Raw genomic sequence first — 72,089 nt, forward strand, 5'->3', positions numbered from 1 at the left:
CCATACCCCCAGACACCACCCCAACACCCATAGACACAGCCACCACTCACACCATACCCCCAGACACCACCCAACACCCACAGACATAGCCACCACTCACACTGTACCCCAAACACCACCCCAACACCCAGAGACACAGCCACCACATCCGCATACCCCCAGACACCACCCCAACACCCAGAAACACAGCCACCACTCCCACATTAACCAGGACCTCCACCTCACAGTTCCCCAGGAAATGCAAACACTCACACACGCAACAGACACTACCCAAACTCAAGCAGACCTCAGACATGCACACCCCAGCAGCAAGACAAGCACTTCCTCAACTGCCCAATCCCTTCTGAAGAACCTACCCGTTTTCCCAAGAAAGTTTCCTTTTTGACCTTGCCCTTACCCCTGTAAACCCAACCCCCTTCCCAAAACCAAAAGAACCACATCCCAACCCATCCCTTCCATATCCAAGTCCTCCCCTGTAATACCTTCCCTCCCTGAAAGCAGCCATACCTGTCCTAGCCTGAAGAAGATGACCACCCCTCCTAAAAAGAAATCTACACCTCCAAAGGTGAAGATCACCCCTCCCATACAGAAACACATTCATCCCAAATCTGACCCCGCCCCACTCAAGAAAGATCCCTGAGGTACCAGCAAGCCCACTGAATGCCCCTTTCTGTGGAGGTTATTTGGCAGTGATCAGAGTCAAGCTAGTGCCCATTGCTGTGCATGGATGTTGCATGAACTGGCCAATGGCTTCTGATCACCAGCTTCATTTCGTTAATAAACCAAAGGTTTTTTTTTTGGGTACACATTTGTCCTGCCATTACTTTCTTACCTTTTTGTTGTTCCTGAGTAATTTGTGTTGTATGCCTACAGTTTTGTGTGATTCACCTGGATTGCTGATCCATTTGCTGTAGTTGGCAAGATCTAACTTTGGGGGCAGTTCTGGTGTCATACAGGACAAGGGTATATGTTCACTGGATGGATATGTGGGTGGTAATCCAATTGGGGTGTAATTGCATTGTGTTTTGTTTGATATGGTAACTATTTAATCTTGGCTTGGCAAATGTCAACATCTATTGTGTTAAATTAGTCTCCCTGATGTAGATTGGACATTCATCTCATGTGTAAGCTAGAGGTTTTTTATCCACACATGGAGGGTGTTCAGTTGTGCTATCTTCTACATGTGTGCACCATATTTAAAATACGGCACACCATGGCGCAGGCTAGGGGGCAATAGCGTCAACATTTTTGACGCTATTGATGTACTGTTCAGGGTTAGCGCCAAAATGTTGTTGCTAATGCTGAACAGTACATAGGGGTCTATTGTAACCAGTGATGCGCCCACTTTTAATGCCTGCTCTGTTAAGGCATTAAAAGTAGCCGCAACAAATGACACAGTGGAATCTCTTAGATTCCACTGTGCCATTTTTGCAGTCCCCCTATCAGGAGAACATCCCCTTTGCATACATTATGCATGGTGCATGCATGATGTGGTGCAAAGGGCTACAAAGTGGCGCAATGCATGCATTGCACCACTTTGTAAATATGGCGCAGCAATTTTTGAAGCCTAGCGCCACATTAGCGTAAAAAGAATGACGCTTCTTAAATCTGGGCCATGGTTTCTTGCACATTGCTTTTTCCCATTTTTCCCACGGAAACTGAAATGTAGCTATATTTTGGCTATTTTCTCCTTTAGAATTGAGGATGTTGGGAGAAAAGGACGCAAATTTAGCATGGATACATTTAATGGAGATTTAAGTACAAGTTATCCCAAACATCCAAAAAAGCACCGGGATAGGGTTGGCCGATGGGAAACCCTAGCAGTTAAGTGATCAAGTATGCCCAAGCAACTTCCCATTGGGAGGCGGCAGTGTAGGGAGATCTGGACCTTCAGGATAGAAGAATACAACGACGAAGAGAGAATCGGGCCATTGGCAAGGTTTTTCTTAAGTCTAACTTAAAAAACTTTAAAAAATTGGTTTAAAAATGCTCAATGTCTATTTGTAGAACTCTTAGCAAAGAGTGCAAAGTTCTGAACGTCATATGTATCGAAAGAACACACTTTTGTGGCATTTTGACCAGAGTTGCACTTTCTCTGTTTTTTCTTTCTCTGTAGAATTACATGTCTGAAGTGTATGTGACTGTGTTGAACTTGAGTCTTTAGAATGTTAACTTGTTGCTCTCCGATGCAGAATATGGCAGTGTGTGAGTGGGTAGTAATAGAGTTTTCTTGTAGGTGTGTAATAGGAAACCATGATGGAGGCCATGAAGAGATTGACCTAGGATATATGTGCAGCCAAAAATGCACCTTTCCTGTGCTTATCTTTTCCCACCTTGGGGCTGGATCTGCGTTCCCAAATGAGCAAGATCCTTCAAAATCGAAGGAACGTGTGTGCAATTGTGGAACTGAGTGCCCACGACCTATGATAGGTTTGGCAATACATGAAAGTGTTACAAACCTATTCAAGACAAGACTTGGTGACCTTGACATTTGTTTCCTCTCCACAGGCAAAAATGTTCACCTGTCCAAGTTTTTCTTTGTCTTTGTTGTTTATAATTTATTGTTTCTTCTGAAACCCTTTTCCCTTGGGGTCATTGGGTCGACTCTTTGCACAGTGCAATGCAGTGACAGTCATATGATCACAGAGAGAGAGAAGAACGCATTCCAGGGCCATACATTCATCAGACATTCTTACAGATCTGAAGAATCAATGGCAAATCTAAGAGGCTTAGCAAGCGTTTCTCTTGAAGGTGAAATGCAATGTGAGTAGATGGTGGTCAAGCCATTTTTTAACAAAAGCTGGGAATTTTGAGACTACACATATAACGATTCGGTCTTATTTGGGTTTAGTTTTAGAAAGTAAGGAAACATACATTAGTTTCTCCAGGAGGCTTTTTGGGTTGTTGTGTTCAAAGGATTGGAGACGCTGAGACAAAATTGAGTGTCATCAGCATATTTATCTATGGAAATCTTGTTTTGGACCATCAAGCTCCGGGTTCCATGTTGGGGTTGAGGTGCCTCACAATTTACGAGGAAGGATGTAAGTCTTAAACAGTCTACCTAAACAAATTGTATTCTCTCCTGTGAGCAATAACTGGAATCACTTTAACACTCTGGCCTTTATCCCCATTCTTAAGGAGAGAATGTTCAGAAGAGAATCCTGCTTTAATAGACTCAAACACTGCTGGCACATCAAATAAGACAAATAAATAGGTGCTCCTTCCTTTCATGTTTCTTAGGATATCATTTGGAATCTCTAGTGTAGGCTTCTTGGTGCTGGATTTGTTTTTAATCTGAAGTAAGCATTGTTCAATAGGACTTTATGTTGGATACACGGGGAATTAGTTGTTTAACAGCATTGTTTCAATAATTTTCCCAGGAATGGTAATTTGGCCATAAGTCACATGTTTTGGAGTTTGATTTCTTGAGAAGGGGGAATCTTGACAGATTTGTACTATTTAAGTAGATATTCAGAGCTGGACTTTGGTTAATTAACTGTAGTTGAATGCCTCGAAAACTGAGGGGTCATTTTTTTATTGGAAGGGGAGATAAGCTCTATCTTCTATTGTACTTCCAATAGCTGTTCAATATCACCATCCCACCAACAGATAAACTTAAGAACCTCAGTTTTATCTTGATTCACTGTATGAAGTGAAGTAACATGGGGGGTCATTCTGACCCTGGCCCAACGACCACGGAAGCACCGCCAACAGGCTGGCGGTGCTTCCTGGCCAATTCTGACCGCGGCGGTAAAGCCGCGGTCAGAAAAGGGAAACCTGTGGTTTCCCGCCGGTTTTCCCCTGGCCAAAGGAATCCTCCATGGGGATTCCGACCCCCTTCCCGCCAGCCTGTTCCTGGCGGTTTATACCGCCAGGAAGAGGCTGGCGGGAACGGGTGTCGTGGGGCCCCTGGGGGATCCATAAAGATTTTCAGTGTCTGCTTAGCAGACACTGAAAATCGCGACGGGTGCCACTGCACCCGTCGCACCGCAGCAAATCCGCCGGCTCCATTCGGAGCCGGCTTCATCTTTGCTGGGGCTTTCCCGCTGGGCCGGCGGGCGATCTTTTGCAGATGGCCCGCCGGCCCAGCGGGAAAGTCGGAATGCCCCCCGCGGTCATCTGACCGCGGGGCGGTGTTTGGGCAGTTTCCGCCCGGCGGGCGGCATGACCCCCTTGATGTGTTAAGTCTTGTTCTATTTCGGCACTATACACTTTGGTAAAATGTTTTAAGAATACGTTTTTTTAAATGTAATGATCTTTAGCAATAGGCTGTATTCGTTTGCTGCATGTTTTATGTACTTTTATACCTGACATAAAGAATGTGATTAGCAAGAAAAAAAAGCTGAAGACGTCAGGTATTTAGCACTGCACATGTGCTGCTTCCTGTTCTGTTGTAGCAGATTAGATGATGTAGCCAAGGTGACATTACTCAGGTGCAGCCAGTTAATTTTACACCAAGATGCTGATTGCGATTATGGAGGTATGTGTACCGCCACGGTGGCAGTCGCACCACCACGGTCCTGGCAGTAAAGACCACCGCATTACGAGTGTGGCGGCTTGGTTGAAGCCAAACCGCCACAACGCCATCAGTCCCGCTGGTGCGGGCGGACCACCTCGGTGGGCAGTGAGCTCCTCCGGGCCGGGGGCATGCCTGAGACCGCCGGCCGTATTATGAGCCAGCAAACCGTCAGGCTTTTTGCGGAAGTCACCCCACCACGAGAACCCTGGTGGTAATGCACCCGGCGACAGCAATCCTCATTCCTGTCGCCGGCACACTCACCCCACTCCTCCGCACACATACAGACACACACCCCCACTCCTCTGCACACCCATTCCAACACACACACCTGCTCGCACACCCATTCTGACACACACACCTGCTCGCACACCTATCCCGACACACACACACACATGCTCGCACAACCATTCCTACACCCTCACATACTCGCACACACACACACACCACACATGAACTTACGACCCCCCCTTTTGGTTGGGCCACCTACCTGTCTGGGCCACACAGCAGCCCACGTCAATGTGGTTGTCCGGGAGGGGGTAGATGTCAGCGTTTTGAACCACCAACGCAGCACCACCATACGAAGGCTGCCGTGCTGTACTACTACTTATATTATAAGTGGGCGGAGTCCTCGCGGCGTGACGGTGCTGCAAGTGGGACTGCCTCTTCCTCGCTGTCAGTCGGTCCAGCAGTGACGGTTTTCGTTGTAATTTTTGGCAGCCTCCTGTGAGGGCTCGTAATACGGCGGTCAGGAGTCTGCCATCAATGGCAGTATTTCCACGGCCACCAGCACGGCAGTCTTTTCGAAATACCGCCAAAGTCATAATCAGCACCTAAATGTCTTTAGCACCAAAACGATTGATTCTGTTCAGAAATGTCTATGACCCCTCTGTAGACAATATTCAGTCACAAGTAGATAATGATTCATACCACCCATTAATAATCAATAATAATACTAGATTTATTTCTCCTGATCACTTTATGTTCTTCTACTGATGAATTATGTGTGTATGTATACATGTATACGAATGCTTTTGTATTTGTATCTTGCACACGTAAATGGAACTTACACATGCAAAAAAAAGTGAGCGATGGACAGATATTCCATGACCCTAATAGGAATAGCAACAACAGCATATTTCATAGGGGTATAAATAAGTGATTTCTGTACACTGTTTTTTTTTTCTTCCCCCGAGGCAAAAGAAGTAGGGAACGTTTTCTTTCGCATATTTCTGTTACGCATGTTACAGCAGATTGTGCACTATGCAGACAGGGAATAATGCCATGGCTCATCATTACCACTGGAACTCTACAATTAGCTTAAAATTCCATGGCCTTCTCTCACGGACTGTGTGATGCCACTTAAATGTGTAAATGTATGCAAATCATAGCCATGCGTGAAAAATAACACAATTTACACACCTGTTAATTGGAGCCATGGGGCATATTTAACAAAAGAAAGATTGAAATCTGCACCTGGGGGTTAATTCTTCTAATTCTTCATTTGGATGCCTGTTTATTACCTCAATTAACTTGCTTATATTTCCACAGCAAGTCTCCACGTCGTGTGCTCGAAGCCTATTGTAAATTAGCATTTGTGGCAATGTAGTTGCGGTATTGTGCCAGAATATCACTGCCAGAATACCGCCTGAGCCAAATATGGTGTCGTAAATATTGTTTAGAAAAATATTGCCCCTCTGGAGATAATAATAGAAAATCTACTCCCAATAGGACACTTTTTGTGAATGATATTTAGGACACTAGTGTCAGACCACAATATCCTGAATCATAAACTGATGTGTCAGGATGGCAGGTGCAAAAATAACTCCTATATAGTTGTGCATCTGGAAATGGCATCACCTTTGTCAATTACGTTTTTTAAAAACATTTTTTCACCAAGTGGAAAATATGAGCCATGGAAAAAAAAAAATTTTAATTTTTTTTTTTTTATACCAATGCCAATTTTAGGGGCGTTCCCTACCCCCTTCTCACCCTGCAAGTGGATTTGCTTGCGCATGCCCTTGACAGCAAAAATAATCCAACTGTTTCCAGGGTAGAAAAGATTTAGAAAAACATGTTTATGAATAGCCACAACTCTCGACTATGTAGTGCATCACCGCCCTGGAATGCCCACTTCCTACTAGGGGCGTGGGTAAATGTACCCACCATTGTGGAGGTAATATTACACATGAGTAAATACATTTAAAAGTGTAATGTCGTCTTTTGCGAATACCTTCCACTCGCAAATTAGTCAATTTATACTAGCGTGTAAGTGGAGCATACATTTCAAAGGGCGCTGTGAATACCCTCCTTGGCGCTTTTTCACTGTTCATGTTATCAGTGCAGTCTCTGAGAGGCTCAAGGCTATACAGGGGCATCGTGTGTTTAATTTATAGTTAGTGCACTTTATTCTCACACTAGATGCCTATATTTCTCTATTCTGTTAGTGCTATTTAAATGCCAATTCTTCGAAAGGTGGCCCGCACTTCAAGGCAGAGCGAGACACAGTGCGCTGTCTTTGCAGGGGTGGAGAAGGTTAATTAGTAAAAATTGTGAGTCAGATGTGGATCTGCGACCTGCTTGGGATTTCTGGAAGAATTCTCAGAACAGACTGGGGAGAGCGCGCTTATTGAATTTTAACTCCGCTCTTAGCGCTCGCCACTGACCTGTCGCTGGCATGAGAGACATAAATTGGATGGATTCATAGATCACTGGCTTAATGAAGATTCATATGTCTACTTTTTGAATTCGGCACTGGTATTCTAAACCAATCCACGTATACTGAGGTATTGGCCTCAAGTAGCTCCCTTTGTCTTTTAAGAAATTATGTCCTCCAGGAATTAAGCCACATCCTGCACAATTTCTGTGTTTAATAGTCATTGTGAGACTAAATGTCGATATTTTATCTGCTCATTGGGGTAAGATCCTTGACGTGACAGATTTCATGCGAAAGATATGTTAAATGATTTCTGAAGTGTCTCTGCCCCTCCTGTGGTCCTGCAGCGCTCTTGCCTTCTCAGATTAGTTGCAGGTAGCAACATGCATGCAAGATAGCAAGGTACTGTGTACTTGTTCCATGACTGCTAGGGAGTGCAATTTATTATTCATTTATTATTTATCTAATTGTTTGAGGATAGCAATACTGCAGGTTAATGAAGTCTGGCAGCATAAAAGGAGCGTTCGGATTGGACGGAGCACCCAGTCAGGGGGCTCCGAGGCAGAGTGGGCGTCTCTGCCGGCTGTTGTGTTGCAGGTTGGAGAGAACCCAGTGCGCATTTGTGTGTGGCTGGCCCGAGACGGCTGGCCAAACATACATGCGCATTGAGGGGGAGTGCTGTGCAGCCCCATGGCCCTCCCCTTTTACTATAAAACAATAATAACCAGAGTTTATTATCGTTTCATAGTAAAAGTTTTGCAGCTGCTGCTGCTGGCAGGGGGGAGATGTTCCCCCGCCATAGCAGAGGAGCCGCCCCTCAGTTTATCTAGAACATCACTTCATTAAGGACCAAAGTTTCTTTCAGGAAAATAGGAACAACATTTACTACAAATCAGATAAGATATCCTAGGGTCTGATTCACAAACTGTATTTTGTAGTACATAAAGAAGTACTCCAATAGGACAACTTTCTTCAAAATGCAATTCACAAACCTATGACTGTAAGTCTCCAATTCCACCACTCCTATTTTTTCTATAGAGAGATCCTCAAACATATAAGTTTGCTACTTAATAGTAAATAGGGAATGGACCTTAAGAAGTGGCTGTAAAAAGAAGAATACTTACTATTACATGGGAGAAAGTTTAGAGAGGAGTAAGGTTTGGTTTAGGCCTCCCGATTTCCAATGGTGGCGGAGGGCTGCGTCACCAATCCATGCAGCAGGAAATGTCCCCGGGGGAGGTCAAAGTCTGCTTGGAAATCATCAAAGGGAAGGAGAACCGATTCTTCAAACAATTGTCCCACTCTGTTGATCCTGGCAATTGACCACCCCAGGAGGCCACCCCAGTCCCCCATGTGACATTGATGTCAACATGATGAGCGGTAAGTCCGAGCTGTTATTGCGTGAAAACTGTTGGAAATTCAAAGCTGCTGCACTGCTACGAGGCTGACCTCCAGTAACAAAAGCAGTACCCCACCCTTCCAGCCTCCTGTGAAACACCAGATGCCCGGTACAACCACTCCAGGCTTACATGAGAGTAGTGTGTTGGGCCTCCCTCCCATTCCAAATGGTCTGCAAACTGTGAGACAGGCCTATGTCTTGAAGCACACACATGATCCTTGCTCTCCGATGACAATAAAAAACAGCAAGATATCATTGTAGTTGGGGGCACTCAGGGCAGGGGTATATGACTGCAACCTGGTCGTAACTGCACAGGTTCCAGGTTTCAGTTTCATGCCCTAGTGCCAGAAGCTAAAAGGATCAAGAGTCCAAATGGGACCTGCAACAAGGTAAGTGAAAAAAAAGGTTTACAACTTTCAAATATTGTGTGCTGTGCATAAGATTGCGTCATGAGATAGAGCGTGTGCATGTGGAAGCATGTCTATATGTGTCTGTGTTTGTGTGTGTGTGAATAAAAGTGACTCAGTGAAGGGAGACAGTCAGTGAGAATAAATTAAGCCTGACTTCTTTCGTGCAAGCTACCAGACGGTAAAGCACAGGTTGATTTAGTGACTTTTGTGGTTCACCCTGACAAGGTTTGAGGTTGTTGCTTGAGAAGGGTTTTCAATCCCCATCCCCTTTAACCAACAACCCAATTTCTTACACTCAGTTAAAAATGTTTTGAGATGCTGTTCAGGAGATGGATGCCTGGTCCTCCATTAAAATGTAGGCTATAGTCACTGAAACAGACTGGGAAAATATATTGTCTGTGACTCCCAACCTCTACACATTGGCCATAATTTTTTACCATTGCTACTGCTGCTTGAAAGAAATAAAATCCATGTTGCAGTACAATATTTTAGCATGATCAATAACGGCAGAGGTTGGAAGGGTTGCAGAGAAAGGGTAATCAGCTCTTGTGGCTAAGGATGTTGAAGCACAAGTAATTGCTGGGTGTGAGTGCAAGAGAAGAGGGTACAGAGTCCGCTTCTCATCTTTTACGTCATGTCATACCATGTGTGGGTTATTTTAAAGTGTGATCCATGGGCGTATTCCAAGTCCCTGCATGCACTGAGTGCGGGGAGGGGAGAGCAACCCTTGATGGGGCCCCCTTAAGCCTAGGGGCAATGAGTATCTGTGACATATGAGAGATTCAGGGGCCCTTATAACACTTTAGGGCAGATTTGCAAGCCTCTAGTGCTGCCTTAACGCCACCTTAGTGTAATTTTTATAATGCTAAGGCGGCATTAAGGTGGCCATTCCCCCGTGCCATAGTTACAAAGTGGTGCAATGCATTACATTGTGCCACTTTGCAACCCCTTGTGCCACAAAATGCATGTGTCACGCATAATGTATGCAAGAGAGAACTGAAAAAATGGCGCAGTGAAATTTACAGGCTCAGAGCAGGTGTTAAAGTGACAAACCCATAATAATCTATGAGCCTCCCTGTGCTGTGCTGCACTAGTGTCAAAAATTTTTACGCTAGTGCAGCAAAGCATAAAAAATGTTGACGCTGTTGCGGTATCGACCGCCACGGTGCGCTGTATTGTAAATACGGTGCAACCATGGTGTTAGGTGGAACAAAGGGGGGTAGTGCCAGAAACGTGGTGTATTGGGAGCAATGCGCCACTTTCTCATAAATCTGCCCCTTTGTTAGGAAGGGCCATCATTTTGCATAATGCCTCTTGTACACTAATAAACGCCAAATGAGGCCTGCTGGTGTGAAACATGTCTTTCACAGCAAACATGCTTATTGCTACTGCCTGCACCCTTGCTTTGTATTTGGGTGTCTATTCAAGACATCACCAAAGAGCAGTATAGAGTGTGCGCGGCTAAAGCAGGGGTGAGGAAGACATTTCCAAAAGAGAGCTCTACATTATTCTGGCGACATTTGCACCGCTTGCCCTTGGGGCACGGTGTAACTTATGTCTGTGTGACCTTCCTCCTTGAAACATTTTTAGCAGCTGTAGGTTTGCTCTTCCTGCTTTCCTTTTCATGTCTTCAATCTTCCCCATGCAACAAATGTGTCTGCCGCCTCAATTCTAAGAACCTGTGCTTGGTAAGTGTGCAGTTCAAAAACACGTCGAAGTAACAAAATCCAAAAAACACAACTGCTCATCACAGCCAAAAAACAAACAGGGACAACAATCCAGTAAAAATTAAGCAACAACCAATCATGTGAAGGACACCTACAAGGAACTTAAGTGGGTATTATTTCAGCCTTGTAAAAAACTAGGTAATTATTTCCTGTATTAGTGGGTACTTACTTCCACTGCCCAAGAATGGGTATCCTTCTAATGACTGAAGAATAGCATGTGTTAACTTCACCCAGATGGATACTTTCCCTATACAGGAATGAGTACCGCTACATACCTAAACATCAAATTAGGTATTATTCCAAACACACAAATAAAATCAAATTAGGTGTCATTTCAACTTAAAAGAATCATCAGGTGCATCCTTTCGTGCCAGAGTAACAGTTCAGGTGAATGCAGAGCAGAGGGTATAGAGTTCCTACTGTTGGAGTGTAGTTATTATAATAAAAAATTAACATGAAGTGTTTGCAAATTAATTTATAATGATGTCGCATAGAAAATGTATTAATGTGCTTTTAACATACGCGCTTGAAATGTGCCCACGGGGAGTGGCCACCAATGTATACGATGATGAATGAAGTTGACTAATAATGAATTATTGATGTACTAATGTGTGGTTTTGTATCAGCATTAAGAGTTCTATGTTAAGATTTTGCTAAAATTAATTACTAGGCCTTAGTTAGCATGAGTCGGGGCCTAGCTGCCAGTCTCACAATAAATGTGTTTTTCTAACGTGCAATGTGCTGAATTGCTGAAGGACATGTAGCCGTACTTTTCCAGAAGCTAGAAGATGTGTGCAACCGTAGTAAATTCTTTCTCATAAGACTCGACTTGCTCAAGGAGACATTCTTGCTGAATGCAACAGTATAAACTTGCAACAGGTACAAGGGCGCCCCTGGCAAAGATAATGGGACTACTGACTGAGCCCGCGAGAATAAACGTTTGTACCTGACATTCTACTCGTTGGGGACGTCAATTACAGAAGCCAATGAACTACGTGAGAACTGTCCTAAAGTGAAAATCCTAGTGAAGTGACAAGTCAATTATTGGTTGGAGATAATGATGCACCAAAATTTACCCAATTGGAAATTAAGAGACTGTACAGCAAGAGTAATATAACCCTGTGTCACAAGGAGAAATCAGCCATTCCTTGCCATTATCTAGCCATTACGTGCCATTCTTTGCTAGTACTTAGCCACTTTGTCACTCGGTCTTAAAGACTTTGCTGTTTGACTCTTCAAACTATCGTTACCCTTGCTTTGCCCGTTTTATACTTTTCCTCCTTATGAGGGAAGTGTTCCTTATTACCTGTCTTGCTGAACTTTGCTGCGTTTCCTGGCTGATGGTGAAGCAACTGATGTCCTGAGGACGAAGACTGACTCTGTATGCTGACCCACAATGGAGGGTAACTATAGGATAATGAAATTTTAATTGTCTGTTTGCCTTTTCTTTCTAGGTACCAACTGCTTCTTTTGATAGAGACCATAATCAGATGTTTTCTAAATTTGTGTTGCTAAATTGTTTTGCATGAAGCCCAACATGCTAATGCTAATTTGAGGATAGTTAAGGGGTTCACTAAGACGGAAGCAAATAGACAAAGGACTGAATCGATGGTTTGTTGAATAATGCGCTAATGATACTCTGCTAAGATTAGTCCAGGTTGACGTCATGCTTTGTTCTAATGTTTATGATCTTTGCTTTGATGAAATCTTATTCGAGTTGCCATATTGTGACATTGTTGATGTGTTTTCTGGTATTGAGACTAATAAACTTGCTAGTAGAGTGTAATCAATAAGGAATAAATATAAATCGTACTAAATTTTATATGGTTATTCATGACTGATAGGTCATGGGCTGTTTCGTTTTTCATTAATGCCACTAACCAATTTGATTGATTTGCTACTGTGAATATTCATGAGGTTATTGATCTATTGATTGACATGCTGATTAGTTATCTCGTCTTAAGGTGTCTCCAATTAGTGTCAAAAGATTCATTGGCCTAAAACGAGTCCCAGATTAAGCAAATTACCTAAAACGGGACGCGTTAACACTACCCAAAATCCGATTGGCCTACGAGACATTCTTAATCAACACCCATTACAGGTGGACTGAATTAACTTTTTGATCAGATGCAGCCATATTGATCTTGAAAGACTTTACCAGACCATTCTCCTGAATTCCTGCAGCTGGCTCCTCTGCCTGACATTACTCTTCTCTGTCTACACTTCCTTTGCAGTGCCCTGTGTCTTGCAGTGACTGCCAGAAGTCGTTTTCTTTACTGAGCATGAAAGAATTAGTACCCAGAACCTTACTGGCATATGACTGAATAGAAATCTTTCTTGGATTATATCATAAAAGAACATACAACACAATAAAACTCTGACAATAAATACAACAAAAAGCCATAAAAAACAATTCACTCAATATAGATTAAAGGACCAGTGGCTCAGTATAATTAATAATTCAAAGCCTTACTCCAAGCCAATACGCCCTTCAGGAAAGAGAGCACTGCCCATACCAGCTCCTCACAATTTAAAGACTGTAAAAACAAGAGTGCTGGTCTCTACTGCTCAAAAATTCCTGGCTTTCAAAGTAGGCAGCAGGTATCTACACCATAAAAAATCATAATAACCACAAACAAAACACATTTTTCTAGGGTCTGGGGTTAACAACCGTTGCAGAGGCACACCAGTATCGATTTTGAATCATATTGTCCTCGGTCGAAACAAAAATAGGTACAAAAGGAGTCCAACCTAAACATAGTTAATAAAGATCTATCCCAGGGATGTCTCACAAGGGTAAGATACGGCTCAGGGCCTGCTACCGTTTGGAGAAGTAGGAAAGATTGATTATTCTGTTCTACAAATGACTCCTTCTCCCTTATCCCCCGTGCATGGGCCCAAAAAATCTCCTTAACTAACATCTTATCTCACTTGGTATGCCAAGGGACAGGTCTAAGCAGCCTAGCTTTGGAACGTATTAGATTTTTTCTAGAATGTTTGTGAAGAAAATGGTTCATTAAAATATGTCATAGTTCCAGGCAATAGGACACTTGCATAATGAATGACAAGCTGAGTCACTGGGTTGTTGCAATAAAAATAACAAGAGACTGAATAGCTTACTTGCTTCTTTCCCTCAGTCTGTAATTGTTCATAAACTGCCAGAATTTAGGTTGTCATCTTACACCTTGGTCATAACCTCGGTTATCCTGAACACAATTATTGATTCAAAAGATGCAATGTTTTCAGACTCATTATTTATTTTAAAAGAAAATTGCAGAAACTGAAAAGAAAGAAGTACAAGAATATCTCACTAAAAAGAAAATTCTGACCATAGGGCAAATTCTATAACAGAATATTAAATATCTGTAGATAAAAGACATCACAACAAGTCTAAAAGACTGAAAGCAAGTTTTCTTTCAACCGTATTCAAAATATTAAAAATATGCATGAAATGATGTTTCAACATGGGCACACTGCCAGCAAGGATTCATGATTGATAGTTGGGTATTGACAAGACAGAAACAAAAACAGCACATGAACATGAATTTCAAAAGGATGGTGAGCATCTTACATTTGTCTTGTATTACAAATTGTTTTTTTTTTTATGAACAACATAAAAGCAGACCGTGAGACTTTATCCATTGCACCAACTTTAACGCCTGACTCGCCAAACTTCACCAGTTTAAAAGCTCAGAAATGATGAATGGGTTAATCAAGATGCAAGATGATGAGCCATTATTAATATTTGTGATAGACTTAACAGGTCACTTAGAGCAAGACAGGCGGTAAACTGAGACCGATCGACTGCCATATTTCCAGTTGACCAAAAAAATAGACGCTGAATGAATATCGTTGTTTTTGCTAGCTTGTTATTCTTTTTTATTTTCCACAAAGCTGGTGTTTGTAAAAAGAACAAAAAAAGTAATCTCCCTGAGGTACATGATGAACTTGGACAGGTAAAATGAACATCAGCAGGGTTGCCCAAAATAAGGGAGACAACCTTTTAATGGGAAGGTAGAGCCCTTTCATTGATTCCTGATCAAATTAGCCATAAACTGGCGTTATTCTTTTAATACCCAGACTTGGTTCTGGCATCAGCTGCCTGTCTTTTCGTATTTATTTTAGGGTAAAAACACATCCAAACACATCTCTTTAAGATTCTTCTATGTAACTGATTTTCTTCATATGGAAACAATTCCACTCTAGTATCTTACCTATATCATGATAAGCTTTCATCAGTAATTTAATTCTACATCAATAGTGCTGAACTATTATTGTCACACAGTTGCATAAAAAGTAATAACTGTAGAAGACATTTAATGATATAATTTAAATGTCAGAATATTATACAACAGTGCCCTCATATTGTGAAAAAGACTATGGGGGTCATTCTGACCCTGGCGGTAATTACCGCCATGGCGGAGGTTGGCGGTAGCACCGCCAACAGGCTGGCGGTGCACCGCCGGGCATTCTGACTGCGGCGGTACAGCCGCGGCCAGAAGCGGAAAGCCGGCGGGGTACTGCCGACTTTCCGCTGCCCATGGGAATCCACTATGGCGGCGCAGCTTGCTGCGCCGCCATGGGGATTCTGACACCGCTTACCGCCATCCTGTTCCTGGCGGTTCGCCCGCCATGAACAGGATGGCGGTATGGGGTGCCGTGGGACCCCTGGGGGCCCCTGCAGTGTCCATGCCATGGGCACTGCAGGGGCCCCCGTAAGAGGGCCCCACAAAGAATTTCAGTGTCTGCTTTGCAGTCACTGAAATTCGTGACGGGTGCAACTGCACCCGTCGCACCTTCCCACTCCGCCGGCTCCATTCTGAGCCGGCTTCCTCGTGGGAAGGGTGTTTCCTGCTGGGCTGGCGGGCGGACTTTCGGCGGTCGCCCGCCAGCCCAGTGGGAAAGCCAGAATGACCGCCGCGGTCTTTCAGCGGGAACCGCTTGGCGGACGGCGACCGCCGTCCGCCGCGGTCAGAATCACCCCCTATGTTATTTTGTTTCCACTGGGGGGGTAGCAGAACCTGATTATCTCCTTCTAGAGTCCATTCAGTATTGTTGGGGTTTCATTCTGCTATCAATGTACAACATTTTCATTCACTCATCAGTAAATGCATTTTGACTACAGATAATGGGAATGCATAGATTGCTAGAGAACTTTATCAGAACGAGGATCATCGTTTCCATTAGATATCAGTTAAAAGCACAAGTTATCCAATTCGCTAATTACAAAATATTAGAATCTCGATTATTGTCAGGTGACGATTATGATTATGTAGCTTACCAGTGGCTGAAAATATTTCCTAATGTAGATGTTTTTGCCTGTGGGTGGGGAATCAATTAACTATGGATTGATTATTTTGTAATGGCACCACAGGTTCATGCCTATTACACAGTGATACACGTAAGCATATTTTATCCTAAAATGTGATAGAAGGAAATGGGTTGCAACTGGCCTTTTATTGAGATATAATCACTTTAGAATATACTTTTAAAAGAATCTTCTCGTTCTATGTTTACTTTCTCGCACTCGTATGTGCCGGTCTTCAGTCCCCATCTGGCATTCTGTGCTTTCTCCATTTGGCTGCAAATCCAGAAACCTAGTGTGGCACTAGTTTGACTGTGAGCACACTGGCTTTGTTTTGTAAGTATAGCAATGGGTCATCAATTGACATTATCCCTTTTCCAAAGACCTTTCTTCCTTTTTCATGGTCTGCACACAAACTGTCTCCATGGCAACGCACATCTATGAGTGCAGAAATCCTTAAGCTGTTATTTCATCTGCACTCATTTCTGAAATATATTGGTAAATGTTTTATATGTGGTACCCCTTCCACTGTAGTCCTCTGGATTCAGTGTATTCTGGTACTTGAAATACCTGGCATCACATTGTATTACAATTGGTCTTCCAGTTTTTAAATCGTTGGAAACAACTGTCTCCATTGGTCCTCCTTGCCAACTTATCTATGGTTCTGTGTATTGTGTGCTTAAAATTAGCCTCAGCATGGCAGCCTTGGATGCACCACTCCTACGGGATTATGACATATTGAATGTAGTGCACAATTGATTCTCGTGTCTTGGAACCCTCCTGCTATAAACACACTATCGGGTCGACTGTCAATAATCTCTTACTATTTTAGGTACTTCGTGACCTTTACATGGATATGTTGTATTCATCCAATACATAACGCGTTTTCACCATGTGGTGTGATAGGATATATTTAGTGATTGATTGCTCAATAGTTCACATTCTGTAGTTATGAGGCTGCACTGTATTCCAATACTTGCAGTATTTGGTTGTTTGAGTACTCCAATAGTCATAGTATAGCTGCTGTACTCCCGATTTCAAGGTCATTGAATGATACTCATCTTCTGGTAGAGGGTCATTTTTCTATGTCCTAGTGGCTTATTTTACTCTAGTTCCACGTATTGCATATTTAGCTGTGACCTACACATGATTGCCTCAGACACTCCTAGTGTGGGATTCTAATTTATTGAATGAAGAAACTATGGACAAAAATGTTTGGACCTTTTGAGAGGACAGTCAATATTATCCATTGGCCCTAAGTAATGAGTGCTCTTAGGATATACACCTTTGGATTATACTCTTGACTACTGAGTATAAGAATGTTGTGGAACAATAATGTCATGGACAAAATATCGAGGGACAAAATATCAAAAGGTAAGGCACAGAGGGAAGTATAGATGTACTATTCTTAGCCCCACATCTACATAGCTTGGTGATATATATCATCCCCATGGTAAATAGATGCGGAGTTAGGTGTAGAAAATCTCTATATGCTTACCTTTCGATATTTTGGCCTTCGTTTTTGGTCCACGACATTAATGTCGAGCTGTATCCTGGACTCCCTGCTCAGAAGCCATAAATTTGATTAACTGCTGGCAAGAATTCCTTCAACAGTCCATCAGAGTCACCCGACCACTAAATGTGTTGGGGAATTAACAGGGAATCACAGACTCAGTAGCACTGAAGAACCATAGAATTACAGTGGGTCTCCAGTTCTGCCATGCTCTAAATGATCACTTTAGTTGTACTTTTCAGATGGAGGGCCTGATTATGATCTTGGTGGATGGGATTCTCTGTCACCAACATGACTGATGGGCTGTCCAGCGTATTACAAGTTTCATTATATCATACAGAACGTGTAATACGGCGGCTGGATTATCTGCCACATTTGTGACAGAGAATCCCATCCACCAATATCGTAATGAGGCCTAGAATCTTATTTTTTGGCTCTCCTCTCTCCAGTCCAGAAATGAGGCTAGGCTACTCCCCCCAAACGTTACCACATTCCTGGAAGCAATCTCTATTTTTATTCACAGCAGATGGAATGACCCACTACTGTAATCCAGTTTCAGATCAATCAGATATCTTAGTGTGAAAAAAAATGTGTTACTATCCTGTACATCTTGCACTGTCTTTCTCATAATTGAAGCCTCCTATAATTATTCAAATTGCGTAAGTCTTGCATCTTGAAAAGATTTCTACTTTCTGGAGAACTGAAAGTCCTTTCTCCATTACTGGTCTTGCAGTATCCTGCATCCTTTTTCTGAACTTTTTGAAACTATTGTGCAAGAAGAAGATAATAAGCCTGTGTAGGTAGATTCTTTCTTCTCTATAACGTGCCATATTCACTTGGCACACTGCAGGAATATTAAGGACACATTTAAATGGCATACCTGCATGAACATTTTTGAATGCTGTGAGTTGTCAATATATGGAGCACAATTAAAAGGCTACAATGATGCCTTTACATTGTTCCATTAGCTTCTCATGCCTTTGTGAATCAAGTTGTATTGCTTTTGCAGGGCGCTTATTTTTTAGCACACACTGCTTCCTAAGGCTCAGCAGCTTCACTCTAATGTCACAAGTTATTTTTGTTTCTACTGTGTCTGCAGCGCAGCTGGCAATTTATGTTATCCAGTAGACAGCTTCAAAAGGATGAATGATAATATAATGCATGCCTTTGCCACACATGCCTTTTCCACACAGATGCCTTTACCACACAGATGTTTTACTGCACATATGTTTATCCGCCCGCCCATCCATCCATCCACCCATCCATCCATCCATTCATCCATCGCGTTGGCTCACCTTATAACGAGGCTGCTGGATTTGGGCAGCAGCACCACAGGGTTGTGGGGAGCTGAGTCCAATTCCACACCATGTGACAACTATTGGCCTAACCCTTCCGGCCAGCTAGCAGTACCTCACCAGTACCCAAAGGTAGAGGTGATTTGTGGTAGCCATGTGCATTACATTCGGATTTCTCAGGGAAATCGAGGTGCAGCAAATCTTACCCCTTTTCTCTTAGCTACATTTGTCTCACAAATGCAAAGACAAAAATAAGCAGGACTTGGTTCAATGGGTTTTATTGAATCAACTGCATTCTAGATAAGTACTGAAATAATAAGGATAGCAAAACACAATAATAGCAGTGCAGAGACAAAGGAAGTGAAATATGAGAAAGGTCTCACCATAGCAGTGCTTAGTTTGTAAATAAAATCATACAGGTGCCCAAAGCCCTCCTCTTAAACATGCGGCTGCTGCAATTAAATGTACCAACACGGAATACTATGGTAGCATAATCCTGAAGCCATCTCGGGCCTCTTCAATCCATTACAGCCAATCAATCAATCAATCAATCAAACAAATGTATAGAGCGCGCTACTCACCCGTGATGGGGGGGCCAGGCGGGGTCAGGGAGGGTCACTGTTCGAACAACCATGTCTTGAGGTTCTTTCTGAAGAGCAGGAGGTCTTTGGTTTTGCGGAGGTTGGTGGGGAGGGAGTTCCAAGTTTTGGGGGCGAGGTGGGAGAAGGACCTGCCTCCTGTGGTGGTGCATTGGATGCGGGGGACTGTGGCTAGGGTGAGGTCGGCTGATCGGAGGTTACGGGTGGGTGTGTGGAAGTTCACTCTGTCGATGAGGTAGGTTGGGCCGGTGTTGTGGAGGGATTTGTGTGCGTGGATGAGGATCTTGAATGTGATTCTGTTGTCTATGGGGAGCCAGTGAAGGGATTTGAGGTATGGTGAGATTCGTATGTGGTGGGGGAGGCCAAGGACGAGGCGTGCGGCTGTGTTCTGGATTCTCTGGAGTTTGCGTTTGAGTTTGAGTGTGGCGTTACAGTAGTCTAGTCTGCTGCTGATGAGTGCATGAGTGACTGTCTTCCTGGTCTCTGGATGAATGGGAAGGCTGGGGGGGGTGGGGCCGCAGGGGACGCAGCGGCAGGGGAATTAGGAAGGAGAAAGGAAAGGACGGTTAGGAGGAGGGGGAGGGGCCGCAGGGGACGCAGCGCCAGGGGAATTAGGGTCAAGCCACTCTCTGCCCCTTCAGCTCACTCTTGCAGCTTTCTGCTTTCTCCCATTGTGATGCTTTTTCATTTTTCTCTTCCTCCGTCTTTCCCATATGTGTCTTTTTCTCGCAGTAAATGCTTGAGGCAGAAAAAAAAAGTGTGGGCCTCAAAAGTAAGTGCTGATGCTCCACACCGGAAATAACAAGCACAAATTAAGCGCTGCACCGTACTGTCAACATACTAAGTTTCAGAATTCCTACCTACACCACTAAGGTTCTATACTAGAGTACAGAAGTGTTAGTCCTAATCCGACCTTCAGGACCCTTGGCAAGTTACCATCACCCATACCAAAATATGGTGGGAACGAAGAGGGCTGTTGGTCTACCAAGAGCCTTCTCCTCTGTGGGTGGAAAAGATATTCAGTATCAGCAGACAGCTGCAATGAAGCGAACAGCGTGCAATGGCAACTTCTGGCTGGAATTTCACTCTAACATATAGGGGGCAGAGGGGTGTTTTTATAATAATCCATCTGATGTTGTGAGAATTCTGCCCTAACATAAGAGTATGTATGTTTCCATGAAACAACAGGGAATGTGACGTTCTGCTTTGTGCCAACAACATTATCGTGTACAGCCTTGAGCAGGCACAAAGTGAAGATGTTGTGCTAAGAAATGAAAACAATTACTAAGCAGAGCGAACAACAGTTAAAAAAATAAACTGCAAAATGAAGCCTCTGCTAAAATAATAAAATTGATTATTTTCTATGCTAAATGGCACAAGCTGCAGGCCTATGGCAAAAATAACGTGCCCATGAAATGATGCAAAAATAACCTCATGACATCTCTATCTATCTATCTATCTATCTATCTATCTATCTATCTATCTATCTATCTATCTATCTATCTATCTATCTATCTATCTATCTACCTTGCTATCTATCTAGCTATCTATCTAGCTATCTAGCCATCTATCATTTTATTTTAATATTGTGTATGTTTTTTATTGGAACACTACCCAACCCCCCTTTTTAATGTACTCCTACTATCATTTAGCACTACTCATCTCAAAACCTTAAAAACTTTTTAGGCTTTAGTGAATACTTAAATTGAGATATTTCTGGACAAATTGAGAAGAAAAATGTATTTGTCAATGTAAAAAAAGATTGAGATCACCTTTCAGTATGAATCTTAAACTTTAAAGGGAAATGTCCACAGACGCAGAGGGCCTAGAACCCTCAACTTTCAGTGTGAGTGTTTGTGACCTTAACCATTATGTGATGGGTGACTTATTATTATCATCCCTGCATGGAAAGACAATTGCATTGACTATCTCTCTCTCTCGCTTCTATCCCATTTTGGGATGGAAGCGAGTGACAGGACCACAGGGGGAGCCTCTAGGTCCCTGCGGTCCTCTCTTGCAAAAACTGACTTTGTTTGCTTTTGCTTGACGGTAGCTCTCAGCTCCCACAAAGCAAAAGCAAACAGCTATGTCCTGAGGTGGGCACCCTGGGACATAGCCATCCCTGGAGTGTGGCAGCCTCAGGGCCAACAGTAGCTCCTCGAAGAGGGTCGCACATCCCCCCTCCAATGAGCATAGCCCTCACATTGAATTTGTCTGTAGCCCCAGGGAGGTGGCGGGCCCTAGGGAAGTAGAGGGCCTGGCCGGCCTCCTCTTACAGTAAAATAAAAATGCCCCGGGTCTGGCCCAACCGGGAGTTTATAAAAAGTTTTTTACATTTTCAGCTGATCAGCCATGACGTCCGCTGAAATATTTTTAAAAAATGCTTTTTTTGCCCTGCGGGTGCCTCTCTGGGACCCCAGCACTAGAACTAAGTAGTCACAGTGAGTCTACCCTGGCCCCTTTTCTTATTTTTTCAGCCGAATTCCAACATGGCTGTCAGCACTTCCTTGTTGAAATGTTGTCAGCCCATCAGATCTCTGCACCAGATCATGGAGGGTTCGCAGAGCCTTCTCATTCCTATATATACAGATTTTGATTTTCTATAATTTCTCAAATCTACTTAAAGGATTACACAAAAAGATTGCTTTTTGGATCAAAAGCTACCTTTCTGCCAAATTTGGTGTAATTCTCTCCAGTGGTTCAGGCGCTTTCACTGTTCACATCTCTATGGGGAAAAAGTGTTTTGGGACCCTCCCTTTTTCTCGGGCTCCAGTTGACAGATCACCCCGAAACTTTCCAGACAGACACTGAAGTGAGCCTCATATTTTCTAGGAAATATTTGTGAAGATTCATCAAATAGTGCCATGGTTATTAGCAAAACAAAAACCATTTTTTCTATAGAAACTAGGTCCTAAATATAACTATGTTGTGGCGACCGTCACTAAGTAATGTTTACTTAAAGCGAAGGTTAAAGGGATGTTATAGTTAGGTTCTGAATTTACTCGTAAAAAATCTTAGAAATTCACAAGTTATAGTTATAGTTATTGCAAGTAACTATAACTCATGCCCTAAGGTAACAATAACTTGCACCTCCGCCATGGACAGTTTTTATATGAATAATTTTACAACAAATGCTACAGTGATACTATCAATGATGTTATAAAAGATGTTATGATTGCTGTAATATCTGGGGCAATTAGCAGTGCATGGTGAAGTTGGGAATTATAGTTACCTCAGGGTACAAGTTATAGTTACTGGAAATAACAATACATTTCTAAGGGTTTGTATAAATACATTCAGAACCTAACTATAAAGTCCCTGTAACCTTTGTTTTTATGTGAATTTCTATGTTTAAAAAAAATTATATTTCCTTACTATAACATGCCTGTAGCCTTTGGTGTTTTCAGTTAATTTCTATTTTTTTTAATGTCAAGTAATTTTCATTACTATACATTAATCCAACCACTGCTGCGCACATCCTTTGGCCATGCGCAGCGGGGTTGACTGCAGGGCCTGCCAGACCCTGCAGATGCACCCACCCCTGTGCTGTACACGACCTTTGGCCATGCATAGTGGGGATTGGCCACAGGGCCTGACCTGCGGCCAGGCCCTGCTGCCAATTCCCTATAACCACCCAACTTTAAGAGAGAGAGAGCGAAAGGGAGAGAAAGTGAAACGTAGAGAGAGAGAGTGATATAGAGAAAGATTTGACAGAGAAAAATTGAGAGAGAGAGTTCTTTTAGGCTTTGATGAATTATATACATCGAATTAGATATTTCTCGACAAATTGAAAAGAAAAATGTTTTTGTCAACTAAAAAGAATGAAATCACCTTTCAGTATGTAACCTAAATATTTATAGCTGAAAAAAAAACTAAAGCCAGAAATTACCACAAACTCACCCAGCATGGAACCTTTAATCTTCAGTGTGCATTCCTGATCCCTTAACCACTAGGCCAGAGGTGACTCCTTACTGTGAAGTATCCCGACTTTGCTTTGACATTCAACCTACAGACTTTGATGGGAAAAAAGCCTTCAATGTTCCATAACTAGGAATGTTTAACAGTCAAAAAACTAGAAAATAAATAGACAAACTCTCATGAGATAGTAGGATTTAAACGTTTAACCTACTGCCATTCCAAGACCTTTAACATTAAGCCAGAAGTAACCCTAATCTGCTGTCCATCAAAATTTCACTATAACATTTGCACCAAACATCTTGCTAGTTTGATGCTTTGAAGTCAATGTATTGAGTGACCCTTACAATAACAAACTCTCTCTCTCTCTTCCATCCCATTATGAGAGAGAGAGGGAGAGAGAGTGACAAGACTGCGGGGGAGCCTCAAGGCCCTCTCTGCATCTTGCGGGAGCCGGCATTGCTCCTACAAGCAGGGAGCTGCTTTAAATAGCAGCACCCTGCTTGCGCAGGCAATGTTTTCATCTGTTTCCCTGCATACATATTTGCATGCATGGAAACAGATGAAAACTCTGCTTTCTGCAAGTGAGAGCTGTTTGCCAAGAACTTGTCGGAGGCCTCACCCCCTTTCTACACCACTCTGCAAACATACCTTATAGCACACTGCTCAGTGGGGGATGAAGTCCCCGTGTCTGCCGGGCAGCATTTGGGTCCAAGAACCCCTCCAGTTACCACCAATAAGTCCCACACACTGGTATTGCTGAGAGCTCATCTGAGTCGCGCCCCCTTTCTTCACCACTCTGCATACATGCCTCCTTGCTCTATACGCATTAGGGGATGAAGTCCCCTTGGCTGCTGAGGGCTGTTGGGGGTCAAGAACCCTTCCTGTTACCACCAGTAAGTCGCACACAGTGGTATTGCTGAGAGCTCATAGGAGCTCATAGGAGGCACTGCCCCCTTTCCCACAACTCTGCAAAGGAACCTCCTGGTGCACTACTAATTGGGGGTTGAAGTCCCCCTGGCTGCTGAGGGTAGTTGGGGGCCAAGAACCCCTCATGTTACTATTAGTAAGTCCCACACAGTGGTATTACTGAGAGCTCATCGGAGGCTCCATCCCCTTTCTCCACAACGCTGCATACAAGCCTCCCAGCACAGTACTTATTAGGGGATGAGATCCTCGTGGCTGCAGAGGGTCATTGGTGGCCAAGAACCACCCTTATTAAAACCAGTAAGTCCCACAGCGGTACTGCTGAGAGCTCGTCTGAGGCCCGCTTCCTTTCTCAACCATTCTGTAAATGCACCTCCTGGTGAAATACTGGTTGGGAAAGGAAGCCCCCTTGGGTGCTGAGGGTTGGTTGGGGATAAGAACCCCTCCTGTTACCACCAGTAGGTTCCACACAGCTGGATTGCTGAGAGCTCCTCGGAGGCCCCGTCCCCTTTCTTAACCAGTCTGCAAATGCACCTCTTGGTGCACTACTCATTGGGCGATGAAGTCCACTGTGCTGCTAAAGGTCGTTGGGTGCCAGGAACCCCTCCTGTTACCACCAGTGAGTCCCACATAGCGGAATTGTTGAGAGCTCCTCAGAGGACGTTGGAGGCCCCTCCCCTTTTCTCCTCCCACTGTACAGACCCATACAGCCACTCACACACCGATTCACAAAACCATACAGCCACTTAAAAACCCACTCGCACAACCAGGCAGCTACTCACAAACCCACTCACACACCCACATATCCACACACACACACACCAAGTCACAGACCCATACATCTGCTCACACTCACTTACCGACCTACACATCCACTCACACACCCACTGTGAAAGGTTACAGTTTACATTTAGGAAATAAAATGAAAAAAACCTTTGAAATTCACAAAAATACCAAAGGTTACAGGGACGTTATAGTTAGGAAATAGATTTTTTTTAAAACCTTACGAATTAGCAGAAAAAAACAAAGGTTACAGGGATGGTATAGTTAGGCTGCCATTTCACTCATATAAAATCAGTGAAATTCAGCAGTTATAGTTACCTGAGCTAACTATAGCCCCCACAATTCACTGCTTATGATCTCACATATTACATCACTCATGACATGGTAAGTGACACCACTGATGACATCATCCATTGAGTGTGAGGGTTTTCTAAAAGTTTGAGTGTTAGGCATATATACCAAGGTACTTCAAAAGTTAAAATAGTATGCGATCTGCACTACTAATGTGTAAAACTATTTCTAACATATATTATGTGCGTGACTGTGTGTATCAGTGTATGGCAGCATCTATTGTAGGACTCTGCAACTCAGTTCCCTGTCCTATGAAGAAGTATAAAAATATATAGTGAGGAAGTGTAAGGATACCCTGGCCCCAGAGCCTGGTGAGGTAGTCTGGGCCAAAAAAGAATGGTGAGATTTTGAGCATTTATTAAGAAACAAACCAGTACCCAGGGGATGAGCTGTAGTTTATATTTTGGGAAAGGTGTAGTGTGTGGCTTTCCTCTCTCTCGATAGTGCTGCCCAAAGGCTTCTGAGGAAACCTTTGGGCCCCTGCACTTATACTTTTACAAATTAAGCACTGCTTTGTCCAGTCCGAACTTTGAGTCTTGCCTTTCTTTTCTTTCTCACCTAGTCCTAATAAATTTCAGCCAGTATGTCCATTATTCCAGTCTAATCCTATATGTAAAGCTTTCCTCAGAGTCCTGTAAACTTGTTTAATCCAATAACTATATTTTATAAGTCTGTTCATGTCAGACATATTCAGCTTGGCCAACTCAATCAATGGTCAGGTATCCGAGATTATCTGTGGTAGAGTACGTAATTCTTCAATCAGGGCTCAGACTTTGAAGGTTAGTGTTTTTACTTTGAGCAGCTAGCATCCATAGACTCTTTGATTTTGCCTGTTGATATTAAACGGGTGCCTATGAATTTGGGTTATTACACTCTATCCTCCCGCACTGACACATACACATCTATAAAAGTTAAGCCACATATGTAACTTTAGTTGAGCATCTGTTTCATGATCTGCAATAGGTTGGGGCTTAACCTCTTTAGTGCGGGCATCGGCCACTGGCCGACATCCACACTACCTCCCTGGTATGGGTCACGACCAATGGCCGACACCAGGGAGGGAGTTAAAAAAAATGTATTTAAAGAAAAAATCCTGGGAGACATGGAAGGCCTTCGTGTCTCCACCTACCCCTTTGTGACATCAGCGCACCACCCAGCTGACGTCACTATCTTTTTTCCCGCTCCGGTGGGGAAAAACGGGCCCAATGTTTGGGAAGGCCTTGTTTGAAAGGGGAGATTGTCCCCTTTCAAACAAGGCCTTCCTGAACAGGTTTCCTGGCCTGAGGGCCAGGAAAGCCCACTAAACACAAGGGATTTTGCTTGGGGGGGTCGGCCCCAACAGCAAACGTGTCGCCTCCTCAAGGGCATTTAAAAAAAAAAGTAGATTTACCCCTGGGGGGGGCGCAATCTCGCCCTCCAGAGCTTTAAAAAAAAAATTACCATAATAAAAAACAAAAAAAAGGAAACTGACAAGGGGTTACCCGTGAGGAGTGTGACCCCCTGTGGGGGCAATAATTTTTTTAACAGTTGTATGGTTTCCCTGGGGGCCACTATGACCCCCAAGGAAACCATACGGCTATAAAAAAAAAAAGAAAAAGCTAAATATATATATATATATATATATATATATATACATATATATATATATAGACGTATCTCTGTAGATAGCTCTATCTATATAGATATAGATATATATCTATATATAGATATGTATATATATATATATGTATATAGATATATATATATATATATATATATATATATATAGCTATCACTTTTGTCAACGCATGTGTGGTTTCCCTGGAGGCTGCGTTTGGCCGCCAGAAAAACAACACCCACATATATATACATTCGCCGCCAGTTCTCTTGCAGTTGCAGCTTGCTTCCTCAAAGCAATGCACATACTTCAACTGATGCGTTGTTTCAACTGTAGCTTTTAGGCAGCAACAAAAAAGTCAATTAAGTCTTGTGATTATGTTTCTGCTACAAAAGGATCTGACTTTTGTCTAGTGGCAGTTTTGATGCCATAAAGTAGGGCAGAAGGTTTATATGCGTACTGCAAAAATCAAATCTGTATTTTATGTAAATAGCTGAGCAGATTAGTATAGTCAACCATTCCCTGCGCAATAAAACAAATTAAATGTATGTGCGAGGGCTATGGAGAGAAGAAGTGCACTTTTGCTTGGTGGTAGTGAGGGAATCCGAGGAGGAGGTCATGGGAGGGGGAGAACCAATAATGATTGTTGGGCTGAGTGCTAGAGGTGCTAAAGACTGACGATTGGTATGTGACAAAGTGAAGTAATAGTGTGTCTTTTTTCAAGTGTCTTGAAAGAACGTGCTGATTGAGGGAAGAAGCGAAGGTAGGGTGAACTCTACTGTTGCACGTATCCCACACACACATCCACCAGCAATTTTGTGACTGTCTACGTAGGCTAGTGTTTTAGAGCGACAGTTTAGCCAGTAGCAGACATGGCATGTCGTTGGATGACTGCTGCTCAAGCCCTCACTCAGGTTATAGAAGACAGCTCTGACGTGGGATCAGAGACTGAGACAGCAGATACTGAGACAGCAACTGAGGGATAGGACAATGGCGCAGACTCTGGGAGTGATTTTTCAGTGGGAGGAGTCCCATTCGATAACTCCTCTTCCATTGATTATGAGGGAGGTGATGAGGGCAGTCCTGCTGTCCCTTCGCAAGCACACTCTGTGCAGCGGGACAATAGCGGTGAGAGAGCGTAGCACTTATACTCAAAATTAACATTAAATGTTTATGAACTAATGCGTAATAATGCCGCATAGAAAATGTATTAATGTACTTTGCTAAAACGTGCGCTTGAATTGTGCCCACGGGGAGTGGCCACCAATGTATACAAGGACTAATGAAACTGACTAATAATGATGAAATGATATGTTAAAATATGGTTTTGCACTAATATAAAAGGTTATATGTTAAGGTTTTGCTAATAATTCATTAGGCTTAGTTAGCATGAGTCGAGGCCTAGCTGCCCGCTGTTCATATTAAATGTGTTTTTCTAACATGCAGTTTGCTGACTTGCTGAAGGATATGTACTCATATTTTTTCCAAAGTTAAAGGATGAAGTGTAACCGTAGTAGATCCGTTCTCATGAAATTCGACTTGTTAGAAGAAACATTCTTGCTGAATGCAACACTGTCGACTGATAGCAGGTACAAGGTCGCCTGAACTGGTACAGACAATGGACCTACTGACTGAAGACGCGAGAGGACCACAATAGTATGAAATCATACCGGACATTCTGCCCGCTGGAGACGTCAATCATAAGAACCAATAAACTACGTGAGAACGGTTATGGGGTGACAATTTTGATGAAATCATTGCAAACTTATTGGATGGAGATAGTGGGGTGCCAACCCCAACCAATCAAGAGTTAGGGGACTGTACAACGAAAAAGGGATAAAAACCCTATGACACGGGGAGCCATTTAGATAGAGGAGGGAGAGATGCTGTTGCAAATTTTGCTATGACCCAGACACTTTGCCACTCGGCATAGAGACTTTGCTGTTTGGTTCTTCAAACCAACCTTGCCCTTGCCTTGCTCGTTTTATACTTTCCTCCTTATGAGGGAAGTGTCCCTTCTTACCCGTTCTTGCTGATATTCCCTGGCTGATGGCGAATCAACTGATGTCCTGAGGACGAAGACTGAATCTGTATGCTGACCCAATACGGATGGTAACTATATGATGATGAACTGTAATTGTCTGATTGCCTTTTCCTTCTAGGTACCAACTGCTTCTTTTGACAGAGACCATAGTTAGATGTTTTCTAAATTGGTGTTACCAAATTGTTTTGCATAAAGCCCAACATCCCAATGCAAAATTCGAGGTTAGATAAGGGGTTCACTAAAACAGACGAAATTAGACAAAATGACTGGTTCAGTGCTTTGTTGAATGATGCGCTAATGATACTCTGCTAAGGTTAACCTATGTTGACGTCGTGTTATGTTCTAATGTTCGTGATCTGTGCTTTGATGAAATCTTATTCGAGTTGCCATATTATGACCATGCTAATGTACTTTATGGTTTTGAGACTAATAAACTTGCTCGAAGAATTATAATCAATAGGGAATAAACTCCATATATTCGTACTAAACTGGTGTGGTTATTCATGACTGAAAGGTCATGGTGGTTTCTGTGTCTTATTGATGACGTTATTGACATATTGATTGACATGTTTATCAGTTATCTCGTCCTAAAGTGTCTTCAATCAGGTTCAAAAAATGCATTGGCCTAAAATGAGTTCCAGAGTGAATAAATTAATCAGAATGGGACGCGTTAGCAGCGGGTTAGCCTAACCCAGAGAACAGGTGGATGCGGTGGCAAGGACCGAGAGAGTGCTCTCTTGGGAGCTCCCCAATTTAGTTCAGCCCCAAATTCCACCACCCAAATCGTATTGTGATGACATCAAATTTATCTATCACAAAACAACCTGGTTTTGTAAGGCAGGCACCTGCGTTATTGGTCCTGGGCTCGGCAGCCATATAGGGAAACCTACCAAACCCAGTCATTTCTAGAAACTAGACATCCCGGGGAGTCCACAGAGGTGTGCCTTGTGTTGATTCCCCAAAGTTTTCTTACCCAGAATAACCAGCAAATGTGAAATGTTGAATAAAAACTCATTTTTATTGCATTTCTGTCACACAAACTACAGGAATATGCTGGGATCCACCAAATTCCTACCACCCAGTGTTACCCCACATGTCCTGATAAAAACGCTACCCCACTTGAGTGCCTGGACTTAGTGCCTGCGTAAGGAAGGGATCGCCCAGGGTCAACAGTTGCCCTCATGTAAGGACCAACATTGTCCGTTGTGTGATCTCTTCCTGTCGCGGGCACTAAGCCTACCCACACAAGTGAGGTACCGTTTTCATCAGGAGACTTGGGGGAATGCTGGGTGGAAGGAAATTTATGGCTCCTCTCAGATTCCAGAACTTTCTATCACCGAAATGTGAGGAAAAAGTGTTTTATTTTTTACAAATATTGAGGTTTGCCAAGGATTCTGGGTAACAGAACCTGGTGAGAGCCCCACAAGTCACCCCATTCTGTATTCCCCTAGGTGTATAGTTTCCAAAAATATATAGGTTTGCTAGGTTTCCCTAGGTGTCAGCTGAGCTAGAGGCCAAAATCCCCAGCACTATGCAAAAAACACATCTGTTTTGATTGGAAAATATGTGATGTGTCCACATTGTGTTTTGTGGCATTTCCTGTCGCGGGCACTAGGCTTACCCACACAAGTAAGGTATACTTTTTATCAGGAGACTTGGGGGAATGCTGGGTGGAAGGAAGTTTGTGGCTCCTCTCAGATTCCAGAACTTCGCAGCACCGAAATCAGAGGGAAAAGTGCTTTTTTGCCAAATTTTGAGGTTTGTAAAGGATTCTGGGTAACAAAACCTGGTGAGAGCCCCACAAGTCACCCCATCCTGGATTCACCTAGGTGTCTAGTTTTCAAACATGCACAGGTTTGGTATGTTTCCCTAGGTGCCGACTGAGCTAGAGGCCAAAATCCACAGCTAGGCACTTTCCAAAAAACACATCAGATTTCAATGTAAAAATGTGATGGGTCCATGTTGCGTTTCCTGTTGCGGGCATTAGGCCTACCCATGCAGGTGAGGTACCGTTGTTTTTGGGAGACTTGGAGGAACACAGAATAGCAGAACAAGTGTTATTGCCCCTTGTCTTTCTCTACATTTTGTCCTTCCAAATGTAAAACAGTGTATAAAAAAGATGTCCATTTGACAAACGCCCTGTAATTCACATGCTAGTATGGGCACCCCGGAATTCAGAGATGTGCAAATAACCACTGCTTCTCAACACCTTATCTTGTGCCCATTTTGGAAATACAAAGGTTTCCTTGATACCTATTTTTCAGTCTTTATATTTCACCAAATGAAGTGCTGTACACCTGGTATACAATGAAAACCCATTGCAAGGTGCAGCTCATTTATTGGCTCTGGGTGCCTAGAGTTCTTGATGAGCCTACAAGCCCTATATATACACGCAACCAGAAGAGTCCAGCAGATGTAACAGTATATTACCTTTGAAAATATGACATCGCAGGAAAAAGTTACAGAGTAAAATGTGGAGAAAAATGGCTGTTTTGTTACCTCAATTTCAATATTTTTTTATTTCAGCTTTATTTTCTGTAGGAAAACCTTTAGGATCTACACAAATGACCCCTTGTTGAACTCAGAATTGTGTCTACTTTTCAGAAATGTTTAGCAGTCCGGGATCCAGGATTGGTTTCACACCCATTTCTGTCAATAACTGGAAGGAGGCTAAAAGCACAACAAATAGTAAAAATGGAGTATGTCCCAGTAAAATGCCAAAACAGTGTTGAAAAAATGTGGTTTTCTAATTCAAGTCTGCCTCTTCCTGATAGCTGGGAAGATGGTGATTTTAGCACCGCAAACCCTTTGTTGGTGCCATTTTCAGGGGAAAAACCACATGCTTTCTTCTGCAGCCCTTTTTTCCCATTTTTCTGAAAAAATCTAAATGTTAGCTGTATTTTGGCTAATTTCTTGGTCTCCTCCAGGGGAACCCACAAACTCTGGGTACCTTTAGAATCCCTAGCATGTTGGAAAAAAAGGACGCAAATTTGGCCAAAAAAGGGCTTCGCGGGGGGGAGACCCAGCAGCTCCTGAAATCTGGGCTCTCTCTGTGGTGAGCAATAGGTTGATGAACAGTGTGAACAAGATTAGCGATGGTTGGGATTAGGTCCACTCATTTTTGGTGATCTTATAGGAGTCCAGTAGAGAATGGCCTGCAGTAAAAATTTCTGATAAAAAATGTATATTTCAACCTTCTGCAATATCTTGTTTACACTTTGAGAAGGTGGCCGATCAAATTGTTTCCTCAGTTCCTGTAGAGAAAGGAGTAAGATCACAGCTGTAGGCTTGCAAACTCTTATTTACCACCATAATTATTTGTAACATTATCAATCAGATTTCTGCCCTAAACACACCATAGGGATAACCACTTTTGTGGTGCAGAATGACCTACTCTTGTCTTTGAATGATTCTCATTTTTATTCTTAGTGAGCACTCAGTGCATCCAAATAAGTGCCCCAGATGGCTCCAAAGTCAATACTTTTGCCAGGTATCTTTTGCCGATCAAGCTTATTGGGGATGTGATGGATAACGGAAGGGTCTCCATTCATGAGTACATCAATGACACTCCATTTTATATACCAGTGTTACCAAAATTAAGCACTGATCACCTGAAGAGCTGCCTTTCTATGACTACTCATAAAATATTATGACAAAGCCAGTAGATCTGACTTATATATCATGAAAAGCATGTGTTTAAGACAATTGGGTGTTTCGGATCTATTGTTATTACATTTTGCTAAAGCCTATTAGTAGGTATTTTGTTACATGGAATCTCAAAGATTGTCGTAGTTGGCAAGGGTTTTGGTGTTGCTGATTGTTTGAAATTTGGTCTCTAATGGCAGAGGTATACACCCAGTCCAAGTAGAGACCACAGTCGTAGTCAGAGCAAGTCAAATACACAACCTAAATTTACCTGTGCTCACCCTCTGGTAGCTTGGCATAGAGCAGGCAGGCTTAACTTAGAAGGCAATGTGTAAAGTATTTGGGCAACACACTTTCAGTAATCACAATGACACACCACAGAAAGAACTCCACATGGGTGTATTAAAAATAGAGGTTATTTATCTGAATAGACAAAGACTAAAAACGACTAGAATCCAATGAGTATTCACTTTTAAATGATATCACATTAAGCGCACCATTTATGAGGCTTCTCTTAGAGTCTTTACGGTACTGTGTGAGAATACGAGTGTCCTTCAGCAAGGAGCTCAGAATAGGCTGATCTCCTTGCTATGGGTCTGGGAAGAAATTGCCGTTGCCACTGAGTTGAAGTGATCTGAGTCGGACCGGCGCGAGGATTAGAAGCAGGATTGCACTCAAGGGTGACTCACCAGTTGGGGAAGGCCCACAAGTATTGTGCGTCTCTGTCACTTGCCAAAAACTGTAGTGGCCTGCACGATAGCAGCTCCGAAGTCCTAGTGAAATGGGTGACGGGTTGTTGTGAGGCCGCTCTGTAGTTCTGATGGGGTGAGCGTCAGTCTGAAACAAAGCCGCACTGAAATCTTGGCTGAATGAGCAGCAAGGTGCAACAAAGCTTTGCTGAAATCTTGAGCAAAAGGTAGCAGCAGACTGCAGTGAAGCCGTGTTGAGTCCTTGGTTAGATGAGCGGCAGGGTGCAACAAATCTGTGCTGAAATCTTAGTTAGATGAGTGGTGTGATGCAACAAAGCCATGCTAAAGCATTGATTAAGTGAGCGGCAAGCTGCAATGAAGCCATGCTTGAGGTCTTTGATGTCCCAGAGATCTGGCGTGAACCAGGGACCAGTTAGCAAGCCCTTGGAGTCACTCTGGGTTGATGGTTGAGTCTTGAGTTGCAGGACAGAGATCAGCAGGCAGCAGGGCAACTCAGCAAGGCAGGGCAGCCGTTCCTCGAAAGTGTCGGACACAGCAAAGTGGCGATCCTCCAGCACAGCAGTATTTACTCCAGCAGTTTCCTTGAGTCCAGAAGTGTACTTATTTTAGGGGTCAGAGGCCCAGTATGTATATTAAAAAATGTCTTTGATGTGGGGGATGACTTCAATAAGTTTCTGTGAAGTGCACAGGTCCCCCTTTCATCTCAGTCCCAGCTACAGACTATCAGTGGGAGGTAATCAGTCCCTTTGTGAGGGCTCTGGCTACTACCCTTTGAGATGTAAGTGGAGGCCCTTCCAAACCTGTTCCCCAGGAAGACTCATCAGTATGCACATGCAGTCGAATATCCTGTGTTGTGGGTCTCTGAAGGGAATGCACAAGTGTAGCTGTCACCTAATCCAGGCCAGACATATGTTGGAGATAGGCTGTAAGCATGCAGCACAGTGAGAGCAGAGAAATGCCCACCTTTGAAAGATGGCATTTCAAGTAAAGAGGATTTATCATGACCATTCCAATGATACTAAACGTGATGTAGTTACTCCTCTCAGATCAGGAATTACAGCTTAAAAAGTATTATAAGGAATTCCCAATGCTACGCTATGAGAGGGGCAGGCATCCCAGTAATGAAAAATTACTTTGAGAGTTTTTCCTTACCAGGGCATGGGAGACTTAAAAGTTAATAACCTGCCTTTTATTACATGTCACTAACTTAGGGGTGACTTATAGTCAAGAAAAGGGGAATTTAAGGCTTGGCAAGAGGTTTTGAATGCCAGGTTGGGGTGGCAGTGAGACTGCACACATAGGCTCTGCAGTGGCAGGCCTGAGAAAAGTTTACAGGGCACAACCAGTGCTGCAGACCCACTAGTAGCATTTCGTTTATTGGCCCTGAGTATGCGGTATACCACTTTACAAGGGACTTACATGTAAATTAAATATGGCAATTGTGGATACACCAATGTGCCCATGTTTAGAGGAGAATCAAATGCACTTTAGCACTGGTTAGCACTGGTAAAGTGCTGAGAGCCCTAAGGCTAACCAAAAGATACAGCAACAAAACAAGAAGCAAAAGGCAAAATGTCTGGGGTAAGACCACGCTAAGGATGCCAGGTCCAACAGTGATCCACCCATACAAACCATGTGGTATCCCTGTTACACTCTCTTAGGAGAGCTAGTATTTTACGTTGCTAACTGTAATTTTGTATACTTTTCTAATTTTTTGACTGTCCATCTGATGGTTGCCTTGTGGGAAATCTTACCCTCTGTGCAGTAGGCCAGAGCTGGGTATAGTGACAAGCCAACAATTAAATCTATGGGCATGATTGGTGTACTTTGTAAAGCTGTGCCAGATGAAATAGGTCTGCTTTGTTTACTATGAAAATTATGACAAAGGCTGTGGGCCGGCTAATTTATTGTGAAAAGCATTTGTTAAAGCCAATATGCAACATACAGTAGATTGTTATCACTATATGTTACAGGCTGTGGTATTTTGTTCAATGTATTCTCACAGATTACTATTATAGGCAAGGGTTTTGGTGTTAGTGAAGCACACTCGCAAACCTTAGAATTAGAATATATTCATGGTGATTATTCTTGTTAAACCCTATTTAGAGGGGTTACATATTGATTTGCCAACTGTACTTTTTTTATTTTTTTTATTGTTTTCTTTTCAGGATCGATCAAGTTAGTAACAAAAATAATACATTGCCACTTACAATGAAAATAAATAACTATGCATGCTCTTTCAGTAGTAAATAGTAAATTTAACCATAGACAGATTCACCCAGGCTTATCTAAAAAACATTCACCCAAAATCAGCGAAACCTTTTTACCGCTTCCTACTCTATTAGCATATCTAATTTCCTGATTCCTGACTTGCGTCATTTTGTTCCGCCATTCTTGAGAAGTGGGAGACAACTCAGATCGCCAGTTTCTTAACAAAAGAGATCTAGTGACCACAGTGGCGATAAATACGAGTTTCTCCCACCTGGAAGGGAGCCTTGCCTCAGGATTGAAGCCTAAGCACGTCAGCCAAATGCTGGGAGTTAAGGAAACATGCGCCATAGTTGTTAGCATCTTAAATATTCCGGACCAGTATTCCTGTATACATCGACAAGTTGCAATCACGTGTGTCCATCCCGCCACCCCTACTTCCTTACAAGGAAAACACAAATCAGGACAGCTGGGCCCCATGCGGGATAGGGCCTGCGCAGTTCAGTATAATAACCATTTACAAAAAAATATCATTTGATGCCAGTTTGCCCCTCTGAAAACTGAGAAATTCAGATGATTAATTCTTTCCCAGCATTCACTTGAGTGATCCAGGCCATCCTGACGAGCCCATTTCCTTTGCGCTTTTATCCCAAGATCGGCCTTATCCCTGTCTGTCAATAGCCTTCTCCATGACCCCACAGCCCTTATCCCTGGAGGATCCACCAGTTTTGAAATCAACATCTGGACGTTAATAATAGAATTGACATCCAAATCCCTTAAACTGTGTAGCAAAAAATTATAGGATCCCACCAAAAGAAAGTCATTTTTGACAGTAGTTAGGATATTTAAGGGAGTTTGCCAGTTATCATTAACACAATAATCCCCTATTTTACTGAATCCTGCTTGTTCCCATCTCCTTACTAAGTCTGCGTTAAGATGAACACCAGAGTGTAATGTGATCTGTGTAAGGGGGCGTCGTAATGCACAAATGGGATTGAATATTTTCTGAAAAAATCTGATTTTCTCTTAAAGAGCCATTTGAGAATCTTATAGCAAACTTTTTTAGGAGATTTCACCAAGAGTGCTGGATTCCGAATATTATGCTCCCTGCATATTAATTCATGAAAGTCATTGAAGAACTCACAACCTGCTGATTGATCTATTTTAAAGTTAGTGAAATAATGAGCAAAAGAAGCAAAATAATACTTTTTGAAATTAGGCAAAGCTAACCTGCTTTTCTTTATCCGCATATAATATACTTAGTGCGGCTCAAGCCTTCCGATTTTGCCAGATAAATGGGCGTAGTATGGACTCCAATTTCTTGAAAACGTTTTGTGTTAAAACACACGGAATGGCCGAAAACAGAAAAGTAAACACTGGCAGAACTGACATTTTAATTAATGCAATTCGACCTAATATAGAAAGGGGGAGAGACCCCCAACGAGCCAGTAAACTCAGTGATACATTAAAAACTGTTTCCTGAGAGATACGTTCTTCATCTAGAAACATAATAATGTCGTCCGCGTAAAGTTTAATCTTCCCCATAGACTTTAAAGGAGATTGAAACTGATTATGTTGTCGAATTTTAATGGCTAGCGGCTCAATAAAAAGAGCAAATAGTATAGGGGACAAAGGGCAACCCTGCCGAGTCCCCCCTTGTACTTGAAGTTGACCAACACACTTTGAGTTTATAATAATATTAGCTTCTGAGTTTAAGTACAGCCTTTGAATTAATGCAGTAACCTGGGAGGGGACCTTATAGCTAGACAATACTGAAAAACGTGTATCCCATATAACCAAATCAAATGCTTTTTCCACGTCTAATAAAAGAATGATGGCAGGAACTTTATTAGGAGCGAAATAGTCAAGAGCCTCAGCCAAAAAGTGCGTATTAGTAGCAAGTTGCCGACTGGCTATAAACCTATTTTGGTCAGGGTGTACCAATTTGTTAACTACCCCATTAAGCTTATTAGCCAGAAGTTTTGTAATAATTTTATAATCTGTATTTAACAATGAAATTGGACGATATGCCCTAGTGTCCTCCCTGTCCTTGTTCTTATAAGGAAAGCTAACCACATTTCCTGAATGCCAGGTCTTGGGAATTTGCTCGCCCATCAATAGCCCATTGATTAAAGCCAAAAAATCATCTGCAAATATTTTAATGAAAGCCTTATAAAATTCAGCCGGGAAGCCATCTGGTCCTCAAGCCTTCCCCGTGGGGAGGTTCTTAACAACCTCAAGAAGTTCTAACTTTGTGAATGGTTGTATCAGAGCATCACTGTCTTTTTCTGTAAGACTGGGGATATCCAGTTTCCCCAAAAATTCTTTAATGGACCTAGGATCAATGTCTGGCGCCTGGCTATAAATTTGTCTGTAATGCTCCAACATAATTTCATCCACGTCTCTAGGATCAGTTTGTCTAGACCCGGTGACAGGACATCTTAAAGCGTGAATGATATTACCAGCAATTCGATCTCGAGCTTGCCATGCTAAAAGTGTACATGTAAAGTTACTTTCTTCGTAAATCTTTTGTTTATAGGTCCGATATTCTATATCAACCTTCTTAAAGTTGTTGACCAAAACCTTTTTTGCAGACTCAAAGGTCTGTCTATTAGTTTCCTAAGGGGCATATAGGTAAGCAGTTAAACATCTTTGGGCTGCCTCTTCCAGTGCCCTAATTTGTTGTCTCAGAAAAGATTTATCTGCTGCCTCCTTGGCAATTACCAAGCCCCTGAAAAAGGCCTTAAATGAATCCCAAATTACAGCTGGAGCAGAGGAACCCTGATTGAGTTTGAAAAAATCACTTATTTCACCCTGGGAGATCTGTACCCATCCCTCATCCAAAAGAAGCTGCAGGTTGAAGACCCACCTTCTAGTCTGAGTTCTAGGGACTTTGGAATAAAGAGACACTTCCAGCACCAGGGAGGCATGGTCAGATAGGCCAGAGTGCTGCACCGACTGAGATTTAAAACACAAAGTTTATGATATAAAAAAAAAATCAATGCGTGAGGAGCTTTTAAACCGAGTTGAGATACAAGTATATTCCCTCGCATAAGGAACGTTCGTTCTCCAAGGATCACAGAGCATCACTACCTTAACATAATCTTCCAAAATTTTGCAACTCTAGGTTTGTGTTGTTTCTTACCCCGAACAGTGGTATCCAAAACTGGATCCTGAAGGAAATTGAAATCGCCTCCAATAATAATTTTGCCTGTTAATTGCAAAAGGGATTGAAACAGCCCTACTTAAGGAGCTGGGGCGTCTAGCAGGGAAGCATAAAAACTAACAAAGACAAATCTTTCTTTGTTAATTAAACACTGCACCCAGCACCATCGCCCTCCGGGATTTGCAAGGAAATCAAGTGGTTGTGCATTAAGGCCTCTAGCTAGAAAGACCGCGATGCCTCTATGTACAGCTGATGCTGCAGCAACCACCTTAAAATCGGACAATTTTTTAAACATATGGAAACCCAAAACTTTATTGACCGGAATATGAGTCGCCTGTAAAAGAATAACTGAAGGATTTAGAGCAGCTACCCTTTCCTCTGACGTTCCAGGAGAGTATTCTTAATGGAAAATACACCCCTGCCATTGATTGAAACCTTGACCTGCTTTGAATGATATCACCCACACTATGGGCTTAAATAGTCTATAAGAAACATAGCAGCACTTTAGAATGGCAAAAACGGATCATGACATCCTTATCCCCCCTCCCTTCCCCTCCCCTACCTCCCCTCCCACAGCCTGGGTGGCCAACACCTGGAGCCCTCCTGTCTGGGCAGCCCAAGACCACCCCTCACCCCCTGGCCCCCTCCTTTCCTAACCTGGTGCCTTGACATAGCACCCTACGCTAAAGACTAGAGAGGGACTAAAGTGTAAGGAGCCTGGTAGTGCGTTGTGTTCGCTCTCAGTGTGATCTCCCTTTCTCATGCAGCAACAGCCTCCCTCTTAGTGCTAAATGTGTCTAACCCTCCCATTCTCTTATTATACTTTTCCCTCCCCCCGGCTCGACCCCTCCCCCCTCATTCATCCTGACTGCTCAGGATTTTGAATTAAATGCAGCAAAGATTTAGCAGCGTCAACTGTATGAATGAAATTAGAATGACCCTGAAAAAACACTTTGAGTTTGGATTGCTGCACAAGTCAAGCCTGGGCCCCAGCTTTTTGAAATGCCGGGATCATCCCCTTCAGTTCTCTCCTCCAGTGCGCAGCCACCACGACATATCTGAGAAAATTTTAAAGGCATAGTCGCCGGCAATCTGGTGAGTTTTACTCTTAATTGCTTGCTGAAGTTCCTTGATACGAAAATCACCAAAATTCACAAGAATAGTGCGAGGGTATTTGGCGTTAGATGGCTGTACTGCAGGGACCGGATGGGCCCGCATGATGGTAAGATCTAGGTGCTTGTCCGTTGGTTCTGATAGAACATGACGTTGAATAAGATCAGTAATTAAGTCTGTAACCGTCTGCCCATTTTCATGTCCTTCGGGAATCCCCACATATCTCAGATTAGATCTGCGTGATCGGTTTTCAGCATCATCGAGCCGGATCTGTAGATCTAGCAGATCTGCCTGACATTTTGCCAGGGACAGCCCTACAGTCACACGCACGTCTTCAAGGTCTGATACTCGCTGCTCGACATTCTTAATTCGTGAGTTAAGTTGCTGCATACTGCTACAAATTAAGTTCAATTGCGATTCTGTTCTCTGGTTTGCGAGACTTTCAAGGTTTTGAGTTCCCTCAGAATCTGAAGAAGCAGACTTTCTGGTGGGGGGGGGGGGGGTGCCAGTACCTGCCTTAACTTTTGGCTCCTGAGATATAGACCCAGCTTGAACGTTTGACTCAGAGATTCCAATAAGAGTAGCAGCATAGGGAGGAGATCCAGCTGCTATGTTACTCCCAATACTACTGACTGACTCGTGCAGTGGGTGGGGGAAGGAGCTATCTGCCTGAGGGGCAGAAGTAGAGTCGTTAATCATTAATAGAGTGGCATCTTTCTGGCCTTTCCCCGAGCCATTACCAAACAAGGGATATTGCGGCTTGGGTGCTGAGTCCATATCTGTAACTTGAGAGCAGGAGGCCTCGAAGTTCGAGCCGGTGATCGATTGAATGAGCAGTGAAGAGCCTTTGCCAAGTGAGCCCAGGTTAGGGTCTGGATCGGGTAACGGGATTCTGGGTTCCCCCGCTGCAAAGTCAGAACTCGGGCTAAGGCCTGCCATGTTAATCGTGGAAGAAGGCGAGTAATGAGGCAGGGGCGATAGATAAATTTGTAGCTGATGGTGGGGCAGAGTCTAAAGGCAAACCCTTGTTGATGTGCTTATCTGAGGGAGCAGGGTGCTTTACTTTAAGAGAACATGCTGTTCTGGGTGCCCTGGCAGAGGAGCGTCCTGTGCCCAGAGATTGCTGTGGAGATCGCCTCATCATCTGAAGTCACGGTACGGCTGTGTCCTGACAGGAGATACCCGTCTTTTTCCCCTTCCCAGTGCGCCTGAGTCTAAGTTTTTTTTTTTTTTAAGGCTGAGCACTTGCAAGAGTCAGCAAGTCACACCAAAGGCAGAGTCAAGGGCCAGTGATTTTTAGCAAGTGATTTTCAAACTAAATAGCGCCTTTGCACACTGAAAAGGCAGCATCCGTCTTTACTCCTCCAAGTGCGACTGAATCTGAGTTTATCTGAACGCTGAACTTGGACAAAAACCAGCAAATCCACCAGAGCGCAGAGTCAAAAGCCAGTGTCTTTTAGTGGGTGGTTTCCTTACTGAGTAGCACCCTTGCACACCGAACAAACCTGAACAGTACTGAAAAGTGCTGTAACAAGTCCCCCAGCATATTAGGAGCTAACTGGCACCCCAGCCTGAAAGCAGCATAACTTTTAAAGAACCACCGCAGATGGAAGCTACCCTCCGTCTTAAGCTTTTTTTTTTTTTTTTTTTCTAAATGGCCCCTGCCTCACCTCCGTGTATTGTGCCGGTCTCTCTCTTTGCCGAGCCCAGTGGGAGTCTCTAGAGCAAATCCGCCTGCTACCGAGCTATCATGAAAAACCGGGAGGTTGTTGTCTCGATATCCGGGTAATAAAGTGCTGTATCCCTGGAGCGTCTCCACAATGCATCTCGCTTCGACGCGCACCCTGTCCCTGTGCCTGTGGCTAGCCGCAGAGCATGACAGGAGCTCTTACGCAGCTTCCTCAAGAAAAAACTGTACTTTTGTGTTGTACCCAGCTGACATGGAAGAGGGAACCCTTAGAGTCTGCTGAGACTGCGGCTGCAAGGACTTTTATGGCAAGGAAGCCAGGGCATTGGGAGAGCACCAGCTCCTGTGTTGCCTGTCTCCTACTGCCTGCTCACTCGTCTGTCCGCCTGCCCCACCTCCACTACTTGCCCCCCTTACATTCAGCCAAGGTTGGTATCCTGTGGCGGGGGGCTACCGGTCTCCTCCAGCCAATCTGCCTGCCTGTCCGCTTTTCAGACAGCCTGCCAAAAAGCTTGGTAGCCTAAGCCCAGAGTGGGCTCAATTCAACCTTGGCTCCTGGCTACTTGGGTTTCAGACTCTGGCCCCCTGGGAGTTCAGACATGCCTGATTGGTTCAAGCATAGCAGGTGAGCAAGTTTGGGTGGCCATCACAGAAAACAGCAGCAGTGGGAGTAGCAAGTCTTTCGGGGTGTTTACAGGCACAAATAAGCGCAAGGAACTCTAATGGGGGGACCAGGGAAGAGTGGTGGTTAGTTCTGCCACACTTGGGTGAGCCCCTTACCTACAGAAGCTGCCCAGCTATGTCTGGATGTGACTTGTGGTCCAGTGTCCTCGCACCTTTCAGCCTCATTCATACAGTAGAATGGTCTTCTAGTGCGGTTCACGCAGCCAATATCGCAGCTTGTATTGCTCTTAGCACAAACAGCTATTGCTGCAGTACACACAACAAGGGAACAGCTTGGCATCTTGGAGCTGTACCAATAACCAGCAACCTGTGACTATAGACTACTTGAACTTCCTGGATTAACTTCCAGCAAATGTTAATTATTTTTTGTATAATTAGTGATTACCCAGACTACATAGCATGAAAGCTACTCCGCAACAAGGAACAGAATCAACTGGGTCCATTCTCGTCAAATTCAAGTTCAGCCATTACTCATCTCATTGTGTACAAGCATAGTCAGAGGAGTAGTAGATCTTGGCTGGGTTTGGATCAAGAGGAAAGAAGTTTGTGAAATCTTGATTACAAATCTGTTATCCAATCGAGGTGGGGAAGCCAGAGCCTCTGCAGTGAAACAGACTTGGCAGAAAAGGAGAGCATTGATGAAAACCCTTATATCAGCCACCTCATCAGCAGCAGCAAGAGCCCAATGAGGAAGCACGGCAGAGGCTTCAAATATCTTATTACCTATTATGGAATCTAGCCCTCTGCAACCAAAAGTAACCATGAAGTATAAATTCTTGAAAGACGCAGGGGCCGTAATCTACTCCAGCAATGGTAACATCACCGGACTACCCCCCCTCCCCTCGCTAAGTACCATTGTGTCGATAAAGCAATGGGAGAACTCCCTGGGGCAGCAAAGTTCCACTGTGACATTTTTTCGGGCCTCCTAATGGGGGAATGTCCCCCTTGCATACATTATGGTGCAAGGGGTTACAAAGTACTTTGTAACTCTGGTGTGGGGACAAGGCCACCGTAGCCTAAAACAATGACGCTGAGGCAGCGCTAAACTGGTTCAAGGGGCTCTTAAATCTGCCTCTCAGTTTTCCAGCAACTCAAATACCTGCCGTACAAAATGCAGCTCCAAAATGTGAGTCTAATACGCAATGTCCAAAGGAAAAAAACAAAAGAGCCAAGAGGAGAAAGGAACGTAAAAAAAAAAAAAATGCACACAGTCAACTGGCTATTAGTTTATCCCATCTTCAACAAGACCATTAGGAAGTCCCCTTCAAATTCACCTGCAGATCAGTCACTATCTTCGTCCTATAATAAACACAGAAGAACAGATTGACAATGGAAAGCGAGAGGTCTAACATGCTATCTATAGAAGAGGGACATGGCAATTATGCAGATCTTCACAAATAGCCTGAAGGTGACAAAAATGAAGGAAGGATACTAATTAAAAAATGTGGCACCCCTACGGTGGCAGACAGCCCAAAACCCACAACAGGCCACCTAAAATTAAGGCCCCTAGAACAGCAGCCAAATGAGTCTAGCAAAGTTCTGGCAGTGGAGAATGCCAGCCTAGGGCCAGAGGGAGTACCCAGAAGAACAACTAAAGAAACGGACAACAGGCTCAAATGGCACCCTAACGTAACTGAAAATAAAACACTGTTGAACAATAGGCTAATTCATAGTTCGGGAAGCAACCTGCCTAATAGAGAAGAGGCTGTTGCAATATCGGGACCTACTTGGGCAATGATGTAGTGATTAACAGCAGTCAAATCACCAACCCATCCTCCAGAAAGCAGCTGTTAAATGTATACAATAATAATCCAGCAGGAGCAACAGTTTGCTTTGGGTCACAGAGGGTTCTTTGCGAACCCATAAATGAGTCCAAAAGTGGTTCCTACTAATTATAGGTGCAAATGATAATCCAGTTCAAAGGATATGCTGGGAACCTCATCGACCTGGAAGTATTTGTCCAGAAATGCCCCAGGTCAGTTCACTCGAAGAGGCTCTGCCACAACAAGCAGTGAGGGGGCAAGATTACTCTTTCATCTGAATTACATCTAGAAAGGTCCCTTTGATATCTGAAACAGGGGCAACATTTTGGGCCAGATGTACAAAGCTTTTTGAATGGCACAAATAGCAAAATTCGCTGTTTGCGCCATTCAAAAAGCACATCGCGATGCTAATTCCCATTTTGCGAGTCGGTAATCTGGTTACCGACTCACAAAATGGGAATGCAAGTCGCAAATAGGAAGGGGTGTTCCCCTTCCTATTTGCGATTTGCATCGCGATGCAGAATTGCTTTGTGACCACGAATGCGGTCGCAAAGCAATTCGCAGTTACCACCAGTGTCACACTGGTGGTAACCCATTCGCAAAAGGGAAGGGGTCCCCATGGGACCCCTTCCCCTTTGTGATTGGCCCTGAAAACATTCCCCTTTGTGATTGGCCCTGAAAAAATGGAACAAAAACGTTTCATTTTTTCGTTTCTATTGCAACTCATTTTCCTTTAAGGAAAACGGGCTGCAATACAAAAAAAAATGCTTTCTTGAAAAAGCAGTCACACATGGTGGTCTGCTGTCTCCAGCAGGCCACCATCCCTGTGAGTGCTGCGAATCGCAAGGGGGGCGCAAATTGCGACCCCCTTGCGAATGAGGTGGGTCTTTGCAACCCCCTTGTGATTCGCAGATGGTGTCAGGGACACCACCCTGCATCCGGGTTTGCGACTTGCTACATCTGGACCTTTGAGTCTTATTTGCCTGATTCCATCTCTGTGGATGGCTGTGTCGAAAGACATTTGATCAATTGAGTTTTCCTGGTCCGAGATATCATAGAAAATACACTAACGTCACTTGGGGTTCTGAGGAACTGGTAAAGAGGGTGCTGCAGGAGGCAGAAACCCCAAAAAATTGAGGCATCCTGATATCTGTCTCCAAGCCTACCAGGTATCCATTTCCCCTTGAAAGTCCCAATCACAAGGGCCCAGGGTTACAACAAGTGAGAAAAGTCTACTCAGTCCTGAGGAACGACCTAAGTAAGGACCAGATGTAGCAAGCGGTTTTGCCCATTTTGTGTCTATGGGAAAATATGTTTGTACATATGGCCGTAAATCTCCAAGACAGAATAAGGAATCAGATGGAGAAAAAACCCTGAAACCCCTACAACACATGGGTACAAAACCAGAATGGGGCAGCTATCTGGAGCATTAAATATGACCAGGAAGCCTCTATGACAAAGGGAGAATAAAAATCTCCAGGAGTACAGTTCATTACGAATCTGTTCTTGGAATATTGATGGCCTTATCTACAAATTGGAAGATCCACAAACTATGCGGTACTTTAACTATTTTCAAGTGATATTATTACAGTAGACTTGGGCACGGGACTCTGTGCCATTGGAGAGTTTTGCAGTGCTTAATTTTTGCTCGTTGTTTCCGGTGTTGAGCACCGGCACTTATTTTTGAGGTCCGGCACTTATTTTTCTGCCTCAAACATTTACTGCGAGCAAAAGATACATTTGGGAAAGACGGAGGAAGAGAAAAACGAAAAAGCGTCACAAAGGGAAAAAGCAGAAAGGTGCAGGAGTGAGCTGAAGGTGCTGTAAATAGACTAAAGAGGGACAGATGGCTTCAGGATTAGGTTGCCCCAGTATTCCGTCTTCGCACATTTAATTGCAGCAGCAGCGTGTTTAAGAGGAGGGCTTTGGGCCCTGCACGTTTTTATTTACAAATTAAGCACTGGAGTTTTGTGAACTTTTTAATCCCAGCAACAGAAGCCCTAAAACATGGGCGTTGAAAAGGGGGCCCTGCAATCTACGTTTGAAAAACAAAGGCAGATATGGGAGCTGTTGAGATCCGGGAGCTGTTGAGATCCAGGACCTTCTGCGCAAAATTGCTACAGGACATAAAAGGGATAACTCAGCCAAATTGGGGCAGACACTGAACGACATTAACAACCCTGGAATCTGGATAGCAAGTTCTAGTATCACCGAAGCTACCTTGGCTGATTTTTCGACTGCACACTTCAACTCAATGACTGGAGAGAACTCAAAGAAATCCTTACAGACATTTACAGGATCATCAGGAGAAAAATGGTGACAAGAGTTGCAGCCTGAGCCCCATGTATGCAAGGAGGTCTTGGGCAATGGAGTAGAATGGCTGCAGAGGGACAAGAAGCAATATCACATGAGAAAAATGTGCAGTAGCTGGCATACATTTGCATCGACAAAGTCGGCAATCATGGAATCAGGATTGGATTCAAATCTCCTCAAAAGAGAAAGAGCCACATTGCATCCCATTTACTAATCTGTGCACAAAACATTGTAAAGCAAATTTCCAAAGAGCACACGTTATGGGCCCTAGGGCCAAATGGGATTGCACCTGCAATCTTCAAGGAAGATCCATCAATCTGGGCAAATAAGTTAGAATCACTCTACAACTTTGTGCAAAGACTGACAAAGTTCCCACCTCATGGAATGGCTCTGTGATCTCGAAAATGTATAAAGGAGGTGACACGGGTAAACAGGAGCACTATCGCTTAGTGGCACTTACAGACAATGAAGCAAAATATTTCGCAGGAATCATTCTGGAAAAATTACAGACCTGGGTAGTGGATAACCAGATAATTCCATTAAATCAGACTTGGTCAATAACCAACATAATGGCCCTTTGCTAACTGATTTCGCTACGTCTTACATACAACCTGTCCATTTATTCTTTATTGTCTGCAAATCTGCATTTGACTGGGTAAGCCGCTGCAATCTGTAGGCAAAACTTGTGGCCTGGAAGGTGAAGGGGGTCTTTCGCTTTACAAAGGTCATGCTCAAATAGGGATGTTAGAATTAAACTGAGGGATGGCTCTCGACGGTCCAGAAGGATACCAACAAGAAAAGGCTTAAAACAGGGGTTTGTTTTGGCCCAACTCTTTTTACACTGTTCCTTGCCGATCTTCTCCCATTGTTAAATAAAATCAATAGTCACACACCAAAACTGGGAGGAATCTTGCTATCAAATATGTGATATGCAGATGACTTAATTCTGGTCAGCAGGACAACATTAGGGCTGCAATGTCTTCTTAACGCAACCTCGGAATATTCAAACAAAAATGGGCTGACCATAAATATGAGAAAAACCCATACTTTAACTCCCAGGAAAAAAGAACTGAACAACTATAAGTAAAATTTGGGAAATGAGAAGGTCGAGACAGTAAATAGTTACAAGTACCTTGGTTTTTTGTCCAACTCTAATGGGCGATTTGCAGTACAAATAGAAGAAATTAAGAAGAAAACCAAAGCTCTTACAGTTGGACTTGCTATGCTGCATAGGAAGAAGAAGGGATCCTTGCTCTGTCCAATCTTGGAGGCAGCCAAATCTAAGGTTCTCCCAATTCTGGCTTATGGGAGCGAGGCTCTGAGGCATTGTGACAGCATTGTATTGGAAAACACAGTCATAAAAATCTTCAAGACCATCATCAAACTGCTATCGTACACATCTGCAGCACAAATAAGGCTGGCTCTTGGACTGGGGTAAAACAATCTTTGAGCAGGAAGGTGGCATTTGTGAACTGTTGTCAAAGCTTTAAACTTACGAAGGAGGGTTCCTTGGGCCATCATCTTTGGTTGGATATACATTGGAGGTATTGCTCAACCATGAGAGATTTTTTACAGAAGTCACTTACCGCCCTAGGACTTTCGTCCACATGGGTCTCTAATGTGAGCTGCAGTGAAGTGAAAAGAATAATTAAATTAAATGCAAAGAGGGGCGTGGTTTGGCTACAATCTATGATGGCTGCTTGAGCACTTGACTCTGCACAGTGGAGGCCTTTGAGAGATGGTGGCAGGGCACCTCAGGATCCACTGTCAATCTGCGTGGAGCTGCCCGGTACACAGATTCAGACCCTGGGAGCGCTGCCATGTATGATGCGACAGCCCTGACGGCAAAAGCCACCACCATGACACCATGCGCGGCCACAGCCTTGAGGGGTGGATGGCACCCCGTCAACCGTGGGGAACCTGAATTTGCCTGCCATTACGTGCCTCTCCCTAAACTCAGCCTCCACAGAGGTCAGCCTGCAGATTGGTGGACTTGCTGCAGCCCCCCCTCATTGGCTAACTGACGGGGGAGGGGCCATCCCACAGCCATGGAAAGCTGATGAGCTGTTGGGCTGCTTGTGTCCCATTACCTGGAGCGCCTGCTTGCAGCACATCCCCCACACTAGGGCCTGGCATCTCCCCCTCTAAGGGAGAGGGCACTGGACTGTCCACACATGGCTACTCCACACATTTGGCAAGCATCGTCATGTCACCCGCCCCACGCAGCTCAACGGTTGGGCCCCTGCATGGGTGACACCAGCGGACTGCGACTACTGGGGTGGGGCCAGCCCCACCAGTGCTTAGGGCCACAAAGATCGCTGCCCACTGGCCGACCTCACCGTGCGCTTGCCCTGTCTTGCCTTCCCCTATGCATACAAGGCCCACCTTCCTCCCCCCTCTTACCCCACCATGCTGCTGCCTTATTCTCCTTTTTCCCCACCCTCCCTGCTCCCTACACACCCTAGCCTGCCTCTACAACCTCTACCCTTCCTTCCATAGGGTGCTATCCTGCATACGCACAGATTACCTCCACTGTGTCCGGTTCCCCCTTCCCCAATGCTTGTTGTCTCCTGGAATGTCCATGGCTTGACGCATTGTATCAAACATCAGAAGATGCTCTCCTACCTTTGCTCAAAATGAGATGACTTGGCCCTGCTACAGGAGACCCACCTTTCCCAACTGGAGTCCAACAAACTGTGGCGCAACTGGGTGGGGAGGGTGATCCATAGCACTTGCCATACATTAGAAGCAGCAGACTATGGTCCCACCAGGAAATGTGGTGTAGCAATTCTTATTCATAAGTCCCTCCCTGACACTCTTCTTAAATCTGGATCCGACCCACTCAGCCAGTATGTTTTGGCCAAGTTGAAGATGGGAGAACAAATGATTTGCAATCCACAGGTAGCAAGCACAGTTTTTTGCTCCAGCTGACCGGCCTCCTCACTGAAATCGAGGCCTCCTGCCTTATACTAGGGGCGATTGGAACCTGGTGAGGGATGCGATACTACACCACACTGGCCCACTAGATGTGGCCAATAATGCAGACAGGGATATCCTAGCAGACCTGCTAGATGGTTGTGGCCTGGTGGACCATTGGCACCTCTCTCTTTCGGAAGACTGTGACTATACTTTTTTATCCTTGGTCTATGGCACCCAGTCCAGGTTTGACTACTTCCTAATTGCTCACTGAGCAGTGACTCAGGTCTGAGACTCACAAATCAGAGGCAGCGCTCTGTGATCACTCTTCTGTCTTGCTTTCCCCAGATATCAACCTCGTTTCGCTGGGCTGCATGCTGTGGTGCCTGAACATGTCCCGTCACCGCGCACCCCAGGGCAAGTCCCAACTTGGGACACACGTTTCGGAATACCTGGAGACCAAAAGGGGATCGGTGACCTCCCACAGGGCACTATGGAAGGTGGCGAAATCAACTATCTAGGGCCAGCCTATGAGAGATGCTGCACTGGCCAATGCCCAAAGGACAGCACGCCAGAAAAGTCAGGAATATGATATTTGTACTCTTACACACCTATACACTGTGCGCCCCTCCACCCCACTCTGCCACCATTTGGAAAAAGCCCAAATGGACCTTAATGCCCTATTCACTTCTAAGGCTGATTATGTCCTTCAGAAACTCCGAGGGTTCCACTACGAGCGGGGTGAGACGGCATGGCGTCTACTTGGGGCCAACTTTGCCAACAGGAGGTGTCACTCGCCATCCCCACCATCTGCTCTACAGATGGCGCAATCTTCATTCACCCACAGGACATCGTGAAGGAATTTGCAGGTTTCTACTGAGTGACCTGATGGTCGATTCAGCTTGCGTGGAGGCTTTTTTTGCCAGTATTCACCTACCCAGCCTCAGTGATTCTGGCAATTAACTACTTGGGGGGAGATTAGCAAAACAGAAACTGCACAAGCCATCACTGGCCTCACCTACCATAAGGCCCCCAGGGACAGTGGCTTCCCCACAAAATTCTACAAGTGGGCGGGTGGGGAGGTTGTTGATTCCTTACATACTGCCTTCTGTGAGGTGAAATAGACTGGCACCCCAGGAGCAATATCTAACAGGGCAGTGATAGCGGTCCTCCCCTGCTCTGTGGGAGCTACAGGCCAATCTCCCTTCTCAACAGGGACATCAAGATCCTTGCAAGCATCCTACCAGCCTGCCTTTATAAGGTAATACCATCCTTAATCCATCATACCCAGGTAGGCTTTTTGTCCGGCCACCCCTTCTTGAGAAACCACCTCCGTACCCTTGCCCATGGTGTGTGGACAGCCGATGACCTGCAGTCTGAAGCTCTGGCTCTTTCGCTGGATGCGAGAAGTTGTTCAACCAGATTGACTGGGAATACTTCTTCGCTACACTGCGTCGATTTGACTTGGGGGGGGCAGCTTCATAGCTAAAATCCACTTATTGTACGACTCCCCATTGCTCAGGTGAATTTTGGCAGCTTTCTCCCAGACCTTTTCTCAATCCCTAGGGGAACTGGGCAGGGATGCCCACTCTCGCCCCTGCTATTCCTCTTGGCCACAGAGCCCTTGGCAGCCTCCCTGCGCCTACCCCGCTCTCTGGGGTCCACATCATGGGAGGAGAATCCAAGGTGTACTTGTATGCAGACAACATACTCCTCACAGATTTACACCACTCCCTCCCGGTGTTACTGGACATCATTAATTACAGCACTGTCAGGCTATAAAGTGAAATGGGACTAGAATGAGGCATTGCCCACATGAAATTAGACTTTGGAAAATTGTCACTCATAGGACTATCCTTGTGGGACAAGGTCAAAGTCATATGGATGGTCACTCTGTCTATATTTACCTATGTTCTTGGCATACTTCTCCTACTGACTGTGTTATCCACTCTCCACTCAGTGGATCAACTATATCTTCTCTTTTGTCTGGGGCACGGCTCACCCCTGCCTCGCCAAGGCCAAGCTCCTGGCTCCTCGCACAAGCAGGGGACTGGGCATTCCCTTCGTTGAACACTATGCCCTAGCCCTTCAGCTTTCCCAACTGGCCTATATGCTCCCCGGGATGCCTGACCCTCCACCATGGACGACTATTGAAAATATTATGCTAAACTCGCAATAAGGTCTATCTCCAATTTACACTGGGGAATAGTCTACCCCTCATTCCTCCACCCCTGTCCTACAGGCTATGTTGTGATACTGGGTGAGGGCCCACTGCCTGCTCGGAGTAGATCCCCACCTTCACATGCTTGCACCCATATGGGGCAATACCCGCCTTCGTACAGGAGGGAAGGCTTTCTACTGGGCACAATGGCACTAAGCAGGTGTTGTCAACCTGACCAGGTCATGGAGGGGGGGGGGGGGGCTCAAGTCCTTTGTGCAGCTGTGTGAGGAGTTCAGTCTTCTGCCACACCAGCTGTGGACATATTTCCAATTACGACACTGCCTCAATGTTCCCCTGGGTCTTCACCCTTTGGACCTAGCATACCTCAGGTCGTGGGGTTCTTTCTGCAGCACCAAGTCCGGTTTCTATAGCCTATTGAACTGCCACCTGTTTTCTTACCCTCTCCTCAGCAACCTTCACAGCAAGTGGCAGGCAAGATTGCAGACGGACTATGAGCCCGAGGACTGGGCTGATGTCTTGGAGGGGCTCGATTGTGGGGTGAGGGAAGCGCGTTTGAAGTTCTGCCCATTCAAGCTGCTGGATTACTGTCACTGAACTACTGTGAAACTGCATGCAGCAGGCCTCTTGTCCCATGCCAACTGCTGACTCTGTCCTGCACATCTGTGCGACATGCTTCACATAATATGCGACTGCCCATCGATCTGGACCTTCTGGGTGGCTCTGGGGTCCACTGTTGCAGAGACCCTACTGCTTTGGCCGCCCCTTCCCTGTACACTGATCCTTCTGCATGACACAGAAGACAATGCAGACTTCTCCTGTCCCCATCATTGCCTAATGTTACGCCACTAGCACACCAAACACCGCCCACCCATGATGAATGGCTGTCAGCAATGTTTCTGGCTGCTTCCCACAAGCGTATCATTCATGATCTCCAGGACCACACTGTGGTGTTCCGCCAGACATGGATGCCCCTTCTCTGGGACCCAATGGACCCTGTGGCCATGGATACCCCCACTCCACCGTCATTACGTACCCTTCCCTCCACATTTATACCCCCCCAATAGCATTGGCTCACACTCTTCCTCTAGTTGGTGAATGGCTCTATGTGGGAGTCCCAACACGGCAATTCTGACCCCACTGACTGGCCCCAGACCACCTTGCAGCCCTCCCTTACGAAGCAGCAGCAGTCCCACACACTTTCCCCATCTCCCCCTCCCTCTCCCTGATACGGAAATGCTCATAGTACCATTTTGCAATTATTTCCTCAAATGAACACCCTATTTGTCTGTCCCCACCACTGTTGTATCTTGTTTCACTTTTATGAAACTTTAATAAAGAAATGCAAAACAAAAAAAGAAATTAAATTAAATGCAGAAGTCTTGTCTCTCCTGTAAAATAAGCAATTGTTGGCAAGGAGGAGCCATGGATGGCTAGGATGGCTAACCCTTAATAATGATACGAAAGTGTCACCTCAGAGGTATTTAGGGGGAACCTTATAGCAACTATATCAAGGAGAATTTTTTTAAATATAGTCTGGGGAGAGCGCGCGCGAGCCGCTGACCAAGATGGCCGCCTAATTACGGAGCTCCTTGCATCGTCTGGCGTTTTTTTTTTTCTTTTTTTTTTTTTTACCGCCGGAGCCATTTTCTTTTTCTCTTTTTAATGGCGCTTCCACAATAACAGCTGTGGGATGTTTTGGTGAGCATTTTCATTGCTTTTAGGGCTGCCTAGCTTATTTTCTGACTCTTTAATTAAGTTTTTTCATTTCTCTTTGTGAGTGCGGCCATTTTTACTAATTTTTGCTCACCATTACATTATACTTATCTGGTTTTTCGTTGAATATTTGATGGCTTGGCTTGCAGTTTTTTTGCACAGGCCTTGTAATTTATTTTTGCTGTCTTGTTAACATATTTTTGGAGTTCCTGTGTCACTTGTTTCCTTATTGAAGGCTTTTATTTTTATATGGGCAAACTAAAGAAAATAAAATCTGTTGCATCAGTCCTCCTCAGCTGACAAACGTTCGCAGTTTTTACAATTGGACACTTCTGCTGCAGCGTCTTCTTCTTCCATGTCAAAGATGTCTTCCTCATCTTCTTCTTCGCCTAAAGTTTCTCAGAATATTTCTACAACTACTCATAAGAGGGTCAAACAGGACCCACCTTCACCAGTAAAATCTCCCTTGCCGATCTCTCTTGAACTTGTGCTTGACGAAATACGTGCGTCCTTTTATCGAAGAAACTAATTCTCGGATACAAAATCTTGATACTAAGTGGTCTCGAATGGAAGTGAGAGTCTCTGATTTGGAAGAAAGAGTCAGCGACATGCAGGATGAAACACATGAAATTATTAGTTTGGAGAAGGAAGTGGCAACTTTGAAGACACTTGCGGAGGATTTGGAAAACAGAAATAGGCGCAATAATCTTCGCCTTTATGGATTACAGGAGGGTCTTGAAGGGAGTGACCCAATTTAATTTTTTGCCTCATTCTTTCCACAGTTGGCGGGCCTACCATCTTCTACAGTATTGAACATCCAAAGAGCGCACCGCATTGGTCATTGTCCTCTGCATTCCTCCACATCTAAACCAAGAGGTGTAATTATTTTCTTTCTTGAATTTACTGATTTATTGAGAATTCTTAATGATACGAAAGCCAAAAAACTAATTTCTTGGCAGGGAAGTAAAATCTTCATCTCACAGGATGTGTCCAAAGCTACAGCAAACAGGAGGAAAGAATTTTTGGATCTTCGTCCACAGCTTTGTGACTTGGGAGCTCGTTTTGGATTATTCCATCCATGTTTGTTCAAAGTGACATATCAAAGCAAAACCACTCCATATACCTCTCCTGCAGCTCTTTGTGATTTTCTAAGACTACACTCTACAAATTCTATGGAAACAGCTGGTCCTTCTACACGTTGACTATATATGTTTCTTAATTTATTATGCCCTTTCATTACTACTACAATATAATTGATGGTCCTTCATATGCAGTTTATACATTATACTATATTGACGTGACTACAGACCCTTTTTGTTAATGTATTGTTTTCTTTTCACAGGTTCCTGGTGTTCTATAATCATTATTTTTGCTCGTAACCTTTGTCCGTTGATGCGTTCCGTTCCTTGCTGTGTTGTCTCCAGTCTGTGCTGTCACCACCCCTCCCCTATTGTTCATTCATCTCAGGTATGTTTTTGCAGTCGTCTTTATTTGACATATTCCTGTTTTCTTTTCCCTTATATGTACTTTCAGTTATTTATGGTACAAGACCTTTAGTGTATAAATATATATATATATGGTTATGTGACGTAAATTCAGAGTTATTTCTTGGAATGTCAAAGGATTTATTAACCCAATTAAAATGCCGAGAATTTTATCCCACTTAGCTAAATATAATCCAGACTTGGTTCTTTTACAAGAGACCCATTTGACAGATTCTGAAGCTCTGAAACTTAAAAAAGGTTGGGTGGGCGATGTTTTTACTTTTCCTTCATCTACAAAGAAAAATGGTGTAATTGTGCTCTGCCATAAAAAATGATCAGTTAATGTTATTTCGCAAGACTCGGATTCTGATGTTAGATGGCTCTTTGTGAGGCTCAGTATTAATGGGATTACAATGACTATTGGTAATATTTATGGTCCTAATAATTCAGATTATCTTTTCTGGTCTAATATTACTAAACAATGTTTTGCATTATAATGATGAATTTCTTCTTATTGGAGGGATTGCAATCAAATTCTTGATCCTTTTATAGATAGGCAATCTGTAATTAAATTTATTTTCTCCCCATAAAATGCATAAACAATTTAAGGCATTTTTCTCACAATGTAATTTACTTGACTAATGGAGAATCTGTAATCCTGATAATAGGGATTTTTCGTTTTATTCTCCACCACATGGCTCCTTATCTAGACTTGACCATACTTTTGTTTCTAAATCATTTTCCCAAAATCCTATTAACTCCTCCATTGAACCTATGGTAATATCTGATCATGCTCCAGTCATTACAGATTTTGACTTGCTCCCGGTGCATCCCAAATCCAATAGGTGGCGATTTAATAATTCTTTGTTACTTGACTCTAAATTTTCTACTTCATTTGTTGCCTTTGCAGACAAATTTTTCCGATTTAATGAAGATTCTCACGTTTCTCCACAATTGTTATGGGATTCATTTAAGGCTGCGGCTCGTGGTCATATAATAAATTTTGTCTCTAATAAAAAAGAAAACTTTTAATGCCCAGCATCAAGCACTGCTTCTCAAAATTAAACGGTTAGGACATCAATATTATTCTTCCTCCTCTAATTTTAATATACAAGAACTTATTCATGCAAAATTGCAATTTAACAAAATCTCCACGGATAATGCTTCCTCTTTTTTTCTACGTAGTAGTGCCCGTTATAATGGAGATTGAAATAGAGCGGGAAAGCTTCTGGCTAATTATTTAAACGTCCGAAAGCAACGCCATAATGTGAAGTCTATAGTTACAGATACTGGTGAGTCCCTTTTTTAAGGATGAAGATATGTTAGCTGAATTTGCTAATTATTACCAGGCACTTTATACTCCTGAGTCAGTCCTGACCCCCTTACAGATTGATGATTATTTAAAGAATATTCCAAACCTTAATAAGACACTGGTTGATGCTACTTCACTTGAAGCAGATATTACTTCGTTAGAAATTTTTAAAGCCCTTCAATCTCTAAAAAAAGCTAAAACTCCTGGTCCGGATGGATTTACAGTGGAATTTTTTTTACATTTTTCTGACATGTTACTTCCCAAACTTTTTCAGCTTTTTCAATTCTTCATGGGTTCTGGTGGCACAGGGGGAACAGTTCAGGAAGCTTCGATTTGCCTAATTCCAAAGGACGGTAAGGATCACACTTTCTGTAAAAATTAGAGACCAATCTCTCTTCTCAATACAGATTATAAAATCTTTGCTAAATTATTAGCCCTACGTATTGATACCCTTTAACCTGCGCTGATAAGTAAGGAACTAACGGGTTTTGTCAAAGGTAGACTTGCTTCTGACAATTCTAGAACATTCTTTAATGTACTCAGCAAAGCTCCCGCTCTGTCGTACTCTTTAGCGGCAATTTCCATAGATGCTGAGAAAGCGTTTGACCGGTTAGACTGGTCTTTTTTATTAAAAGCTTTAGCCTGGCATGGTTTAGGGCCTCATTTAATTTCATTTATCTCTTTGCTTTATCAATCCTCAATGACATCGATATTGGTAAATGGGAAATTGTCCAGATATTTTGTATTATGCCGAGGTGTACGTCAAGGTTGTCCGCTCTCTCCACTTCTATTTATTCTAGCTCTAGAGCCCTTTCTATCCAGTATTAGAAATAACATTAAAATTGAAGGTTTCCAGTATGGCGAGAAACATTTAAAATTAACGGTGTATGCAGATGATATACTTTTATTTATCTCAAATCCTGAGCTCTCAATTCCGTTTCTACTTTGAGAAATTGAGGATTTTTCTTTGATTTCAGATTATAAGATACATTCGGATAAAACTGAAATCCTTCCTCTAACAAAAATTTTGTTTTAGAGCATCGTTAGATATTGCTGGTTTTCACTGGAATTCTTCACCTCATCCATTGAAGTAAATATCTCAGATGCTTTAGAGAAAGTTGATGGATTGATTCTAGCATGGAATCCCTTATTTTTATCTTGGTGGGGTCGTCCTGACTCTATTAAAATGATGATTTCTCCTAACATTCTATATATCCTATCCATGATTCCGCTTCCTCTACCTGGTACTTTTTTTACACAATTGGACTTCAGATTGTCTAAACTCCTCTGGAACAATGAGAAATCTGGAATTTCCCTTATTCATCTTCGTCATTCTAAACAGGAGGGAGAAGTCAATTTTCCTGATTTCGGATTTTATCACAAATTCTTTTGTTTGCGTCAAGCTTCTAGATGGATCTCCCTGTCAGGCTCTAGGTTAACTCCCTTATGGTTGGATATTAAATGTTCTTTTCTTTTGCCTTTTTCCCCCTAGTGAGGTGGTTTCCTTTTCTTATAATATTTTGCTTATCTCCTCCCCGCTTCTTAAACATACTTGTGCTCTTCTGCGTTCTCACTATTTACCTCCATCTGTCTCTCATTCCTCTTTTCTGAATTCCCCTATTTGGTATAATTGTCTTATCACTATTAATAAAAAAACTTTATTTTGGAAATCCTGGTGACAAAGAAATATAGCGTGGGTCAAGGATTTATTCTCCAATGATATTCCACTTTCTTTTTCACAATTCCAACTTCTATTTCATTGTCCCAATTCATTTATGCCTAAATATCTTCTTCTTATTAATATTATTCTTGATGTACTTTTTTCCTTACCTTCCCCTTCTTCTCCTTTGGAATTACCCTTTTCTATGTCCTCCTTTCTTACCTCGTATCCTAAGGCATCAAATACCTATAAACTTTTTCAGTCTCCTGTTTTGACTCGTCCTAAATTGAGTCTCAATGGGAATTGGATTTGGGATGTACCTGGACTGTTTCCTTTTGGAATAAGGTGTGGCATCGATCTTATAAAATATCTAGATCAGCTTCTACTGCACAGTCACTTTTCTTTCTTTATCACAGACTTTATTTTACCCCTTCTACTATAGCAAACTTTTCTGTATCCTCCACTTCAAACTGCTGGTCCTGCGATAGCCCAAAGGGAGATCTTATGCATATCCTTTTTGAATGTCCTCCCACTGTCTATTTTTGGAGAAAGGTTTGGTGTCAGCTTACCTCCATTTTTCATTTGCGATCCCAATTATCTCCCTTGGTACTTTTTCTAGGTAGTCTCTCTGCTGACATTGTTTCAGATGATGATAATTTAAAGTTGTTGGATCTCATGTTAGCTTTAGCCTTTCAGCAAATTACTCTTAATTGGAAAATTTCATCCAACATTTCCTATAAGGCTTGGTGGAATAATGTTTGCCACCACCATAGACAAGATATTGCTTTTACCTCTTTATGCTGCCCTTCCATAAATAGAGATTTGTATTGGTTACCTTTGACTGATTATCTTAATGCTGTTGCTTGTAATTCTACTAATTGTACATTATCGGAGATTTTTAAGCCACTGTGAATTATTTATTTTCTCTGTTCTTGAGTGAATTTTAATTTAGCTTAACTTTATGCTTTATTGAATATTACTTTTTTCTTTTATTTAGCTGTTGAAGATCCATTTCTCATTGTATCTGGTCTCGTTCCATTTTCATTGTTTCTTCCCCATTTTATACTTTTAAAATGTTAAACAGCTTTTATAATTCCTTTTAAATTTATATCAATATCATTGTGACAGATATCTTGTATTGTTAGTATGTGACCCATATGTATTTTGATTTTAATAAAGCTGATTTACCTTAAAAAAAAATATATAGACTGGGGATACTGGCAGTATTAAGACATCATCTGCCCTGGAGAAGAAAGGACATTGGGGAACTCCGTGAAAAAGCTCCGGAGGATATCATTCACATGCTGTGTCTTTGTAAAGCCACCCTTAAAGAGCACTGAAACATCTTATGTAAAGCATTTATCAGGAGAGAGATAAGAGCATGCGAAGAGGCAGTTGTTTCATGTTTCATTCCCACGTATCTAAGACTAAACTGCGCACTGTTAACATTTTTGGGGATAGTGGAGAAAAAGGTCCTGTCGGAAAAACAAAAAAGGACTAGTGAGGTCCAAGGAGTAAGGGTGTGGCATAACTGATACAACTAGAGGAGTGATATACAGGGCCTTTACAAAGCTTAGGCTTAGTGTTGCCTCGGCACTATGATTGTTAACCTGTTTTCTCAGCAGTTAGGTGATGGACAAAATATATGGAACAAGAACGGTTACTCTTTCAGCAGAATAGCATCAAGGGACTTTATATAAACCTTTCTGCACAGTATGTCGTTTTTATTGGTAGACACTGAACAGTGTGTTCTTTCATTGGTATGCAATAGTAGTGGTTTCAGCCCATTAAGTCAAAGACCAGAATGCAGGTGCATTTAGCAGTCACCTGTTACCCCCTGCACTTAAGCTCTAGGCGGTCAACCAGACAAGAGCGTGCAGTGACTTGGGCCACTTCCTTGATCATTTTGAACTCTCTCTGAGATTGGTGGAGTGCTTGTTAACTAAAGTTTTGAGCGGAAGAGGACTCATTTTATAAAATTATATTTTATTTTTGTATTTGATTATTTTTATTGAATGAAGTATCATTTTATTGCAATGATTTAATTAACTATGCAAATAAATGTGTTGTGTTGTTATCCTTTAGTGTGTATTTGTAGTTTTATAATCTTGTATAGTATGCATAGCTTTGACAGTTTAAGCACACCTCATAGCAGTAGGCAAGGGTTTTGGTGACCCAATCGAACAAACTATGGGGAAGAAGATTTGTACTATGGTAGTCATTACTAGGGGTTATGCCCAAAGTAGGACTGAGTTAATTATGGTGACAACCCGATGATGAAGGTCCGCCTAACATATTGAGTGTGACAAGCAAATATTAAAGTCAGTGAACATTTAAGGCTGGTTTGTTATTACTCTACATTAAAGTCTACAGATAGGTATTATGTTGCAAGGAATATCATTGATTACCATAGCAGGCAAGGGTTCTCATGTTGGTTACTGCCTCTGACAAACCATGGGTATAGAAGATTTGTACTGTGAGAATCCTTGTTAAGCACTCCCAGGGTAGGTAATATTTTGGTTTTCCAACTGTCATTTTATGTACTTTTGTACTTTTATGATGATAAGCCTGACGGTTGCCTTGAAGGAAATCTTAAACTCAATAGAGCAGACTACTAGGTTGAGTGGACTGTGCCTGGATGCGAGGCAGTGTGCTCCCTCCCACCTTGTGTTTAAAAGTCTCCCTTGTGCTGACAAGCTCACCTGGATGCACCTGTGTGCCTGTGGAGTGGTACTGTGACATGTGAAGACTGTAGCAGCATTTCAGCAACCCCCAAATTACTTTTCTCTGTTCTCTACTCCTCATCCTCTCTACATTTGAAGGACTAAACCCAGAAATACGTGTCTAGAGATATACAACAATGCCTGCACCAATTCTGAAAATCTACAGCTACTACATTTACCGGGAAGCAAAGGGGTGAACTGTACTGGGATGTGAGGTAGTGTGCTCCCAAACTCCCCAGCCCCCTCTGTTTAAAAGGCTCCCTTGAGCCAGCAAGCTGACAAGCTTTGGAGATGCACCTGTGTGACCTGTGAAGACTTGGGCAGCATTTCAGCAACCTCAGATGGCTTTTGTCTGCACTCTACTACTTCAGCTCTCTACTGATGAAGGGCTAGGCCAACACACACGTGTCTAGAGATAACAGCACTACCCGCACCAACTTTGGTGAAAAACTACAGCAACTTTGAAGTAAGCACACTGCATTTACCAGAAAGCAATGTGGTGAACTGTGCTGGGATGAGAGGAAGTTTGCTCACTCCCTTTTTGTGTTTAAAAGACTCCCTTGCTCCAACGAGCTGATGAGCTAACCTGAGATGCACCTGTGTGCCTGTGGATGGTACTGTGACTTGTGTGGACTTGGGCAGCATTTCAGCAACCCCAGATGACTTTTCTCTGCTCTTTACTACTTCTGCTCGCAACTGATGAAGGACTAAACCCAGAAACACATCTAGATGTAACAGCACGACCACCATCAACTTTGGTGAAAAACAACTTTGAAGTCAGTGTACTACATTTACCAGAATGCAATGGGGTGCACTTGCTTGGATGAGAGGCAATGTGCTCTCTCTCCCCTTTGTGTTAGGTTGGATAATGTGGCACGCCAATGATACTAGGCATAGGCCTGATTGGTTCACCAGGAAAATGCATTTCAGATGCCATAGGTCTGATCTGTTTGTTAGGAAAAGTTAGGATAAATGCAATAGATTTGATTTATTTACTTTGCAACACATATGTTAAAGCCAGAATGCTTCTAAAGGTAGATTGTTTTTGCACTATGTTAAAGCCTGCAGATAGATATTTTGTTACATGAAATCTCACAGATTACCATTTTAGTAGAGGATTTAGGTGTAGGTTGTCTCTTTTGAAAAACCCTTGTGGTAGAAGATTTGCCCAATAATCAGTGGCGGCTCCTCCGTTAGGGTGGAGGAGCGTCGAGCCAGCAGCGGCCACTGCAAACCTTTAACAACCAACCCCTTTAACAAACCCTTGGTTGTTAAAGGGGAGGGGCCATGGGGTATGACAGGGACGAGGGGAGTGCACTGTGCACTCCCCTCAGCGGCCATGTGTGTTTGGCCAGGCTGTCTCGGGACGGCCAAACACACATGCGCAGTAGGCTCTCTCCAGCCATGCACTGTATTGGCGGGCTGGAGAGAGTCTGCACAGGCTCCCTGTCTGCTTGGAAGTCTCCTGGCTGGGCGCTCCCAGCCATACTTGATGCTGCTTTGAATAGCGTTAGGACTGGCCGCAGTGCAGGCTGGGAGTCTGTGCCTGGAGGGATCAGGGGAAAGAGGAGCAGCAGTGCAGGAGCAGCGAGGCGAGGAAGGTAAGTTTTTATTTTTTACATTTTAACTTTTTTTTATTATTCACCCTCTCTTCTCCCCGCTGCCACGCGCCACCCGGCCCGCCCCTTTTAATCCCTGCGAGCCACGACTGCAGAGACTTGCTAAAATCTCTGCAGAACTCCTTACTGGAATAGTTGTCTGCAAAGATCTTGTAATAAAAAAGTCATTAAAAATACTGTGACGAAATGGGAGATAATAATGTTTTGGATGCTTTGACGTTATGGTTTACTGGATGGTGATTTTTATTCTAATTGTACTAGAACAAAAATGGTGTGTCTTTCAGTCAGACAAAAAAAGGAAAAATCATATTCCCCAACAGGTTCTTATTAATACAGAAGTTCCAATGATTTAAGTACTCCTGACTTCTCTTTTCTTCCACGGTCTTTGTGGTGGGCAACTCACTTCCCCTTGAGAAAATGGAAAAAAGCCCCAAGGTGGTAGCGCAGGTGTTCTAATAAAAATTATTAATGAGTGTTCATGTATTATGAGTAATGGATTTGGGTAGAAAATATAACAATGTAGAAAAATAATGCACGCATTTGAAAATGTGATTAGGATGAGTGGCCGCCAATGTTCACGAAGTATACTTATTAATATTCTAATGCTGTGAGATGTTCAATATATGTTTGACTAAAGTAGTAATATGTCATATTAAAGGTTATGCATTATGTATTAGCTTTATTATTTTGTAGGCCTTAGCGTAGCAAAGGTCTTGGCCTACTTGCCAGGCCTCATGTCAAGCTGTATTTCTTAGCGTTTAATAAATGGCTGTCCTAGAGAGTTAAACTGTGATTTTCCATTGTATTGTTTAAACATGCTCATAGCTGAGAAGTTTTCTCATGAGAACCGACTGCTAGAAGATGCTGTTCTTGCTAAATGTAACATTATGTTTGTAATAATGTGTGTAAGACTGACTTTCTCAGGAGGAGAACAATGGAGACACTGACTGGTGTGAAAGCTGCAACAATATTGTTACCTGACGAGCCCGATGATAGGACATTGCAGGACAACCAATCAACAACATGTGAACGGAGTAATGGTGGAATTCATAGAGTTGGAGTTTTAGTTTTATTGGACAAAGTGTGAACATGCAATCCCTTAACTAATAGGGATTTGGGAAATAGGTTTAATGAATTAAACTTAACGAGACTGCACAGAGGGAAGACCGCACATTCTTGCCCATTTTGCGTCTTGACAAGAGACGTGCTTAACTTTATTGCTTAAAGACTTTGCGTTTTCTGAACTTTGATGCTGAATCCTGATGCCTTGCTGATCGACTGATGTCCTGATGACGAAGACTATCTTGTGTTGCCGATCCAATTGAGGAGAGGTATAAATCGTATCTATATGTCTGTTATGCATATTTGCTTTTTTTTTCTAGGTACCAACTGCACTGTTTTGATAGAGCCATAGTTAAATGTTTTTCAAAATTTGTGTTACTATATTGTTTTGCATGAAGCCCAACATGCTGATGCTAATCTGATGTTAGTTAGGGATTCTCACTAGTGAAAAGTCCGCTAATGAGGAATAATGCTTGATGAATTTCTCTACTGAACTTAAATGTATGTGATCATGTTGACACAGTTGACCTTGTTATTAATTTGTATCAAAACCTTAGAATGTGTTGTAGTTCAAGCTTTGATTAGATTGCGTTTCTTCTGCCGCTTTGGACAGCCAGTATTGTTTCTGTATGTGTTTCATTTAATTTTGAGTTTAATTTACATGACGTTAGCATTGTTAATATAGGGAAATAAACATTCTAACTTTAACTAAAGGGTGTTTTTATTCATGACTGAAAGGTCATGGTGTGAGGCAATTACTGACTCAATTGATTATTGCAGTTATTGATTATTGTTGATTATTGATATTGTGTATTGGTTATTGATTATTGACCTGCATGCTCTGGAACTATGGTGGGATCATCTTAATTGTGAGTCAAAAGGTTCATCGACCTATTTGCGTTCCCTTGTAAATTTACTTATTAAGGTCACACGCACTAACACAGGTGAGTATGAGTTTGACCCTGTACGGATGTACCGCAAGCAAGTGATTCAAAACAAACTTGAAGCAACGCATTTTCAATTGCCCAGTTCGAAAAAATCGGGAACCAAATTGTTAGACCGTGATGTTGTAAACGTATCTCTATAGTTTGCCTGTTCCTCAACCCACGAAAATGGGATACTACGGAGATCTTGCACTGTCATACCAACGGCCTTTTTCTGAAAAAAAGGTGCAAACAGTGCAGGTGAAATGCCATAGTTTTGCTTTTTGTGTTACATTAGGAGTTTTTGCCCGTGGTATAAAGAGCGCAGACGTCTTTGTGATCTGTTTTACCATATGGTTTTCCCCTTCAAGCCCTGTTTTGGATTTGAGTGTTAAAATTATCTTTGACATAGCGCAATTTGTAGGTACTAGTGGTTTAACTCAGGCGCAAACAGTGTGCCTTAACTGTTAACAACTGGACCCATTCTTTGGGCCGGGACAGGGTGGCGAAGAGGAGGCTAACACTAACGCCCAAATTTAAGAAAAGTAGCGCCACTTTTCTTGCGCCCATCAGTGCCCCCTAACGCCACCTTGTGTGCGCGCAGTAACCATACAGCGCACCATGGCGCAAGTAAGGAACAATAGCGGCAACATTTTTAATGCTATTGTAGTGCATTGCAGGACTAGTGCCAAAAATGTTGGTGCTAATCCCGCAAGGAACATAGGGGACATTAAGAATAATGGAGCGCCCCCTTTTAATACCTGCTCCGTGCAGGCATTAAAAATAGCCGCTCCAAATTCCATAGATTCCACTGCGCCATTTTTGCGGACCCCCTAATGAGGGAACACCCCCACCCCTTACATACACTATGCCTGGCGGAGGCATAATGTAGCGCAAGGGTTTACAAAGTGGCGCAATGCATGCATTACGCCACTTTGGAAATCTGGTGTGGTGATTTTGGCCTAGTTGAACCACATTAGCGCCATAAAAAATGATGCTAATGTGGTGCAAGGAGGCGCTAGGCCTTCTTAAATCTAGGCCTAAATATGGTGTGGATCCATCTTCAAAATCTGGTCAAACTTATTTGAAGGGGCTGGTTTGACTGTTGTGGCACGCTGTGTAATGTGTGGAGCCATTTTTTATGGACAATATGGGGCCAGTGGTGTATTTTAAAACACATTGGCCCAGGGGTATTGGTCTGTGCATATGCTTTACATAGGGTTAACAGTTCTTCTTCGAAGAATTTTGACAGAAACAATTGCTAATGCTACTTTGAGTAAACAAGGGTCCAGTATACTTAGTAGGAAGTTGTGTTTTCGGGTTCTGATTTTAGAGACTATCAATGACACATTGTGCATTCCAAAACACACTGTCATTTGCATTGGTTTCAGCCTTTTAGGACTTCAAAAATGTATAAAAGCATTCTTCCCCATAAGAAGTTTTGGAAACTTGCAAACAAATGCTTTGGTTGAAACATTTTAATTCGGTTATTGTTCTTTTCATACTGCATACAAAATATTAATATTATTTGCAGGACAGGACGGTATTACAGGAGACTCATTTGCTGTCATGTTAAAGTCCTCCTCATGGCCGGGTACTATGTTACATGTAGGTCCAGATTTATTAAACAAAGCCGACGTCACCATCGCCCCCGCACTCCGAAAGATCATCAACCTTTCCTTCAACACCGCTACCTTCCCGGACAGCTGGAAGCACGCAGAAATCCAACCCCTCCTCAAGAAACCTAAGGCTGACCTCAACGATCTCAAAAACTTCCGACCGATCTCCCTTTCCCAGCAAAAGTCATCGAGAAGATCGTCAACGCACAGCTCGCCCACTACCTAGAAGACAACTCCATCCTTGACCCCTCCCAATCTGGCTTCAGACGAAACCACAGCACAGAGACTGCACTCCTCGCCGCCACAGATGACATCAGACTACAAATGGACAACGGCGAAACCTCAGCCCTGATCCTCTTAGACCTATCAGCCGCCTTCGATACAGTCTGCCACCGCACCCTACTAACCCGCTTACACGAAGCCGGCATCCAAGAAAAGGCCCTCAACTGGATCTCCTCCTTTCTCTTCGGCAGAACCCAGAGGGTCCGACTCTCACCTTTCCGCTCCAATGCCACCAACCTCATCTGTGGCGTACCCCAAGGCTCCTCACTAAGCCCAACGCTGTTCAACGTCTACATGGCCCCCCTCGCACAACTGGCCCGACAGCACAACCTCAGCATCCTCACCTACGCCGATGACACCCAACTCATCCTCTCCCTGACCAAAGATCCTCTCACCGCCAAAGCCAACCTCCACGAGGGACTGAAATCCATCGCCGAGTGGATGAACAACAGCCGCCTGAAACTCAACTCCAACAAGACGGAAGTCCTCATCCTCTGGCGCACCCCCTCGGCCTGGAACGACTCGTGGTGGCCCACCGCCCTGGGCCCCCCACCCACCCCAGCCAGCTACGCATGAAATCTCGGCTTCATCCTCGACTCCGCCCTCACCATGTCCAAACAGGTCAACGCAGTCTCATCCTCCTGTTTTAACACCCTCCGAATGCTCCGCAGGATCTTCAAGTGGATTCCAACAGGAACCAGAAAGACAGTGACCCAAGCCCTCGTCAGTAGCAGACTCGACTACGGCAACGCACTCTACACAGGCATCCCAACAAAAGACATCAAACGACTCCAACGCATCCAGAACGCATCCGCCCACCTGATCCTCGACATACCCCGCCGATGTCACATCTCCCCTCACCTGAAGGACCTCCACTGGCTCCCCGTGGACAAGAGGATCACCTTTAAACTCCTCACCCACGCACACAAGGCTCTACACGACACCGGACCCGCCTACCTGAACACCAAACTCAACTTCTACGTTCCCTCATGTCAACTACGCTCTGCCAACCTTGCCCTCGCCATCGTCCCCCGAATCCAGCGCAAGACCTCTGGTGGCAAATCCTTCTCCTACCTCGCCGCCAAAACCTGGAACTCACTCCCGACCTCACTACGCCAGACCCAGGACCTCCTCACCTTCAGGAGACTCCTCAAGACATGGCTCTTCAAACGATAGCAGCACCCCGGCCCCCAACCCCCCCAGCGCCTCGAAACCCTCACGGGTACATAGCGCGCTTTATAAATTATTGATTGATTGATTGATTGATTAAACCCTGACATGACAAAACGCAGCATCAGAAGTTGCTGTGCTGTGCTGCGTTGCACCATAGGGAAGGAGAGTAGAAATGTACCATATCTACAAAGATATGAGACAGCGCTGGCACATAGCTGACTACCTAGTCCTTGGGCATTTGAACGCTATAAAAGTCTTTAACGTACTTACTTATTGCCAACGCAGTTACCCTTGAGCCACAATGCAAGGCTTCATGCTTTGTGGTCTGAACGGTTTTTGTGTAGGAAGTAATAAGGTACAATAAAACAATTTGTCCTTGCTATGCCAGCTTTGGGTAGGTACACCATTATGGTGCAAATCCATATTTACCGATTTTAGTAAATGTAAGTTTGCGTCAAAATGGGTTGATGCAGGGAAATGCCCATGCTCTATCCGTGTAAAGCCTACCCGATGCAAGGTAATGTGAGGCAGTGCTATGTGCGACAATGCGTCATTTTTGTTCAACAAAATCACACAAATACACGCAAATCAAGCTTTGCGTGGCTTTGTAGATACGAAAATAGATTTTGCATTGGGTGGCACCCAAAAAACTCAGACACACAATCTTGGGAAATCTGGCCACAATGTCCATGTTTATTTAGTGGGGTTAAATGATATGTGGAGTTCCACTCACAGGATGTATTTGGTGTAGTGCGATATTTGGCTTGTCCCATATACTGAAATTTAGTTCATATTTGGGAAGATTTTGGCACTAATTGCTCACGCTCCACAGAAACTTAGTACAGAGTGTTGTTATCCATTGTGCTCCCAAAAACATACATGGACCTGTATTAGAAGTAACAAGGGGGTATGAGCTGTCATGCCATTTGATGCCCCTGACATTGCCCTTACATGCACTATCAGGTCCCAGGGTTCACCAACATAGTGGCAGTATCAAAAAGTAAATCTAGTTCTAAGAGTCCCTTTTTCTTTTGATACATCACACTTTTAGCCTCTAAGCTGTTGAGGTGCCAAAGGAGGATCAAGGGACAAATATGTGTCGACATTAATGATCAATGCTGTGCAATGTCACTTCAACCCCGTTTTCATTATATTGATTTGATATACACGGCACCATAGCAGAGATCCCAAAATGGAAAGGTTCATAAACATTACTGCCCGCATAGTATTAAACAGTAACGTGTTATAAACATGTTTAGCGACTGTGCACGAAGAATAATTGCTACAACTTCAATCTGTGAAATGTTTACATCTATTTTTACAGATGATAAGGTGAGTATATTTAAGTTGAATTCCTGTTTACGGCAAAAGGATCATGAAATAAGACCTCTTGGGGAAATGCTCAGCAGTAGCAGAAAGAATTGTAGACTGGTCTTGTGCAAATGGGTATCTCTAGGCTCATGCAATGATCCAATCCCTTCTTTAATTCCTCCGAGGAGGGGTTCCTGTGTCCTTCCTAAGTTCAGCAATGTCTGTCGACAAGAATTCCTTTCCGCAAAGTTTGCATTAGGTAATGCTGGAGTCCAAGACCACAACAATTTATACAAAATCCATTTTTGGGTCTGGGGAGAACGGCCAGCTCAACACCTTTCCCAGCTGAGAGAAGGCTCTCTTTGAAAAGGGGACAATTGCTTCACAGCTCCAGACTGTATTCATGAGGTCCCCAGTCTGCAACAAACATCTCAGGAAAAGCAGGGACCGAACCAGCCCTATCTTCCAAAATCTTTTCCATGTGAGATATAATCTTGTGATTCTTGATTGAAGAAGACAATTAGTAATGAAGAGAATTGGAAAGCACCAAATACCTCCTGAGGAGCAGGAGAGAGATAAGAATCAGGCCACTTCCAGAAGAAGACCCCAGTCGCATTTTCCGGGTGATTGAAACAAAAATCAGGGAGAACATTTGAAGCAGGGGAGGAGACAAAATGAAAAAATATAGGAGCAAATGCATTACAATGCATCCTTCATTTAAATTGCCTCCAGATATATAGTTCTAGCACGAAGTGACATCACAAGAAAATAGTTCATCTTGGATTTGGCTCCCCAGATAATATACTGTGGACAGACCACCTTCTTAGAAATGACATGCTATAATGCTTGACCACTGCCTCATTCTGGAAATCATTGTATTTGCTTGGCAAGTGAAGAAGAAGTCCAGAATTGCCATCTTTTATGCAGCGCTGCTGCGATTCTTGCCCTGTACACCAAAGAGCTCGCGTAACAAGCCTCTGGGTGGCCATGAACACAGAGACACCAGTGCAGTCCTTGCAACATTGGTGCTCAGCCCCATACTGGACATAGCATCTCGGAACACACAGCCTGACAACATGAACAACACTTCTTCAATCTCTTCTTCTCAGCCCACACTGCGCCTTTGTTAAGCTTTCAACTCCCTTCCCAACACAGGCGTAACAACAGAAGTGAATGGAGCTAAATGACAATAGAGGTTTTAAATACACAACAGTGATGACTGTTTGAGAAAAAAAGACAAAGTTGCAAAGTACTGCCTCTTCGTGGCAGAAAACATTTATTCTGAGGCAAAAAATAACTGAACTTAGTACTGTTGGTTTCAAACATTGCCCCTCCTTCTAACCTACCACTTTCCCTCCCTCGTCCTTAAACTGAAGACATAACATCTCTAACGCTCATGGCCTCTGTCACACAGAGAAAAACAGGTCTCCATCCCACTTTCACTTAGGCACACTGTGAAGCATAACTAGTGAGAGGAGGCACAAAAGAGGCCTGGCTTTAGACGTTGTGGAGCAGCAGGACAATGTGTGGGGCTCTGTCAGACCTGATTTAGCGTCTCTTGAGCAGTATAACATTATTTACAACACTATGGGGGTGATTCTAAGCGGGAACCGCCAGAAGACCGTACCGCGGTCAAAAGACCGCGGCGGTCATTCTGGGTTTCCCACTGGGCTGGCGGGCGACCGCCGAAAGTCCGCCCGCCTGCCCAGCGGGAAACACCCTTCCCACGAGGACGCCGGCTCAGAATGGAGCCGGCGGAGTGGGAAGGTGCGACGGGTGCAGTTGCACCCGTCGCGAATTTCAGTGTCTGCAGAGCAGACACTGAAATTCTTTGTAGGGCCCTCTTACGGGGGCCCCTGCAGTGCCCATGCCATTGGCATGGGCACTGCAGGGGCCCCCAGGGGCCCCACGGCACCCCATACCGCCATCCTGTTCCTGGCGGGCGAACCGCCAGGAACAGGATGGCGGTATGCGGTGTCAGAATCCCCATGGCGGCGCAGCAAGCTGCGCCGCCATGGCGGATTCCCATGGGCAGCGGAAAGTTGGCGGTACACCGCCGGCTTTCCGCTTCTGGCCGCGGCTGTACCGCCGCGGTCAGAATGCCCGGCGGTGCACCGCCAGCCTGTTGGCGGTGCTACCGCCAACCTCCGCCCTGGCGGTATTTACCGCCAGGGTCAGAATGACCCCCTATGTCATCCCAGATGACTCTCACTGTCACCCCAACCATAAAAACAACCATCTTCCTGCTTCTGACCCCTCCTGACACCCATTATTTCTAATTTTCTCCTCTCCCTGCCTGTTGGCCAGATGCCTAAGACAGATTACTCATAAAGCATTGATAGTCTGTCCAAGTGTCCACAATAGCTTGGGAAATACCCACTTCATCCATAAGGGTCTTTCCTTAGTCCCACTGCCTTATGCATTTTCTTCACTTTGAAGCACCAATGCATTACTCTCACTGGCTACTTTGTATCTCTCTTTTGATGTTACAGTGTCTCTGGTTCTAGCTTGATGTATCTCGCTTTAGGCTTCATTAAGCCTCTCTGCCTTTTTTTGCGCCCCGTTTTTCTCTCCTTCTGGTCCCTCTCTCAGCTGTTAGCCTTTCTTGAACAACTGGATCAAAAACTAGAGTCACCCAAGTACCCCCAACTCCGCACCAACAAAGTCTATCATCCTATTGTCGTACACTACATAGTGTTTTCACCCTCATCTGCTCTGTCTTTCCTCTTCCCATCATCCCAAAACCACCTAACATTTCCACTACCCTTATGCATCTCCCCTTCGATCTTCATTCATCTACCTATTTTATACAGAGCCACACAACCCTTCCTCTTACTTCTCCACATACATTAACTGCCCACATCCTTCCACCATCAACGCTTTCCTTTCTCCCCTCAGACCTTTCTCCCACTCACTCTCGACCCACAGTCTGTTCCCTTCTTCATTATTCACCTATCATCCCTTGATAATGACTATGAAATACATTTTTAAAGTTCATTGCTACCAAGGTTGTGCTAGAGCCAGATCCAAAAAGTCCAGGGGGAGTGGGGGAGATATCTATTCTGCATCTTTCCGAAGGCAAGGTGGTCAAATGTGTTACATAAGACAAGAGGAAGGCAGTTCCAGAGAAAGTCGGAGAAGTAGGACCCAGGAGATCCTTAGCTGACCCTCGAAAGACTCTTACCTAACCTTTCATTCCCACTCCTATTCCTCTTTCCAAGTCTCTTTTGTTTTGATTTCTGTCCCTCACCTCTGCTTTCTTTCTCATATTCATTACTCATCTGATTCTTTCTTTCTTTGATGAACTTCACGAAGTCTCATCAATGTCCCAGCCACATGTCCTGATGCACGGGAGACAAACCCTAGCAGGAAGGCAAGGAAAATAGAGATGATGAAAAAAAGCTGCCAGCAATCAGAGTGGCACCGAGACATCAGAAAAGAAAGTACTTGTGTCTGCTAAGATGCAGTCCTGGAATTTCCAAGAAGTTGGCTTGGAAGACGTTTCCACAAGTAATAGGGCAGGTGCCAATGGTGTATTATGGTGCATATACATTGCACCATAATACACCTTAGATTCTCTAAGCAAAGGTAGAGGTGCCACCTATACATGACATGACACCACCACTGATTCGCAACACTAGTAGGATTGCCACCACTAATAGCCATAAGAGTCTGGAGATGCCAAAAGAAAGTCCTGTCTGTTCCTCATTTCCCTGAAGACAAGGAACCAACATTAAAATACTCGAGCATCCAGTGGGGAGAATAACAGCAGCAGAAGCAAGGG

Source organism: Pleurodeles waltl, chromosome 8 (genome assembly GCF_031143425.1).
Source record: "Pleurodeles waltl isolate 20211129_DDA chromosome 8, aPleWal1.hap1.20221129, whole genome shotgun sequence".
NCBI lineage: Eukaryota > Metazoa > Chordata > Amphibia > Caudata > Salamandridae > Pleurodeles > Pleurodeles waltl.